This window comes from Amborella trichopoda, chromosome 8, assembly GCF_054954075.1.
Source record: "Amborella trichopoda isolate Santa Cruz 75 chromosome 8, AtrichopodaSantaCruz75HAP2 v2.0, whole genome shotgun sequence".
Taxonomy (NCBI): domain Eukaryota; kingdom Viridiplantae; phylum Streptophyta; class Magnoliopsida; order Amborellales; family Amborellaceae; genus Amborella; species Amborella trichopoda.
In genome coordinates this window covers 35,784,193-35,841,792 of record NC_142343.1, presented here as the reverse complement: position 1 = coordinate 35,841,792, position 57,600 = coordinate 35,784,193, and the positions used below count along the sequence as shown (strand labels likewise).

Genomic DNA, 57,600 nt, shown 5'->3' with positions numbered 1-57,600 from the left:
CATATTCACTATTTAGGACTATTCCAAGCATTTTTAGCAAAATCGCCCAATCTAACCGTTAACTGCCCGATTAGATTGGAACCGGCTAGTTTCCGGTTCCGATTTTGAGCGGTTATGGTGATCAGTTATTTTTTAAAAAAAATTTGAAAAAATGGATATAATTTCTCAAAAATAAAGAATTTGATTTGTAATGCATTTTTAAATATTCTTTACATTATGGTAAAGACTAAAAAAAATTTTGGTCATTAATACTCACTTTTATATTTTTTCATCTTTTTTAGAAAATTTTAAAAATGGCCCTTGGAAAATATAAAATGGGTTAAAATCCATTTTTCATTAATTTTCAACTTTGAATTTGTTTTGTTTTAATCATTTTTATATGCTTTTCATATTTTAGTAGACTTTTTTGTATTTTTTTTACACTTTTTTGACCACCCAGGACTTGCCCGGTTAGAGCAGTTGCATCAGCCGGTTTACCGGTTAGGCCGGTTAAACCGTTTTCAAACCTATGCCCGGTTAACCGTTCCGGTTCGATTTTACGAACACTAATTCCAAGAGTACAATGAGGCGGTGTCGTGCTTGGGGGTTGAAATGAATACGATAAGTTAACTAGGGTGGTGAGCCACAAGAAGAGATTAAACATATTTAGCTTGCTTGTGCGGTGGGGCGCGGACATATTTTTAATAAGAGAATTGACCAACTGGTCCAACTAGTACCTTAACTGATTTGGTCTAAAGTAAAAATATGGTTTAGTTGAAAATAAGTCAAAACCAATACCTGAGTAGTTCCATAGGTCCAATTGGTTAATTTTGACCAGTTAGATAAGCCAACTAAAGCTAGGCAACTTTTATTTGTATTTTTTAAAAAAATATTGATTTTTAGTTATATTTTTCAAATATGATCCAAACATTTTGGTTGCATCAAACCTCACAATAGTCGACAATCTGTTTGATACTGTTAATTCTGCTAGAAACCATTTTGGATGGGGAAATCGACATATTCCAAAGGAAGCATGACATTTAGAAAATAGATTTCTCGTCCTTGGGGGAAGAATCACGCTCATCAAGTCTAAGCTATTCAAATAGCCAATCTAATATAGCACTATTTAAAATCAATGAGAAGTCTCTGAAAAAAATTCCGAGTTGGGATTGGGTGTCTACACCAAAAAGAAATTGTGACCGGGGATAAGAAACATATACTAATGAATACTGCACCCTCCACCAAGTGGTGATGGCATTGAGTTTGAGATATCTCATATCTTGAAAGATGTCATTTTGGAAAAATATGGAATGGAGTGGAGTGGATTGGGGCCGACAATCAGTAAATGTGCAGCGGGGACAATCATGGACAGGACTGCTAGCATATGAGAATGTATTCATGCAAATTGTCCTCTCTTCACCAAATACAGTTGTTCACTGGTTGGTGATAAAAATTCACCATCTTTCGACGGACAAATGGTCAGGGAGAGGTCCCTTGTCCCTCGATTAACCGGATTTTTTGCCAGAGATTCCCCCAAGAATGCATTGTGAAAGACATTGTCTCTGGGAACCCATGGCAGAATGATCTATTGAGTTGAGAAACATGGGGTTACATGACCTACATGACCTACATGTTGAAATATATTGCAAGCTGCACCAATTTTATTACTGCCCTTGTAGAGAAGATGCCACCATTTGGGAGCCTAACCACAAGATTAGTTCTGTGTTTAGATTGTTGGGTATATGTGGCTATTAAAGACCTTATATGTGGCCAACTTTCATAGATTGCTTTACGGCCACGGAGCCCAGAATATCTTTGGTAAGAGTATTGACAACATGATCACCCCTAGTCCCACTGAAGGCTCTACTTTTGCCTAGCTTCTTATTGAACAAAAACCCTTACCATAGATCTCAAAGACTGGTCGTTGATTGTAGTCACAGCATGGCTGTTGTGGATGGAGACAGAAAACAAACAAGGTCATTCGAAGCAAGGGCTACCTTCAAGAATACACTAAAGATGATGATCATTTCGTTGGCCAAAACGAACTATTGGCATTTCAGCTCGCTCACTTTTCACTTCCCATTTAATGGAAATTGCTTACTCATTTGCCTCGAGTACATAGATAGAAAAGTTGGAATCCCTCGAATGGTTCAATTTGTTGTAAAATAGGGATGACGTAAAGATGTTACTATTTATTTACTTTTTTTTTAATATGATGTGAAGTAAAATTTGATGTATCTTTTTATTTATTTGATTTGATATAAAAGAAGAAAACAAATTCTTTCATGTAGTCTATAAATTGTACCTCTTGCATTCTAGCGAAGCAAGCGAGTTGTGAAATCAAAATTGTCTTGTGAATGACATCGTTTTTTTCGTGTATTAATCCGAAAGTCCGACTATCTTTAATCATGTTCCTAAAGCGAGTGAGTTCACTGCGGTAAAGTACTGCTCAAGATGACTATTGGGGTAGATTACGTCACACCCAATAGGCTAAGTCACTCCGGCAACTTGATGGGCCCATCTCTTCTTCGTAGGAGTCATATGTGTAGGAGGGCTCTAATAAGGTGGTTATATCATTTTATCTCCTTCCCTACTCTTCTCTCCCTTTTCTTTAAAAAAAAAAAGAAAGAAAAATTCTATATCTTTCATTTAACATTTCGTCTAAGAAGTCACAAAATGGCTTTGCCTCTCTATCTATTTCTATATCTCCCCCTTGAAAAAATAAAACAAAAAAGTATGGTGTGCTTTTTCTTTTTTTTTTCTTTTTTATATATATAAAGGGGAAGAAGAGTAAGGAATGAGGTATGAAGATAGAACTATATTATCGAGCCGCTCTTACACATGTGACTCCAACGAAGAAGAGATGAGAAAGAATCATATCTAAGATGCCTGAGCGACGTATTCAAACTTTCGGACCCGTTGGGTGTGATGCAATCTACCCCAATAGCCACCCTGAGAAGTACTTCACCGTAGTAAACTCAATTTCTTTAGGAACACGACTAACAATAATCGAGCACTCAGATTAGCACATCAAGAAAATGATCTCATTGAATAAGCAATTTAAAAAAAAAAAAAAAAACACTCTCTTGCTTGCCTTCAACCAAAATCTCCGGCTTTGATATTTTCACTCTTTTGCACAAAATCTCTCAATTCAATCCGCATGAAAGGCTCTCTCTCTCTCTCTAAAATGACTAAGCTAGAAGGCTCTCGCTGGCTTGGGTCTCAATCTCTCTTACCATATGCTTTCCAGGAGGAGGTCCATGGGATTTCTAGTACATACACAGGCCCAAATAAATGGGTGGCAATGGGTCTGGTGGCCCGGCCTAAAATACTAGGTCTTGGGCCACAAAATACAAAGGACTGGGCTTGGCCTAAAGCAAGAGAGATAGGCCTAGTTTGGCCCGGTCCTTATTTTTAAATCTTTTTTCTGCAGATTTTCTTTAATTTTACCACCTTGGGAGGGCCCGGCGACTAAATAAATCTGATTAACTTCTTTTAGCTCCCTTTTTACTAGGGACAATAGACCCATGACCCGGGACATGACGGGTATACCTGACAAGGGTCCAGGTATGGATTCAACATTTGGACTCGGAGGGTTGGGTCGGGTTCCAAAACTTGGACCCGAACGCTATTCAGGTCCGGATGGACCCGACTCGTACCTATGAATTATTGGAGATAAATACTTGAAGCCCTATTTGTTTGGGTGTATTAAGACTCGTATACAATAAGAACTGTCAGTCATCTTTCACTATTAAACGACTACTCAGACCGCTTGAAAGCTAACGGTGGATTATTGTGACTTTGTTGATAATAATATAAAAAAAAAAAACTTATAATGAGGGTAGCAATAGAACCAATCAAATCTGGGACCTGACGGTATAGACCTGGAACCCGATGGGTATAGGTATGAGTCCAACTTTTGGACCCAATGGGTTGGATCCGGATCCAAAACCTGGACCTCAATACTAATCGAGACCGGCCCATGCTGGACCCGTTGCCACCCTTACTTTTTCATTCGCTCAAAAAAAAAAAAAAATTCCTTTCTAGAGCCTTTTTTATCAGGGAAATTGCGCACTCTTTCTCGGTTCTCTCTCTCTCTCATATTCTGCCCTGATCTCGGACGTTGGTATGCCAAGGAGCTGACAGAAAGACGAGAGAGCAACACAAGAATGTCCATGCCATCACATATCTGCTCAGGTACACCCACCCACCACTCTCAAGTTTCCATCTTCCTTCCTCTCTCTAAATCAATTGCCCTTCCTCTCTCTAAATCAATTGCCCTTCCTCTCTCTCTAACTCCAAAAACTTATATCTATGCAGAAGACCCTGCAACTGACTCTGATACTCTCTCGGATGGTCCCGACTACGAACCCATTTCATCGGAGCCCGACACTTCTGAAGATTCCTCCTGGATCAACAATGGCGAGTCATATTACCCAAATGAGCACATCTCGAGCCTCAGTCTGCACGATTCGAACCCATCTTCACCAATTTGCAATGGTTTCTCTGAAACAGAATTGGGAAATGGGTATTTCTCGCTCATCCCCAATGGTAATATGATTGAACAAGAAGCAATAGAAGAGGAAGAGAAAGATGAGAGAGAAATAAATGCTTCGGAGTCAGCTATATCAACTGCCTTTCAAGAAGATGAGGAGCGACGCAATGCCCCCTTACCGGCAGAGAGAAGCTCGGCAATAATCGATGCCATGAGAGGGGTTTCCTTTCATGGGTCGCCTCCTCCTTGGGTTGATCGGGTACCTGAAGACCGGTGGCTTGAAATATTAAGGCGATCAAGATAACCTACAAGCGAAAATTGAAATTTGAGATGCTCTATTTGGAAAATACTTTTCCCCTTATTGGGTAAATTAAAAATTTGTTATCTTTACTTTAATTGTTACTTCTCTTTGCTTTGTTCTTGGCTTCTTGTCATTGCAACTTGAAAGTATGGGCAAGTTAATTGGAAGTTTTTGACACATGTCGTTTTTCTCTGTGTTTGCTTTAGTTGTGACTGGTTTTATTTCTACAGTTGATCTTGGCTATGAAATTGTCTTTGTGGCCATTGTCTTTCATGTGTTTTACGAGTATGATTCGTCTTTGCAATCAAATTAACTGTTCTGGTACTTTGTCTTTCATGGTTTTGTGAATATCATTCATCTTTGCAATCGAATTATAGGTTCTGGATGTTAAGAAGTTTATATTGTGTTGTTTCTTATGTTATTGTAAAAGAACTGGTTTTCTTTTTAATTCCCTTTGGTTAAACTATTCTTTGTTATTTATAAAGTGAACTAGGTGGGTGCGCTTTTGTTTGACCATTTGTTCATGGTTGGAGTTGTGGTTCTTTTATATGAATGTCTATGATTTATGGAAAGATAGACTAAGAGGAAGACTTCAAAGTGGAGTATTTTCGTCTAAAAAATTAAACATTACATATCTCTTCATTTTTTCGGAAGAGATGTGGATAGAAGTAGTGAGAAAAGATATGGTGACTTTTGCTTATACCGAGGGTATGCCCTTGATAGAGAATAATGGAATAACAGGATTCATGTAGGGGATCCCAAATAATTAGGATAAGGTTTGGATGATGATGAGGACGGCTGTTCATTTTTTTTCTTATAATACAACTAATGGAATGTTGGACTGATGAAATTCAAATGGTCCATGTATTATTTCTTGGGCTTGGTAGTAGCAAGTTTCACCTTTTAAGCACATGGCATTTTAAGGTCCCGGCATTCTCTGGTGTCTTGTCAAATACTTGCTGTGAATGTCCTAGGCCTCTCTGTGAATACCATTTTAAGGTACCGATCAAAAAGAAAAGATATGAGTTTAAGGAAGGGGTGTTGTTACGCTTTGTTATTGATAAAGTGAACTAGGTGGGTGCATTTTTGTTTGACTATTTGTTCATGGTTGGAGTTGGGGTTCTTTTATATGAATGTCTATGATTTATGGAAAGATAGACTAAGAGGAAGACTTCTAGTGGAGTATTTTCGTCTAAAAGATTAAGCATTACATATCTCGTCATTTTTTCAAAAAAGACTTTGATAGAAGTAATGAGAAAAGATATAGTGACTTTTAGTTATACTGAGGGTATGTCTTTTGATAGAGAAGAATGGAATAACATGATTCATGTAGCCGACCCCAAATAATTAGGATAAGGCTTGGATGATGATGATGACAGCTCTTCATTTTTTATCTTATAATACAACTATTGGAATGTTGGATTGATGAAATTCCAATGGTCCATGTATTATTTCTTGGGCCTGGGAGTTGCAAGTTTCACCTTTCAAGGACATGGCATTTTAAGGTCCCGGCATTCTCTGGTGTCTTGTCAAATACTTGCTGTGAATGTCCACTAGGACTCTCTATGAACACCATTTTAAGGTACCGATCAAAAAGAAAAGATAGAGTTTAAGGAAGGGATGTTGCCTTGTGGAATACCTGAGCTTAGAGAATGTGCATCTACATTTCTATTTTCCATCTCTTTAATAGGGTTTCTTTATAAGCCATTTTTAGTGGAGGTAGCTCTTTTATATGAGTGTTGCTGGAGTTCTTACCAGTCATGCTCGATTTAGGGGATAAAGTGGGGGAAACAAATCATCTGGAACTTCTAGTTTCCTTCCATTACTTGGAGGGGATTGAGAAAGAAAAGGCAATTGCAGTACGTTGTGCAGAAAGTCCAATTCTTGGTTGAACCTCAATTTTTAATGGTTGCAGTGAAGGACCCCAGTCTGACTAGTGAGGAAGATGTTTTTAGGGATGCTGAGGAGACAATTTACTTCTTGCCTTGTGGGTTTTGGAGACCTACCTGTTTGATGAAGGCCAACACTTAATGGAATATTTTATCCTTTTATGATCAAAGAGGATTGGCTTTGGCAGGAAGATGAGTTTCCATGGTCTCAAATGGGATTTCTACTGCATTCTTGATTTTAAACAAGGATCATTGTTAACAATTTGTAACTGACAGTGAGAACAAGTAAATGGCTATAGGTTGATTTTGACCTTGCACTAGGCTATGTTGGTGGACATTCACTATTTTGAGGAATAGTCTCATTACCTTTATTTTTGGGGCATCATTTGGCTTGTGAACTGCTCAAAAAAAAGGGGAAAACGAATACCTGCAACATCACTTCAAACCAATGGTCTCATAGCCTCAAATAATTATTGTGGAAAAATGATTTTGATTTGGTGGGTATCAAGTTTCCAATTATTAGTTGGAACCAATCAATCAAGAGCAGAAGGTGCTAGGCTTTTTCACTAAATGCTCTTATGGTAAAGAAAATGCTCGCATCTTAAATCATCAGAACTAACCTTTTGAGAAATAGAAAGTTTCAGCAAACTCTGGCCATAATCAATCTTCATTCTTTTTGCTTATTTTCCATGTTGCAGAGAAACCTTAGACATGGCGTAGATTATCTCATGTTGGTGAGGAGCTCAAACATCACAATTGGGTGGGCTTTTCATGTTCGCTGTACCTTACATGAAAGATGTAAAGGCACAAGCCTTTTCTTTTGTACACTATTTATATAGACCACCTATAGCATGCTCCCGTGGGAGCATATTATATAACAACTCCTAGGGCAGAATAGCTACTGGGAAGATTTTTTTTATTTTTTTTTTCAAAATTTTGGGATTCATCTGAGTATCACTAGATGATTATTTGAAAAGAAAAAATTAGAATTTTGAGTTCTTAAATATCTTAATCTTTCCCTCCAAAAATTGGACAGTTCCCATGTAATCTTGGGATGTTATTTTTTTAAGGTCTATAGAGAGCCAAGGTTAAAAAATTTTTACCTTTGAAGTTGGTCGCTAGGTTATGGAGATTACATCCCCAAAATTTGGGATCTAAAAAATATTCCTAGCATAAGTTTTGCCTAAGCGACTAAATGGATAGAATACTCTCACGGGAGTATGATATATATATATATATATATATATATGGGAAAATATATTTGTGGAGTCTATTTTTAAATTTCATTTCTTTCTCCATAGACCTTAAGTTTCAAAACCTATCTTGAAACATAGAGATTCTTTCTTTTGTATCTTCTAATCCCCTGGATGAAATTTACCCATTTTCACTTATCTTTTTAGCCCAAATAAATTTAAAAAAGACATTTTTTCTAAACCCCTTCTCTCTCTTCACGTTTCTCTCTCCCCTGTGAATCTCTCCAACCCCTCTTTAAGTCTTAATTCCCTTCTTACACTAACAACCTCATCAAGAAGCTCTTGAGCCGCCTTCAAATTCTTCAAACCCATCAGAACCCCTGTAAATTTGATGAAACAGAGTCCACAGTTCCCTGTTTCATGCTCTGAGAGACTCCATGGCCATTTGTATGCCATTCAATGGTTGTTGGGAAGAAAGATGCAGAGAGAGAGAGCCCCTGTTGTGTTTGATCAGACGCCATGGGCTTCAAAATACCCATATGAGAAATCGTGATTTCCTGAACAAGTTGGCGATGAGAGATTGAGGATGAACTGTTCATATTTGCAATTTGGGGAGGGTTGGTATTGGTCTAAGATTGATCAGTTTAATGGAGAAAGGTGGGTTCATTGCCCTATTTCCTCCATTGATTGTATTGGTGATGGCCTGAAATTCGATAGGCAAGCAAATTAGGGTTTATTTCAGGCGGATGCATCTGGGGTTGTTGGTTTGAGTTTTGAGAGAGATTGGTAACAATTGTCAAGGGATTTCTATTAACATGATTTACGAGCACCACGTTTCCTGTATAACCCACATATCCTGGGTTCATGAGATAAGAGGGTTTGGAGATTATACTATAATGGGTTTGTCTCATTTTGTAACATCCAGCGGTTGGAGTGGTTGATATTTTTTTACAGTGGCTAACTGTAAATATGTTCGAATAATTATGAAGAATACTTATGTTATTGCTGTAGGAGATAATGGATATACAATTGTTACACAGGTTTTCAGTTGGCTTCTCACTTGTTATGGAATTTGATTAAACTGAGGTGCCAGAATGCTTTCACGAATACTAAAACTTGGGTTCTGATTGATGATTCAGCCATGCTGGTTGTCGGCTGGGCTTCTTATTCTCAGGCTTTTCCTTCTTTCTTATTTTTTTTCTTTTTGTTTTTCTAAGACTGATACAACTCCATTGCCTGAATTAACCCTCTCTTCCCCATCATCTGCATCATAACTCTGGTCTTCAGAGACTGCAATCATAGAGGAGGAGAAATTAGAAGGGCATCCCCAAATTTAACCTCGTCAACCATCTGAATGCACAAAAGCGAGACAGCTATGCAAAACCCAGAGCAAGAGAGAAAGATGGAACTTTGGTATTCCATGTATCTTAATTCTTAAACAAAAGAAAAACACCTCTAGAAAGAGAGGGGTTTATAAAAGGGTGTCGTTTTTAAATTTGTTTGGGCTAGAAAGAGAGGGGTTTATAAAACGGTGCCGTTTTCAAATTTGTTTGGGCTAAAAAATAGAGGTAAAAATGGGTAAACTTAATACAGGGGTTAGAAGATATCATAGATAGAGTGTCTATGTTTTGAAACTTTGGGTCTATGAAGAAATGAAGCTTAAAAATAGGTTTTGTAAAGATGTTTTCTCTATATATATATATATATATATATATATATATATATATATATATATATATATATATATATATATATATATGGAAAAACCTAAAAAATGCCTATAGGTTAAATGCTACAGTATTTTGCCTCTGTCACGGACTTGCTATGTCCGTGGCCATTTATTGAACAGACCCGCAACGGACGGTGCCGTCCGTTGCAGTTCCGCATGAATTTTTGGACCGCCACGGACCTAGTACGTCCGTGACGGTATCCGCTACGGACATGCTAAGTCCGTGGCGGTCAAAAAACGCATGGCAATTGGCCTATGGACAAAATCATTGTAGCATTTTGCCCATAAGCATTGCGTAGATGCTTCTTATATATATATATATATATATATATATATATATCACTGCATTAGATCACTGCCCTATATGTATATATAGCATGGTTGAGAATGATAAATTTAATGTAAATGTAAGGGTCATTCTTCTGACAATCAATCTGGAGGTTTCTCTTTGGCACCTCTCATTTCAAACAAAAAGGTTCTTCTCTCCACTGTCCTGCAACGCTGTCTCACTCCGCCATCAGGTTGCAAGCCCCTAGTATTGTTGCTAGAAATGCATCGAAAAATTACATGGCCAGAAAAGTGCTCAAACCTGATTCAGCTTCTCTCTCTGTCTATGTAGAGACTGGAACAGAGGCCCCCTTTCTCTCTTTCCAAATTGACTCGTATGATTCCAGGGTTTGGCATTTTAAGGGAGAAAGGAGCGAGGAGTAACAAGAGGAAAGTAGAGGGAAGAGCACTACGGTTTAAAAATGAAAGCTGCCAAAGGGAAGAGCCCATCATTTGAAAAGAGTGGGCCTTACTTTCTACCTCTACCAATAGATTATCGCCTGATGCACCATTCTTGATGAGCAGGTGCCGATCACTTGTGTTGCTCCATCTTCCTTTTCTGAATTCTGAGATGCATCGTATTGGAAAATATAAGGTGATCTTAATTGGTTTATGGTGTGTTGGGCTTGGAGGTATGCTTTTGCTGGTGGTGGTTACAAAAAGTCAATTAAAAATTTGAAAATTGGTGAACAATCTTATCATGTACAGATTAACCCTAACCTGATATGATCGATTTGGAAATCGTTTAATTTATATTCTTTTTCGTTATCAATAACATGAGCCTGTATCAAAGTTTCTAAATCTATATAAATGAAGAAGTTATGCTCATCATTCATGGGCTTGAAAAATACTTGTCACTTTGTTGGTTGTGCCAATTCTTTTGCAAATGCAAATACTTGGAGAATGTTTCTAGATTGCAGAAGAGAGGAGTTGTTCAGTTGATAGAGAAACGGCATAGGAGTTAGAGAAAGTTTTAGAGAAAGAGAGGGAATCATAGCCAAGTTTAGACAGGAGGTACAGGGATAAATGACACGGTTAGAGAGAGAATTGAGTTAAAAGATAGACTTTCAAATGCTTCACAGAGTTCACTTTCCAATGCTAAAATAACATGTTTCCTTTCCAAAACTTTAAGAAAATAAATAGTGATCTTCACATAAGGTTATAGCTTAAGTACAAATAAATTGATACTTCGAAAAGGACAAAAATAAATGTACATTATAATGATTTAAATAAATAAACTTGTCCTTACAAATATGCTGAGAATTACAAACATATAGATATAGATAAACAAATAATAATAATAATAAAATCTGTAAAAAATAAGGCAGATTTTACATGTCTTATTTTCTTTTGATATTTAGAATTAGAATACGAAGTGTATTTTAATTTTGTCTATTTGTTATAAATTAGATTAAGCTCAAATTTGTACATATTTCTCTCTATCATATATATATATATATATATATATATATATAGCATTTAAAAATATTTAAAACTAAATAAAATTACCAAAGTGACCCTGAATAGCAGTAGGGGTAGTTTGGTAATTTTATTTGTTTTAAATTATTTTTTAAAATATCTTATAGGTGTGTAATAAAAAAAAAAAACATGCATACGCCACATTTAAGCTTAACCTAAGATATAGAAAAAATAGATAAAATTAAAGTACATTTATGTTCTCAAGAAGGAAAAAGTTTATATAAGGATGCTACCTTATAATGTAGAACTACGGATGCCCCTCAAAAATCCATCGAAAAAGGTAGTTTTAATGTTGAAACACCCTTTGATTGATCATTTCGACATCGAGATGTATGACTATGAAAAATAAAAAGATTTTAAGTCTCTAAAATAGTGCATTTTAGAACATATTATCTACACTATCTATTTTCAAGATTTTTGTATGTTTATAGATCTATTTAAAAAGATTTGTTTTTTTTTAAATTTAAAATTTTATAATTAAATATAAAAATAGATTTTGAGATAATCCTAAGAACATTTTATATCAAAATTATATACCATGATAAAATTTGGAGGTGTACCTTACTTCTACGCCGCAAACTGTACCCGTGTTAAAATTAAAATATCTTTCCATTGTATGCCGACAACCCTACCCAGGTCAAGTCAAGAAAACCAGAAAGGAAATATCAATCAAATATCTTACATTGTATCCCGACAACCCCACCGATACCAAGTCAAGAAAAGCAGAAAGGAAATACGAATGAAGATGAGTGGCGTGAATCCTAGCCGAAACCGGAAAGAAGCGTGAACCCTGGCCTAAACCAGAAAGAAAATACGATATTGCAGCTGTTCTCTTGTCTCTAACAATCTTCTTTAAACTGTTCTCTTGTCTCTACCAATCTTTTTTAAACGTCTTATCCTTACTCTAATCTCTCTCTCTCTTTTTAACCATCTTTGAACCACTATCTCTCTTTCTAACCATCGTTTGAACCACTTACCCCTCTATATCTCTTTTTTGAGCTAGCAATCTTCTTTAAACCTCTTATCCTCTTTTTCTAAAATTTGTTATAATGATGCTTCTATTTCTTACTTTGATAAACTTGATCATCTTATGCTCATCATTTTTTCAGCTCTCCATGTAGAATTGATTTGCAGGTTTAAATGTTAGTATAAATAATGGTAAAAACTTCTCTAATTTTTCAAAATCCACTCTCTCTCCCCCACCCTGCTTTCTGACGCATTTGCTTTTGTATACATCGAAATAACTTCTTTTGGACATATTTGCCTTTGTATACATTGAAATAGCTTCTCTCCCCTACCCTGCCTTATGACATATTTGCCTTTGTATACATAGAAATAGCTTCTCCTTGATATATTTACTTTATATGCATCGAAATATCTGCTTTCCCCCACCCTGCCTTTTGATATATTTGCGTTTGTATACATCGAAATAGCTCCTTGACATATTTGCCTTTGTATACATCAAAATAGCTTCTCCTTCACTCGCCTTTGTATACATGGAAATAGCTTCTCTTTTTTTTCGGAAGAGAAGAACTTTATTCAAAAATATTTGAATGAATGTTAATCTCTAGCGAGAAAGAACTTTATTCAAAAATGTTTGAATGAATCTCCCTACGGTTATGAGTACCTTCTAAAAAGGGGAGAATTTTACAAAGTTAATATCTGGGGAGGAGATAACATTTGTGTAATTATTGCTAGTGGTTTTTTACCAGAATTGTAGATAGGGAGAAGACAACATGTGTAATCCAATAACTTAGAACACATCACCTGAAGACAACATTTGTGTAATCATTGCTAGTGGTTTTTTACCAGAATTGTAGATAGGGAGAAAATAACATGTGTAATCCAGTAACCAAGAACACATCACCTGCCACTAAGAAGTTCATCACCCTTCCAATCCAAGAAGCACATCACCTGTAACTAAGAAGCACATCACCCTTCCAATATCTTATAGAAGACCTTGGTTATTATTAGCTTGAAATATATTGGAAGAACTTTGTTATTATGAGCATGAAATTAAAGCATTTTATTTTGATTATCTCCAATATCTCATGAAAGACCTTGGTTATTATGAGCTTGAAATTAAAGCACTTTATTTTGATCATTTTAGTCAGATATTAGTTGAGAAATTTGGCGGGCGGATGCTATTCGCCTCATCCTCTTGGAAATATGTTAAAAGCTTGTTATCACCCACTGATTCCGTTGGTTCTTGGAAAGATGTTAAAAGCTTGCTATAGAGGCAAATATCTGTTTTCTTCTTGGAAATATGTTAAAAGCTTGCAATAGCAAATATCTTCTATCTTCTTGGAAACATGTTAAAAGCTTGATGTGGAGGCAAATATCTTCAGTCTGCCATTGATTTGAAGATGCATAATTTAGAACAAATTCATCGTACAAATGAGGAAAAGGTGTGAGTTACAATGAATGATGTACTCTCCCAGTGAGTTGAAAGCGCATTTCGCACAAGTCCGGAGGAAAATGTGTGCGTTACGTGAATGTACCCTGCCAGCACAATTCAAGACGCATAATTTGGAACAAATTCCTTCTAGATGCATTCCGAAACCACATGTACCGAGAATTCATGATTTATATCCCCCAAAAAAAGTTCATATATCCAGGATTTCAATCAATTCTAAAACTGAGATTTACAGGGAGCAACACAAGAGGTTAAACATCAATCAATAAGGATGGTATAATGTAAGACCACCATTAAGTAAATAGATCATGCACACACGGGGGCAAGGGAGAGAATGGGTTGGGATCAGAGAAAGAGATTAGGGGGTTTAGGGAGAGAGATTGAATTCTTATTTTGGGCCATGAGAAAATATTTTCTTAGGGTTAGGGTAAGGCTGGAATATACATTTCTTTATTTTGGGATTTCATGGAGAAAATAAATTCTCGCGGAATTATTTTTCCACCTCAAAATTTAGATCCAGAAGCTAGAAACGTGATTCCCACGAAAAAATTATTTCCAGCGATAATATACTTTTTGGTTGTCATCTACAAAGTTCACAGGAACACCGATCGACGAGTTCAAGCCTTTTTCTAGCACACGCGTGATAGCAGTGAATTCACGACCTTTCAGAAAACAGCAGGAAGTGGATGTGCTGGACATCTTTACTAGTCTTCGGGTAACGCATCTGTATCATTCATTTTCTATAATTTTTCTCTATAAAAATTTTCAGGTAGCTTTTATCTCTATAATTAAATATAAGTTATCTCTAAAATTTTAATATACTTTTACTCTAAAATTTAAAATTTGAGATAGTTTCTCTCTCGAATTCATGGGTGTTTTGACATGATTAATTGTATTTTATTTTATAAAGTAAGTATCTTCATAATGGGGGACTTCTAGCTGAAAATCAATTTTTTAGGGTAAAAATAAAGACATAAATCTTTTTATTTTTGGCTTGAGATGAAAAAAATAATTTCTGATAAAATACTTTTCTATCCTAAAATTTCGATCCAAACGCCAGAAATATGCCGTCTCTATAGAAAATAATTTCTCGAAATTTATTTCCACACATAACAGCCCCATATACATCCAAAAACTCCGATCACAAGTTTATTATTTATAAAACAGGGTAAACATGGGAAGCGGGCAAGTCGAGTCTGCGAGTTTTTCCACCTTCCGATTTTTTATTCACCGACCAAATTAATCCAAGATAACCATAAAGAAACTTATTGATTTCCAACTTCCAATTTTTTATTTCAACCCATGTCTTTGATGAAAGCCCAATACAATACTTTCTAATTGAAAAGGAGACTTACTGCACATGTTTCTAATTGAAAAGGACACTAACTGCAGTCTTCAACTAAAAAAGTCCAGACCCTACCTTTACGTAAGGATTTCACTGGTCCACTTTCTGCATTCCAAGCATTATCACTAACCTTACACCGTAATTCTTCAAATCAATAACTAACCAAGATGGAGAGCCCCTAATCAATAATCTCTACCCAGCCATGAACGGAAAGAGAAGGCGATTTTCGACAACTAGTTAGTAAACCAAGGAAATTACAACTTCTGTACTTAGAACTTATCCACACCCACACCATCTCGGAGCACCTCATAAGCTTCTCTAAGCCGGGCTTTCTTCACACCAACTGTGAAGTAAACCTTTGAACCTTCCGTCGAGATAGAAGTAACTTTGACCCATATCATCACCTTGGTCTTCATCCCCTCTATGTCACTAAGCTTTCCCTTCTCAAGATAACCAGTAACAACAGTGGTATAGCGCACTACTGATGAATCCTTGTAACCCACTTCGCATATGGATGGAATGAACACACTCAGCTTCCCTGTCTCTTCATTGAACTCATAGTTGGTCGCATCCCTTGGAAACAGGCCCATAGGCAAATCATACTCCTGCAGTAGCTCAGGTAGGGGCTTCTGCAACTTTCCTAGAGAGAGAGGGAGACAGATTTTGAGTGTGAAAATTCTCTCAGATATAAAATTGGGGATTAAATCCCTTATATAACAAAGTTTTTGAGGGCACAAAATACATAAGTACCACTGCATGAATATCTATTGACATTTAAGCTGCATTAAAATGGTGCCCACGTACAAACACATCTAGAGAGAGAGAGAGGGACTGAGTCATGTGGTAACAAAAAGCATCTTAATTGCAGAAGCAGGCCTTTAGGGAAATATGCTACATTTAAGCCTCAAGCTGTCCTTAGCAGTCATCCACAAATTTAATGAAGATCTCATTATGGCTTGGCGTCAGCCAGGCAAAACCAAATTAACTGAAATTGGGTTCAAAGCCATTAAAGTGGGTGAGTGAGTTTATGATGCTATCCAACATTAATGAGCATTTTTTGATGAATTTGGCCAAATTTATCCAAAGTCTGCTGAAATTACGATTTGATTGCGAGACATCACGGTTGATGATGACAAAAGGCCAAGATTCACAAACATAATTTTTTCTCATTCGCATACCAATAGATATTTCAGAGAGACTTCCATATGGGCGTCCAAAACAAAAACGTCCTGACCATTTCATATTCATTTTCATTGTTTGTTGATTGATCTTTAAAGAACACGTAGGACTAGTTTAGGCTTTACATGTCTCTGAGCAAAAAAACTACTTCATTTGTTATTCCAGAAAAAGCAAACACTTAATTTTCCTATAATGCAGCAGATTATATCCTGTGGTTATGTCTGCTCTGGTACTTAAGGCTTGAAATAATATGCTAAGTTATATTATAAAAGATAATAATAATAATAATAATAATAATAATAATAATAATAATAATAATTGTAGTAGTAGTAATAGTAATAGTAACAGCAACTCTAACATAATTGTAACAGTAATAGTAACAGTAACAGTAATGGTAATAGTAATAATAATAGTAATGATGGTGGTGGTGGTGGTGGTACTAGGTTGTCATAATTAATCTTGACCATTGGATGTGAAATTGGGTGGCTGCATTTATTCCATTGACCAAGCTCAAACTTCAAAAGAAATTTTCTCGAACTTTGTGATACACCCAAGCTATCAAATTTCACATCGGATGGTTGTAAGAAACTGTGACCACCTTGTATCAAAGGTAAATAGTCTCATTGTATACAATCCCATTACTTACTAGGACTAAAATTCGATGCAGGCTTTCATCATGGTTCCTTGCATTTTCCAAATTTTGCTTTCTCCATCCATCACGAATAGGACAACAAACATGAAATGCTCATGCATCCTCTTGGAATTAAAAGAATCCCTACTCTTATTTTCATTATATAGGATAAAGATTCTGTGAGCCATTTTGGCCGTCGAATCCGTTAAAATTCAATCCGAGTGATCCCGCCTATACTGCTCCTTAGTGCGGCTCACTATATATACATCTGTTTGTGTGTGTGTCTCTGCATGTGTGTGTCTCCGTGTATGTCTATGAGTGTGTGTGTGGGGGCCCGCGTCTGTGCACATGCCTAGATAGATATATAAATAGATAGAGAGAGAGAGAGAGAGTTAGCTAATCAAATACTCATGTTTGCCACCTTTTCTTTCTGTCATTCACCTTGACCCAAACACGAAAAGTTCCTAGTCTCCATGCATCACTTAACATTCTCCGTAAAACTATGATCTATTTTCAGCCATGGTCCTCCAATCTTCATTAAAAAAATTAAAAAAACATTTATTATTTTAAAAGCATACTGCTAAATAAAGCATGAGTTGTTGCATAATTCATAGATTTGAAACTATCCAAGGTGATGAAGCATGAAAGAAGTTGATCTGGTAGGCACAAAAATAAAAAGAAGTGTTGCAATGAAATTTGATGGAAATTAAACAAAAAGAATTATATCTTACCCATCATAATGATAACTACCCAACCCTAACATCCAATGCCACTTTATCTTTCCAATTATCATCACTATCAAGTTTCAATATCCATCCAGACAATGTTACCCATAATTAATTGCACTTTCTAGCACTAAGGAACCACAAACATATGGAGCATCTATAACAATTCTCCATGACAGAATAACTAGCCGGTTTTGTTGGGCAAAGAACATTTCTGAGTAAAAGTGTATATAGAATGACCCATCTGGGATAAGAAACACAACTATTGGGGAGAGAAAAGGTAAATATGGATCATCATCATCATCATCATCATCATAGCCTTTTCCCAATTAATTGGGATCGGCTACATGAATCCTGGTCCGCCATTCAGCTCTATTTAAGGCCATACCCTAAATAAGGCCATAAGTCCCCAAATCTTTTTTAAATACTTCCAACCACATCTTTTTGGGCCTACCCCTTACCCTTTTCAATCTTTCCTAACAGGAGTTATACTAGATCGATGCCACACATGGCCAACCCACCTAAGTCTACTCTCTCTCATCCTATCGCCTATTAGTGCCACACCTAAATTTTTCATTTCAATTCTATCCCTTCTTGTCTTGTCATTCATCCATCTCAACATCCTTGTCTCCTCTACACTCATTTTATGCGTATATTGTTTTTTTGTCTGCCCAACATTCCCATAAAGCAAAGTTGGTCTCACAGCTGTCCTATAGAACTTACCCTTCAGCTTTATTGGTATGCGGCGATAACATAAAATTCTAGTTGTACATCTCCATTTCGCCCACCCAACCCTAATGAAGGTAGGGATATCATTATTGAATCCTTGAACATATCACCAAGGAATTTGAAACTACCAATCAAGGGAGAGATATCATTGCCAAATATGGATATCGACCACAAATCAAGCGAGAGATATCATTGATAAATCCTTGAACATATCACCAAGGAATTAGAAACTACCAAAACTGCTATAATGGCTATTCATAGAAAAGTTAAAACTTGTTGGGCAGATAAGAGGGATTTATTAAAAAAAATTTATTAGCTGAACAACTTTTGGAAAGCCAAAACCATAGAGTTAATCTCACCATAACAGGCTATACAAGTCCAAAAAACCTTCAAAAAAATTTGAATCCAAAGAATAGTCGCCAAAAAAACATTAGTATGGTGCTCCTTATGTGCACTATGGTGGATGAATTACACATCAATCCCTACTTATTAGCCAATTTTGGTACTAAAGTCAGCAATTCAGCTCTGAAGCCACCAGATGAAGCCACTGTTCCATTCATCTGACCATGTAAAGAGTAGGCACAAGAACCATACAAATAATTCATTGATATTGTCCGAAAAATATTAGCATACAAATGGGTTCCTCACAAGGCTATCCAACTGGAAGGGCAAAGAGATACAACCACGTTTACCTTCGACTGAAACCCGCTTCGTCATAGTCTACTAATAATAAATTTCTAATTGCAAGAAATTGAAAGGTGAGGGAGTGAGACAGGAAATCACACCTTTAAATTTGTTGACCAACCATTTTGCTCCCCCTTCAATGCTGCTAGACAGTGACTGCATTCAAGATAAGCGCTAAGAGAATTACACAAAGAATCTTACATCCAATAGAAGCATGCCGCAAGACTATAACAAGCATTTCTTATGATTTTTAGTAAGACTATTATGTACACAATATAGGGTGTTGTTTAAATTACAACAACAACTTCAAGAGAAACACAAGATCAAGTTACCATTAAGCAGCAAATTACACAATTAGAAAGCTCATGTAGTTGCATGAAAGAATTGAAAGAAGACTTGGTTTACCAGCAGTTTATACAAATAAACTGCTTATACCTTTTTAAAAACCAAATAGCTAATAACTAAACCAATTGCTCCTACTAAGGGTTATACCTTTTTACGAACTACATTATCATCATCATCATCAAAGCCTTTTCCCAATTAATAGGGGTTGATTACATTAATCCTAGTTCACTATTCTGCTCTACTAAGGGTTATACGCTCAGTGAGGCCATAAGTCCCCATATCTTTTCTCACTACTTTCAATCATGTGTTTTTGGGCCTGATCCCTTGCCCTTTTTGAGCTTTCCACTTGGACTAACTTGCACCTCCTAACAAGTGTTGCACTGGTTCTGTGACTGCGCTACACATGGCCAGCCTACTTTCTTTCATCTTATCGCCTATTGGTACCACACATAAATTCTCCTGAATGTATCCATTTTGAATTCTATCCTTTCTTGTCTCGTCTCTCATCAGTCTCAATGTCTTCATCTCAACTACACTCATTCTATGGGTATATTGTTTCTTGACTGCCCAATGTTCCATCCCATAAAGCAAAGATGGTTTCACAATTGTCCTATAGAACTTGTCTTTCAGCTTCATTGGTATGCAGCGATTACATAAAACTCCGGTTGCACATATCCACTTCGCTCACCCAGCTCTAATTTTATCTACAACATCTTCCTCAATTTCTCAATTTTCCTGGATTACCGACCAAGATATCAAGAGTGCACTCTTTTTGGTATTTCCTGTCCATCAATCTTAACTATTTCCTCGTCTCTATTTCTATTAATACTGAACTTGCATTTGAAATACTCAGTCTAAGTTTGGCTAATTTTAAAACCCAAGTTTTACAAACTACATATGAGACAATATGTATGTCATCATTTTACATTTGCAAACACCATCAAAAGAGGGTAGATACCAACAACCAGCCCACTGGGATCTCATCCAACTGTTTGGGTAGCCAAGTTAATTGGAAATGAGCTCACTTTTGCAAGAAGCCCAACCCAAATCATTGACACTTCCTTGTTATCCCATAAAGATATTTTTACAGTGTTCTTTGCAAGAAGTCCCTTTTTTAAAAATCTCGACAGACTTTTTATCCCTTTTTCTTGTGGTGATAGTTACTTTGGTTCTCCAATGTTTTCCACAAAAATGTTAGTGATAATCACTTTTTTCACTTAAAAAAAGGACTTTGAATCATGTCAGGATCAAATTCAATAAGTTAAAAAGCTTTTTGGCCCTCAAGAAGAACAAATTAGTGAGGTCATAAAAAAGCCCCATCTGACGTGGTAATGTAGGTTCTTTTTTTATAGTAATGTAAGTTCAATAACCACCTTTTGAGTTTGAACACATTTGGCTCTCACTGCCCTTACAACTTAGTTCAAGATGGCGGTATTAGCGTCACTAATAATTAGCCAGTAGAGTTGTTAAAATTTTGTCAATAAAAAAATGAACTGCACTAAAACTTAATGGGAAAAGTTCATATAGATCCTAGGCTCTAAACAATCAAATTAGAGCCTACCTCAAAACGTTCAATAGAAGAGGTTGTTTTGATGCCCAAATATCATCAAATTGGTCATCTCGACATCAAGATGCATGTACATGAAAAAAAATGGATTTCAAGTTTTGGAAATAGTGCATCTTGTATCGCATTTTTGGACCGTCAATTTTCAAGATTTTCAAGTTTTCATAGATATGCTCGATCTGCACTATATTTGAAGCTTTAAATTTTAAACTAAAGATGAAAATACAATTTAAGGCTATCACAAAACTTTCCAGTACTGAAACCATATTTCTCAACACTATTCGAAGGTGGGCTCTAATTTGATTGTTCAGAGCCTCGGCTCTATACAAACCGCACCCAAAATTAATTGATTTAGCATAAAGATGTTCTTGGAAACATTTCCAAATAAAATCATATTTGATCAAGGCCATTCCTTCTGAATGATAGCCTCCTCGAATCACAGAACAAGTTATTTTTAAAGTCAAAGTACACTATAAAGTGCAGATGACAAAAAAACTTGTACCCCAAGAAGCAAATGACATTTAAAAGCTTATCTTAGACTGATGTAGACGTATCTATGCGATGTTTTGATATTTTTATAACAAACTAGATTTTACTATTGCATTCTACATAAATATAAACCAATCTAACCATATTAAATAAGCATAGATCCATACCAAATACGTGGCATAACTCAGCAGATGAATGACAACCTTTAGAACTCCATGAAAACGTGGCGGCACAGGGTAAGAGACAAATATCAAGCTTGTCCTTAAACCCTTTGAATTTTTTCCACAAATAGGATGTTTAAAGAATAAAAGACTATTTTCTCTTTTACTTATTCTGTGAAAACCCCCCAAATCTTCCCCCTGAACTATTTGCCCCTCTTATTAATTAACATTAAAATCCCCTTGTAACAATAGAACAAAAGAAAGGCAGCGAATAGAACATTTTTTGTTAAGTTTCCTTTGTTGTTTTGTGATATCAATTCTAAAATGGTAACTATGCATGTATTTCAATTAACACTCTTTCTCTCTAGAATTCAAGCATATATTTTCTTGGGTAAGTAAATATTAACTATAATGGCATATACAATGCAATTGCTATTGCATTATTCCTGGACAACCCCCTATATATATGGCAAAGAAAAATATATATTTGTATGTACGTGTGTTTGTGAGTGTGTAAAAAGAAAACCAAGAAGAATGTTTTGGGATTTTTACCCAAAATAAGAAGGGAAAAATAATCCTTGATATGCTTCCTCTTTGGTACAGAGTTCTCAACCTTGTCATTCATCCCCTGACTTATGCCACGTATTTGGTACGGGCATAGTAATATGGCTATATAGGTCGGACATAGTAATATCGCTATATGGTTTTATATTCATGTAGAATGGCGCAGTTAAGTTTACCCCCTTGTAAAATATCCTGAATATATTTGTTAAACAGTGGGTTTATTCTGTTTATGTTCATGTATATTTCATACAATGAGTAGTGTCTACCTGTCACTCTAATTCTTTATTATGTCTAAGGCCCTAACGTGAGGTTCAAATTTGCAATTGTCTTTGCATTTATGACCAAGGGCATAATGGTCTTGAGGCGTTATGTAAAGCATTACACTACTATATACCTCACTTAGTGGAGTTTAGAATGACAAGGGAAATTAAGCTCTTCTTTCCTTCATATGATTATTCCTCTCTCTTCTGCTTCCATCATTACTCACTGGATTCAACAATGTTTAGGAGTAAATAGGATCTCCATCCAGAACTTCTGGCCTTTCTTGGAATTGATCCAGACCTTTTCCATTTGAATTGGGAAATAGATATCTAAGTCCCGCCATTTGAGAGGGCCTTGAGTAATTTTTTGGATTCCCTCTGGTTTCTGCCACTCTATGCTCAAAACATAGCTCCCTCCTCAAATATATATCACGTAAGACGCATCAAGCAAGTGCTAGACAGAATATACAGTACTAGATACTACATTTTCGGCAATTGATGGTATCCATTTCAAGTGAGGAGTGAAAGTCTAGTACCATGGCCTACACTACTCAAGAAATGATTTGGGAGAAAAAGTCATTGACTGCTATAGGAGAATCTGCTGGGATAGGGTGCAAAGCCAAGATGTCTGCTTGTGCTTGTCCATTGACAGCTTTTTGTGACACATAGGTTATGTCAAACTCCATGAGGAGCAATGACCATTTTGGAAGACGGCCAGATCGACAAGCATGACATCCATATTATCGAGTACTAATATCTCATGCAAGGACCAAATGTATTGAAGTTTTTCAGCACATCAGAGAAAAGGGGGCCAAAGGCATCAAAACTAAAGAGTATCCTCCCAAGTCCCAAGAAATATCAATGGAAAATATTTTCACCAAAGGAAAGCAGAGATATCAGCTAAATTAGTCCACAGAAATATCAATGGCATACACTTTAACCAATTTATTTCTGCATCTGGATATCTCCCCTTCGATTGCAAACACAGTACTAATCCATGTCTTCGCTCCCATCTTATTAAAGTAAGGCTATAAGAATAACAACAAAATCACCTCAATTGTTTTCTTTCCGATTATTAACTAACAGTACAAGTAGCATCAATCTCTCTCTCTCTCTACAATGTGAATGGATGCATGTAAAGGCATACCAAGATGAAGCTAAACTCAATCAGAAATTAGGTCAAACGCATCAACTGAATCGCACACAAATAAAACCCACAATTCGAGAAGCAAAAATCATTTCATAGAATAAATTGATCATAATAATCATAATAGATTAACGTAATTTAGTTTGAAAACAAATCTATATGAGAGAGAGAGCACACGTTAATGTCGTCTCCGACGGAAGATATCTCCTTGTTGGCTCTCCGGGAGAACCAATAGGAACCCACTTTGTTCAAAACCTGATCCATGAGAGAGAAAGAGAGAGTAGGGCGCTTCAGATGACCTAACCAGAGACTGAGAGAGGAAGGCTAGGGCAGCGTCTTGGGTAGAGAGAGAGAGAGGGAGAGGGCGAGACCCGCTCTTTGCCCTTCCCGGCAAAAAGTAAGCTCACCAAGTCACGGTCGCAGACGAAATATTCAAGGACAGGGGTAAGTTGGGAAATTAAGGTAAAATCTTCCACTTTCTCTCTGAGTTTTTGCGCGGTTGCTTTGTTACATTAATGAAGATAATTAATGATGTGACTTTTCTCATCGGTTGGATTTTTTTAAAATGTTTATAGAAGAGAGGAGTTTTTAAAAGACCGAGGTTCTAAACAATCAAAGTGAAGCGCACCTTAAGTAGTGTCCAGATATGTCGCTTCAATATTGAAAATCGTTGTAATAGCTTTAAAATTTATTTTTATATCTGATTATAAAATTTAAAGCTTCAAAAATAATATAGATTGAATAAATTTATGAATATTTGAAAATCTTGAAAATTGACGATCTGAAAATACATTATAAGATGCAATATTTTTAAAACTTGAAATCAATTCTTTTCTCATGCATCTTAAGGTGAAAATGATCAATTTGATGATTTTTTAACATCAAAACAACCTCTTTTAATGAAATTTTTGAAATGAGCTCTAATTTGATTGTTTAGAACCTCAGCTTTATATAAATTTTTTTATTATATTATATATTATTATGGTGAAATAAATAATAAACGTAAAATATTTGGGTTGGGTCGACGTAGACCCAGGCCCAACCCGGCCTGATATGGGGTCCTCTGTTCTAGACCCAGATCCCGTATATCGATTCCAGAATATAACCCAAGTCAAATCAACTTCCGCAAGTTAACCCAACCTGTTACCCGCACCTAAATGTATCCTGCTTCGAATATGGATATGAAAACCGGTGCTTTAAAATCGGGATATATGGGTTGAACCGATTATCTTCGCGTTTAGAGCCGGCTAGATCGGTGAGTTGAACAAGTTATCCAATGTTTTTAATAGAAACCTGGGCAAAACGGGAGGTGTACCGTTCAAAGCGGTACCACACTAGTTCTTAGCTAACTCGGCAAAATTTAATGGAAATGTTAGGAGACTATTTACTTTGGTATGGACCAGTGTTTAAAAAAACGTTGAGTCGAACCGGAGCATGGACGGATCGAATTGACGAAAAAAACGGGAATCGTCTGGTTCTGCACAGTGACTCGCCGATTCACTGTACGGAATCGGCGAGTCCCCCGTACAGTGAATCGGCGAGTCACGTACGGAATTTTTTTTTTTTTTTTTTTTTTGTTTTGTAATACTTGATCGATTTTTTTGTAATCCACGATCGAATTGTGTTTTTTTTTTTTTGTAATCCATGATAGAATTTTTTTTTTTTTTTTTTGTTTTTGTAACCCATGATAGAATTTTTTGTAATCCATGATCGAATTTTTTGTAATCTATGATCGAAATGTTTGTTTTTTTTTCTTGTAATCCATGATCGAATTTTTTGTTTTTTTTTTTTTTTTGTAACCCATGATAGAATTTTTTGTAATCCATGATTGAATTTTTTTGTAATCCATGATCAAATTGTTTTTTTCTTTTTTTGTAATCCACGATGGAATTTTTTGTTTTTCTATGCTTTTTTTTTTTTTGTAATCCATGATCGAATTTTATGTAATCCATGATCGAATTTTTTGTAATCCATGATCGAATATTTTGTAGTCCATGATCGATTTTTTTGTAATCCATGATTGAATTTTTTGAAATTTGTGATTTTTTTTTTTTAATCCATGATCGAATTTTTTTTTGTAATCCATGATAGAATTTTTTGAAAATTTGTGATTTTTTTTTTTTAATCCATGATCGAATTTTTTTTTGTAATCCATGATATAATTTTTTGAAAATTTGTGATTTTTTTTTTTTAATCCATGATCTATTTTTTTGAAAATTTGTTAATTTTTTTTTTTAATCCATATTATTTAAAGAGAAAATGAGAGAGGTGATGATTCTGAGGCCACCCTATCCCAGCCATATTATTCACATATCGAGTCCTAACAGCAACAGTGTAGGGATGAGCACGACAGTGCAGGTGAGCATGAAAGATGGACAAGCTTCAGGGATTTTAGATTAGGAACACAACAAAACACTAACACTCAGGGATTTGGGAATAGTCAGACGCCTGCTAATATCGATGATTCGTTTTTAGATCGAATCAATGAATTGTTAAACGAATTCAATCAATGGCACCAGCGTGACCAAGAAGAACAATAACGTCGTCTATCATTTTTTTTTTAAATCATATGTTACTAAATTTATACTTTATTGTAGTCCATGTATGTTGATATACTTATTCCATGATAATTCTATGTTTATCCTTTTGTGTGATGTAAATTAATGCTGAATGGCAGTTCATGCAGGGAAATAACATATCAATATTCGCATATTCATTCAAAAACATGAAAATTTTTAATGGAGTACCCTCATTTCCTAAAAAATAATATTTATAATAAATTTTAATAAATTTTTTGGATTTTTTTTAAGCTTTATTCTGACCGATTCACTCGATTCCTGATCTGAATCGTCGATTCGCCGATCCGGATCGGTTTTTGGGTGCCCGATCCGGGTCACCGATCCGTTTTTTAAACCATTGGTATTGACCATTTGAAATCGGGTTGTTAAAGATATGTTATTGTTTGCGTAAAAAATCCAAAATAAAATCTCTAGACAGTTGTGACATATTTTTATTTATTACATTTCACATCCTCGGCATGATCATCAAAGCTTTTTTTAAACTAATTGGAGTCCACTGTAAGTCTGCAATTATACTCTATTAAGGGTTATATCCTCAGTGTCGTCATAAGTTCTTATGTTAGATTTCATATCTAGTGGCTAAAAGTGATTATGACCTTCTTGTATAAAAAATAAAAGATTGTCTACAAATAGATCATTTATCTTGATTATAAAGACGTCACAACTAATCGTACTCATTAGATGTCAAATTGAATGGCTTGGAGTAAGTGACAAACGTCGAATTTTTTTTTTTGGAAATTTGTATCCATTCAATAATACTCTTACAACCATCTATTTTTAAATTTAAAGAATAATAATGATTGTCGCTCCTTGTACAAAAGATAAATAGTCTCTTTATATACTTTCTCTAATAGAAAAAAATTATTTAAGGTTGACACCTTAAATGGTAGAACCAAGGCGTACCTAGAAAATCCATTGGAAAATGTTATTTTTATCATCTCGACATCATGATGTATGAATATAGGAAAAAGAAATATTTCGAGCTTCAAAAATGGTACATCTTGCAATACATTATCTGAAACATTTATTTTGAAGATTTTTATGCTTTTATAGATATGCTTGATTTGAACTATTTTTTTAGTTTAGAATTTTATAATTAATGATAAAAACAAATTTTCGGGGCATCCCAAAATTTTTGACACTAGAATTGCATCTGATGACAAAGTTTGGAAGTGCGCTTTATTTTGATTGTTTATGTAAAATCAAAAGGTCGATTTGATTGTTTATGTAAAATCAAAAGGTCGAGTGTGTGATTTATTAGACTCAAAATTCATATAAATAAAAATAATAATAATAAAAAGGTTTTATGCTATGTGGTGGTATCAATTGAGGCCGAACCTGGCATCCAAGTAGAGCCTTTTTGGGCCACACGTGCTAGACAATGGCAGACTTGAAGTAACTAATTTGTTGGCATTTGATGGTTAGGATTAGTCATGACTTCCTTATTCTAAAGAGGGATGAGGGATGATCTTATAATAATACAATCCCTTAAAATAAATCAGGTACACGTTTTTTGTGAATCAGCTAACTCACATATTACCGTGCCATCCCTTGTCTATCCAACGTCCATCTCTACTATGGATGTAAAAAATGCTTAGTCCACCATCGCCCCAATCCTACTTACTCGAAAAAAAAATATATTATGTCCACTAAATTAACATTTCTATTGTATTTAAAAAAAAAATTAAAATTTAAAATTATTGTCATGAGAATATTGAACTCTAAAATTTTGGATGAAAATATATCCTATTGATATATTTTGTAGGGAGACCGCACAAAAATAGTGTGAGCGGGCCGACTCACCAAACATTTTTCCTTATTTTAATGGATCACAAATATATCCGCCCTGAAACATCAGAAACTCCGTCACTCCCTCTGCATTACTTACTCTGCTCCTCTTCTGTCTACTTTTGAGTCTCCAACTCAAAGCTTCTCTCAAATCCCATTTCTCTCACTACAAAGAATACTTTATTTCTCTCTCTAGAAATAATACTCCATTTTTCTCTTACCGATCTTAAATTCTCTCTGTTCCCTGCAAATTTGCACTCTCTCTCTCTAAAATTTCATTCTCTCTCTTAATCTCTCTGAGATGTGTTCTTCGATCTCCTCTGCGTCTGCAATTTGCAGGATTCAATCTGCATCGCCCAAGCTTTCTCTGGTTTCTTCTACAAGAAGTTGCAATGTAGAGTGCCTTAAGAGCATCAACTTTCAAGGTTTCTCTGGCTTGAGACATGGATTACTCAAGAAATTACCTGGAGCTATATCAAGATCGAGAATTTCGATGAGTACTTCAGTTTCCGCTCCCACGGTGGTTGATGATACCTTATTTTCGGATTACGAGCCCACTTGTGCATTTCTGTTTCCTGGTCAGGTGCGAGATATCACTACTTGTGTTATTTTTCTTTTTCCTTTTCCCAATTCAAAGAGCCTATTGACAATCTTGCGGTAATTTATTTGAATTTTTGTGATGAAAATGGATTTAATTTTTTAAAGGTAAAACTAGATCATATTATTGTAAAATCTATAATTTTGTCAGTTAGATTGGAAGACATGTTTATTCATGTGCTGTATTGGTTTAGGTTTGCAAATATTTAGTTCTGGCCTGCATTTCTCTCTCTCTCTCTCTCTCTCTCTCTCTCTCTCTCTCTCTCTCTCTCTCTCTCTCTCTCTCACACACACACACACACACACTTGTCAAGATAATGATTTTTTTTTCTTTTTGTATTTCAAATTTATGGCTTTTCTTTTCTTGTTAGAGGATATGTCGATGTTATTGGTTTGTCTATGCTGTTGTATTGCACCTATTTTAAAAATCTTTGTATGGTATTTACTGATTTAAATGCAATAAAAAGACTTGGTGAAATTAGTCATATTTGCTAAATTGGAGAGTGATAAAACTGCTTGCTTAATTATCCTGGCTAAAAAGATGAAATTGGAAGTTTAAATAAATGGGTACCTGTGATTTATTTTTGTGGCATTTAGTACATAATTTACTGGATTAGTTCTGAAGCGGACAGATTTTCTGGAATCTAACTTGCTTCTTCGACATTTCCTCCACGTAAAATAAAAGAATTGAAAATCTGAAAGATTTTATTTTTAAGAATTTTTGGAAAAAATCTGGACGATGGCTTTTCAGATTTAGCAGGATATATGACAAGTTTTATGAGTTGTTGGTTTCTGATATCAGTGGCTTTGTACATGTCATGATCGGAATATTGAGATACATTAGGTAGGAATTGTCAAATCAGGAGATGGGCCAGTTGTAGGGAAATGTTTGAGATATTGGACTCGAATATTTAATAGAAAATTTGTACTCTGTTTACATGAACCTTGTTACCTATGGGCGCGAGATGGGTGTGGATGAGATAGATATCGGTAGCTTTCTTGAACTGGCCTATGTATGGGGCCTTCACTTATTTGTGAGTATTTCCTTACCATTGTATTGAAAGACATTCGATTACTTGAAGAGTAATGAGACCATTCACTTTTGGTAAGAAAAGGTCATAACCACCCCTAGCCGTCAGATGTAAAATCATGTGCCTGTGGGCGTATTTTGACTGTGCTGAAAGTCTGAGAAAGTTTCCGAGAACTTTGTGGAGAAATGACGCACCCCAACTGGCTGGTTTGGCATTTGACGGCTTGAGGTGTGTTTGTCACCCTTGTGTTAGAAAGGTAATATCTTATTGTATACAATCCCTTTTTTCTCTGACTGGGACCTGTGTGCATATGGTCCCTATCTTAGTTTAGATGTGATCAATTAGACAAAAGAAGGCATCCATCAGCCTAAAATATGCAGCTACGTAGAGCTATAATGGGCAGCACGACTCGGCTTTTCGGTGAAGTACGAAGAATCTATTTTCTTTTTCTTTTATAGTATCTGATCACATAATCATCGCCTTTTTTTTTCTTTTTTGATGTCATAAATGTTTCCATCATTGGTGGTACAAACCAGCATAGTTTTGTATAGATGTCCACCAATTGTCTGAGCGCTTATTGTAGGAAGTGCATCATAAATTGAAGATCAAGTGTTGCACACATGAACTTGCATAAACATAATAAAACATCAGATTACAATGGGCATGGAGTGACATTGTAGATTCAAGAAATACCCTTAGGGTCTTGTTGATCAGATGACTCAGTTGGATTGAGCCACATGCACCATGGCCCCATGGCACCACGAAAATCAGATACTTCTGAAACACTGGTAAAAATATAAAGACCGCCTTAGCCATCCTTGGGAATTTGTTCTCCTTGGAGGTTTACTCGGATTCTATAAATTGTAAGATGGGCCAGTAATTTCTCAGAATAAGAAACAAGCAATTCTTGCCATGATTTTGACCTTCTGGAATTCGATAATTGTTCATAATTATTGATATCTGCTTTCAAATTTTATCCTTGCCTTCTTTTCGATAGCCACATCATGGTGCTAAGTCTTGTATCTGTTAAATGTGATTGCAAAGATTTTGTTATCTTGTCACAGGGTGCTCAGGCTGTTGGAATGGGTAAGGATGCTCAGAGTGTGCAAGCCGGTGCTGAACTATTTCTAAAGGCCAATGAGATCCTTGGGTAAGGTTAATTAAAACCATTGCCTAGCTTACTCTTTTACCTTTTTGGTTTGTAGCTTGTCACCTTATGAAGGAGATCAATCGCATGTGTATTTTTACTTTTAATTTGGAAACCGTTGTACTGTTTGCCTTTCGTGAGGTAAATTCCTAGAACTCTCATTCTCATTTAATTTTTGTCCAATGGCTCAGTTACGATCTTCTGGATGTGTGCTTGAATGGACCAAAAGAAAAACTGGATTCAACAGTAATAAGCCAGGTAGCTGCATTTCCTAAACTGAAATATAAGGACTGCCTGGGTTTCTTTATATTTGCAATTTAGTGATTCTTAATGAGCAAACTTGCAACCTTTTTTTAAGTATTGCACCAATACTTAATTACATATTTGATATTTTTTTGTTCTCTGAATGGATCTGTCTTTGCAGCCTGCAATCTATGTTACAAGCTTAGCTGCTGTTGAAGTACTACGAGCTCGTGATGGGGGACAGCAAATAATTGATTCTGTGGATGTCACATGTGGTCTTAGTTTGGGAGAGTACACTGCACTTGCATTTGCTGGAGCTTTTAGGTACTTATAACCTTAGAGCGTCTGTAGTACAATATGTATTTGTGACTTATTAGTAGTGCTTGTCTTTTTAAGTGAGCTATAATCCAATTTGGAAAGGTAGTATACTTCATTTCTCATGAATGCATAAGCAAGGAAATAAAATGTTGATTTTTTATTTTATAGTAATAAAATGTGGATTTTGTCAAAAAGAGAAAAAGTAATCAGTAATTTGTTTGTTACTGCTCCATGGTCCATGATTTGCTTGGAGAGTTTGCCCTTCTTATTTACAATAAACAACCCAATTTTCTGGTATGACTAGATCGCCAAAACGAGAAAAAAAAGATGGGAAAGGGGTGTTAAGGAGATGGCGAGATAGCATCTCAAATGGCCATCGCTCCCCTAAACTCTGCAAGAACTGTATTCTGGAGCACTCCATACTTGTATTACTCAACTCTCATGGATATGTGAGCAGAGCAAGTAATTATTTTATTATCAAATGTGGACTTCGTACTCATAGAAAAAATGCATTGTGGATTTATCAGCTTGAATTTATTTGAGTTCCTGCATGTATCCTTTGAGAAACTCTTTTGTAATTATCTCTTTAAGTTTTTGATAGTTTTGCTTGATATTTTAGCTTTGAAGATGGGCTCAAGCTCGTCAAACTGAGAGGTGAAGCCATGCAGGTCCGAATCGAATAGTTCTTTCACAATTTACTTCATTTATTATTTGGTAATTTCTATTTTTGAGTGCTTATAGCAATGGATATGATTCTCTCACTTCTTAACCAGGAAGCTTCAGATGCTGCTAAAAGTGCTATGGTTAGCGTAATAGGACTTGATTCAGAAAAAGTCCAAATGTTGTGTGATGCAGCCAACGAGGAAGTTGATGAGCAAAATAAAGTTCAAATTGCAAATTTCCTTTGCACCGTGAGTTCCTTTAATATGATTCTTCTCTTATTAGAATTTCCGGGTGCTTTGGAAATGCAATCCTTACATGATAAAATGTTGTTTGGTTGTAGGGAAACTATGCAGTCTCTGGGGGAGTGAAAGGAGTGGAAGCAGTGGAGGCCAAGGCAAAGTCATTTAAAGCAAGGATGACAGTAAGTACTCTGTGTACAATGCATTTCTTTTTCCAGTTGTTCTTTTTCCTTCTTTTTCAGTATATTTGGCTTTAATCCGAGTATGGTACTTCAGTTCCTTTAATAATGTCATGAAATATAATTCTGTTTATTAGACAGCTCCCAACTTCAGCATTTCTTACTCCACAAGATTTTAACTTATTTATAAAACAAAAGGCCGTGAGGGTTGGCAGGTGCTGATGCATGAGATCTGGTTTTTAATCTCGTCTCATGGCCTGCACCTTCAAGGGAGCAGAATGCCAAATTGTATTTCTGTGGTCTTCTCTCTCTCTCTCTCCCTCTCTCTCTCTCTGCTCTGTTTATTTTTATTTTTCTCATTTCCTTTTGTTCCTTGTATACTCTTCTTCCCTTCTGAAGTCACTTTAGGAATAGGATATTTACCATTAAAACATCCATCTTCATCGTCCAAATTTGTGGCAAAGTACTATGGATACTGCTGCAACTTTAGTCTTAATGTTATTCCTTTTCTTCCCCTCATGATAACATTAGTACCATACTGATTTATTATGAGGCTTCCACACTTCTCATGCTTTGATTGATCTTATGTATAATTGTATCACCAAATCTTTGATGTTTCTGTATTATTCAAGCATGTAGTAATGAATATTCCCATTTTCTGAAATATCCGAATCATAACAAGAGACTTCAAATAAGATAGTTGTCCCAATATTCTGAGATACCCCGCCTCATCTCACCTCCTCTTTATTTTTTTTACTGATTTTTATGCTATAGAAAAATAATTTATACATCAATGTATGAATTTGCAAGAAAATTTTAAGTTTTGAACACGTCTATTCTTGTAGGTTCGCCTAGCTGTTGCAGGGGCATTCCATACCCGCTTCATGGAACCTGCTGTTTCAAGGCTTGAAGCAGCATTGGCATTAACAAATATTAAAACTCCAAGAATACCTGTCATATCAAATGTTGATGCCCAGCCACACTCAGATCCTGACACCATTAAGAAGATATTGGCCCGTCAGGTGGAACTCTTGCTTTTTGTCACTCCAAATTTCACTTGAAATTTTCCTTCTGTCTTATGGGATCATTGCCATTCTTTATTTCTTATTTTTCTTATGAGAATGTGGAAATTGTGCAAATTATTATTGCCTCCTGTTTGTCAAAGTCTCTCGACTTACTTTTTTTGTCGGGTTCGGATTTCTCTTTTGCTTTTCGGGGAATTTCACAGGTTACGTCTCCTGTTCAATGGGAAACAACAGTGAAGACTCTAATGAGCAAAGGTCTCAAAAAAAGCTATGAATTGGGGCCAGGAAAGGTATGACTGGCATTGCTACATAAAGATGGAGAGGGAGGCAGATCCTGCCTACATCTTGCCTCTTTGTGTGTGTGAGAGAGAGTCTTCAACATTGATGGTATTTTCAATACTTGAGATTGGTGGCTTTCTTATTAATATTTTCCTTGAATATTGCTTCAGGTTATTGCTGGGATAGTTAAAAGGATGAATAAGGGGGCCGATATTAAGAACATTACTGCGTAGCGTAACAAGATTCATTTTCCGAGAACACCATTTCCACAGAGTATGCAGGCAAGCTCTTTGTATGATCCAACAGTGTATGCACACATAAAATAACCCTTTTTGTTCCTTGACTATCTTATGAAAATGTTTTTGTGGCGATTCCTTTTCTGGGATTTTGAGAGTTAATAACTTTGTAGAACCATTCATTATACTATTCATTAATACTATGATGTGAGATTTTTGAGTGTCACATTTGAGGAGGGAAAAGGTTTATATATGGTGTAAATCTCGTACCATTGAAGTAAGGTGCATCCCAAAAATCATCTAGAAGAGAATGTTCCAATGTTCAAAAATCCTTCAATTTCATCATTTTGACCTCAAGATGTATGGATAACAAGAAAAAAAGTAATTTAAGTCCAAAAAATTGGACATCGTGTAACAAATTATATATCAATTTTCAAGATTTGGAATTATTTATATATCTTCTCATTCTGTTCCTTTTTGTAATTTTAAATTTCATAACCAGCAATAAAAATAGATTATCAAGCCAGGTTCCCATCACTGAACTACATCTCCAAAAAAAAAAAAAAAAAAATGGAAGTGCACTCCTACAGTAACAGGAGGGACCTTATAGAAACCTCTCCATTTGAGGAGATGCTTTGCTTGGGCGTTCATGCTTGAGCGACAGAGAGCGAGATACATGCTCTCATTCTCATCCCATCCTACGGTACCTACCAATGGTTTAAAAAACAGATCGGTGATCCGGATCGGGCTTCCAAAAAATCAATCGGGTGAATCGGTCCGAATAAAGCTTAAAAAAAATTCGAAAAAATTATTAAAATTCATTATAAATATTGTTTTTTAGGAATTCAATAAAAAATGAGGGTATTCCATTAAGAATTTTCATGTTTTTGAATGAATATGCGAATATTGATATGTTCTTTCCCTGCATGAACCGTCATTCAGCATTTAATTTACAGTATTTCGTGCTCATCCCTACACTGTTGCTGTTGGGACTCGATATGTGAATAATATGGCTGGGATAGGGTGGCCTCAGAATCATCATCTCTCTCGTTTTCTCTTTGAATAATATGGATTAAAAAAAAAAAAAAAAACAAATTTTCAAAAAAATCAATCATGGATTAAAAAAAAAATCACAAATTTTCAAAAAATTCTATCATGGATTACAAAAAAAAATTCGATCATGGATTAAACAAAAAAAATCACAAATTTTCAAAAAATTCAATCATGGATTACATAAAATTCGATCATGGATTACATAAAATTCGATCATGGATTACATAAAATTCGATCATGGATTACAAAAAAAAACAAACAAAAAAAAACAAAAAATTCAATTGTAGATTACAAAAAAAGAAAAAAATAGTTCGATCATGGATTACAAAAAATTCAATCATGAATTACAAAAAACTCTATCATGGGTTACAAAAAAAGCAAAAAACAAAAAATTCAATCATGGATTACAAAAAAAAAAACAAACATTTCGATCAAGGATTACAAAAAAAAAACAAACATTTCGATCATGTATTACAAAACATTCGATCATGGATTACAAAAAATTCTATCATGGGTTACAAAAAAAAAAAAAAAATCGATCATGGATTACAAGAAAAGAAAACAAACATTTCGATCATGGATTACAAAAAATTCTATTATGGGTTACAAAAAACCAAAAAATTCGATCATGGATTACAAAAAAACAAAAACAATTCGATCATGGATTACAAAAAAAAAAAAAAAAAAAATATCCGTACGGAATCGTCGATTCACTGTTCGGACTCGCCGATTCCGTACAGTGAATTGGCGATTCACTGTACAGAATCGTCCGGTTCTCTCTAGAACCGGACGATTTTCGATTTTTTGGGCGATCCGGTCCCTTTTCACTATTTTCGAGTCGAACCGGGCGAGTCCGGTTCGACTCGACGTTTTTTAAAACGCTGGTACTTACACAATCGGTATTTCCCGTGGATCTAACGATGTTTATATATGAGAATGGTGAATGGGCCTTGGCCCTAGTTCCAATGAGCTCTATGATTAAGTCTCTTACTCTAGTCTCACTAAAAGGGGTTGGGGGTTCAATTATCTGCTGAACTTTTAAAAAATAATAAAATAATAATAAATAAATAAATAAATAATTGATGATGTTTATAAAATAATAATAAAAAGTTGACGATCTTTAATATAATCAATAAAAAGCTTGGTCACCTAAGAAGGGAAAAGAAATCTCAACCTTGAAGAAGAAAATGACTTGCCCATGGCGAGCCCCCATGATCACGAAAACTAGTCATGCATATGGAAAGCCCCAATAATTGGAATTCTAACCTTAATTTTTTTTTATAAAAAGAAAAAAGAGAGGAAAGAAATGGGAAGTGAACCTAATTAGAATTCTAACCTTTTCTGAAGGAAGAGAGATAGGAAAGGAATCGCATGGGAAGTATATCCACTCACGTGTAAGCACGTCCATCTCTCTTTCTAAATCAAGATACTGCATCTCTCTCTAACCAGGCAGTACGTCCCTCTTTCTTACTAGTGTTCCCTAGTTCTAGGCTGTTCTCTCTACTTTTCTCTCGTATTAGGGATGTATGTCTTGCTAAAAAAATTTCTATAGATTTTTTTTTAATAATAAAAATATATACCATATTTTAAAAGAAAATTGTTTCATATGTGCTGGACCACATGTCTACATTATGTGGTCTAGAGGTATAAAAACAATTATAACTAACGATCCAAATGTTTTTTAATATAATTTTATTTCTAATTTTCCAAAAAAAAATTCCATATTCATGATCTCCATATTAAAGATTATATATTTTCTAAAAATTAAGATCATATTATATTTAAACAATATATTTATTGCCAAGCCCTTGTACAATATGTAGGCGGGCCGCATGCTAACCGTATCATATTCTCTCTAGACATAAGGCTATGTTTTAATCCGTGACATGTGTCCACCCTTTGATTTTGAGTTAATAATAATAATAATAATAATAATAATAATAATATTATTATTATTATTATTATTATTATTATTATTATTATAATAGATATATCAGTTGCACAACTAATATTCCATGTCTTACTTGTCTTAAATCTATTTTCACCCAAAACAAAGGGTCTTCATCATCTTTTGGACATAAAATACTAAGACTTTTGGCGTAGGCCCACTAGCTTACAACTACATATGAGCTCAACAATCTAGATTGATCTTACAGTCACGACTTCATTTTGTATTTTAATTTTAATTTTTTTATAAATTCTAATCACATGAAATTTTAAACGTCTATTCTTCTCATCAAGGCACACTTAATAAAGTATTAAAAAAAAAATTCAAAATATAAATTGACCAAAATACTTTTGAAATATTTTTTGGGGTATTTTAGTCAACTTATTTTGCACAAAATATTTTTTTATATTTTTATTGGATTCTTTTATTTTTAAAGAACACGTAATCAAAATTTCAAATAATTTAAATTTATAAAAAAAATTAAAATTAAAATACAAAATGAGATCGTGACTATCGAATCGAAATAGGAACCGTTTGATTCATATGTAACAGTAAACTAGTAGCCTGCGCCATTATTTCCCTTGCATAAAATATCCCGCCACTCTATTATACCCTCAATCTATCTTATATTGTATACAACTTTTGGGTTAGTTTCTAATATTGTACTTCGAAAAGTAATGCACAAGGGTTGACATTGTTATGAAATATTAAATATGTTTTGAGTTGATTTCAAAACAATGCCAACACTTGTTTAATGCCAATAGGTAAGTAGGTTTATCAGTCCCCTTCAAAAATAACAGAAAATTATATTTCACAAACAAAATATTTGGATTAACCTACTTAATAAGGGGAATATTCTACGGAATCCAACCACCCAATATATACATTCCTGTGATCGATTGAGGCATTTATTTATTGGGTGTGGTTTGTATATAATTGAGGCCCTAACAATAAAAGTAAAAGGTACCTTCAGTAATGCTTAATTATGTTGTTTCAAACTTTCAGTATTAGAAATTATTGTGCTGGCTTGAAAATTTATTTTTATATCTAAATATAAAATTTAAAGATCCAAAAATACTGTAAATCGAGCAGATCCATGAACGTTTAAAAATCTTGAAAATTGACAGTCTAGATAATACATTACAAGGTGCATTATTTTCGAGACTTGAAATCTATTTTTTCTCATGTCCATACATCTTGACGTGGTTATGATCGAATTGAGTTTTTCACTATCGAAACAACCTTACCTAATGAATTTTTGAGGTGTGCCTTAACTTGATTGTTTAGGACCTCACCCTTATATAAACTTTTTTCTTTATTCATTTATTACTATAAAGACCATGGCTTAATATATAAAGTGGAAAGTAAGGGTGGCAATGGGCTGGGCCTAGGCCAGGCGAGCCTTGGCCCTCGGCCGTCCCTTGTCCATATAGGGCTGGGCCGATCGGCCCATTGCCAGCCCTAGTGAAACGACACTTAGGCACACCTTTAGGAAAGGAGGACATTATATCAACATGCAACATACAAGGAATTCCTGTTTCCAGAATTTTTTCAATGCTCATGTTTTCTTCAAATGACTAATGAGTAATCTAACCCCTATGTCAACAATCCTCTTCCACTAAACATATATAAGTACTATAGAAATTAAATTTCAAACAACCTCATGAGACGCAGTCCACATCAAAAACTTTGCTATAATTGAGGTTGCGTTCTTTTTTCCTGGTATTTTTGTAGCCTTGCAATCTACATTGGTATTTTTGTAGCCTTGCAAGCTACAAACTCCATATAACACAGCATTCCTTCCTCAATGTTTACCAGATCACTGGACACGCTACATCGCAATCTGGGGTTCCGAGATGCTAGTATCGACACGACTATGAGGGAGCACAACCCCACCATTGCAATACAACTCGTCTGCTATGCTCACTCCCTCCCCTAACACAGCCATCTGCTCCACATATGCCCACCGCCCAACTGTCGCATGCCACCCAACGATGCTCTCCCTAACACATGCATGCTGCTCCCCTCATCAAAACGCACCTCGAGAGTCTCGCCCGCCCCCGACTCAACCACGCATCTGTCCCCTATACATACATCAGGGCCTATCAAGCAACCGTCCCCTATCTGAACCCCTTCTCCTATGAGAACATTGCCTAACACTTGGGGCCCCTTGGCTAGGCTGCCTACTCTGTGTTTGGCCCACTCCAGATAGTATTTCATGCCTAGTATGTAGTCTTGAGGCCTGCCTATATCAACCCAAAAGCCTTGTAGGCTCATTTGCATACAGCTGTGATTATGTTGCGAGCTTAGGCAATACGTCTCTCTCCATAGACATGGGCTGAACCTCTAAAGTGCAAACTACCTCGGGGCTTAGGATGTATATCCCTGCATTTATGTCATTCGCCACATATGCCCTTGGCTTTTCCATGAATTCCTTCACCAATCTTGTCACTTCATCCACCACTGCTACCCCGTACTGGGATGTTTCACTGGCTTTGGTTACCAATATGGAGGCTTGATGGCCATGGTGGCTATGGAACTTGAGCATTTGGTTGAAGGGGAACTCACAGATCACTTCACTATTGAGCACGAAGATAGGATCGGGAAATTGGGATGAACCAAGAGGAGGTCTCTGGCTAATGCGATGGGACCAGCAGTACCAAGTGGCTCACACTGAGGCGAGCACACAATCTTGATTCCTACTCTGGATTCCATCTCCCTTACGAACTTCATCATGCCCTATGCCAAGCCATTGACAAGTTTGCTTAATGCAGTTAGATTTGGTTGTCACCATCGCATCTGTGTGTGTGTGCGTGTCAACCCTGAGGTTTTGAACATGTTTTAATTGAGATTTTTCGAAAATGCCCAATATTATATGGTTGTACATGCACAAACATGTATGCATGTCTATGCATGGGTTTCCATGTATGGAGGCACCATCTGGTTGAGGCTGGTCTCAGCTAGCAAAGGCCTCATCAGACCAGTTTAGAGCACCTGATCCTGACTAATTTCGAAAGAAATGTCCAAGACCAATGGAAAAAAAAAGGAAAAGAAGATAAGCTTCCAAATAACAAAGATAGGGAAGGTCCAGTAATTTATTAGGAAAATAAATTACCTCTGCCTGATAGTTGACTGCAAGAATAACTTCATCAACTCGTGCTTCTCTAAGTGCTTCAATCTGGAGATTACAAATTTGAGGATGACATGTCAAGAAAATATGATCAGAAGAACAATTGCTTCTAATATTTGAGTTTTCTGGGCACAAATTTTCCTCATCTCACCTGGTGCAACACCATTTGCTTATTAGAGAAATCCACAAGTGGTCTAGGAACTCTGAGAGTCAAAGGACAACCTTGAGGCAAAACCACCAAGAAGGATCAAGGCCTTCATCTTCTTCAACACAACAAGAGTACGAGGGGTCTTTCTCACTCAAGAGTTGCAGAGAAAGGCAGCAATTGAAGAACAGGGAAGTGAGAGAAAGGTGAAGGCCTCAAGGGGGTGAGGATTTGGATTATATACAAACCACCTTGGTTGTTTTAAGAGGATAGAGACGACATATAACTTCTATTTTATCCAAGGAAAGAATATGAAGGGTCTTTCGCATTCGAGTTGTACAGAGAGAACCATCAAAAGAGAAGAATAGAGAAAGTGAGAAAGGTTGAGGCCCCCAAAAGATACTGATTGGAATTTAAATCCAAACCACCATATTTGTTTTAAGGGAAAAGTTTATATAAGGATACTAACCTTATAAGGTAGAACTACGGATGCACCTCAAAAATCCATCGAAAATGTAATTTTTATGTTGAAACCATTTTGATTGATCATCTCGACATCGAGATGTATGACCATGAAAAATAAAAAGATTTTAAGTCTAAAAAATAATCCATTTTACAACATATTATCTACACCGTCCATTTTCAAGATTTTCATATGTTTATAGATCTACTTGATTTTAACCATTTTTGAAATTTAAAATTTTATAATTAGATATAAATTTTTGAGATAATCCTAAAAACATTTTACATCAAAATTATATACCATGATTTTGATATACCATGATAAAATTTGAAACCATGATTTTGATATACCATGATAAAATTTGAAGGTGCACCTTACCTCTACAGCTACGGATGCATCGTACGCCAACTGCACCCTTGTTTTAATAGGGAAAATATAATGTAGGTGAAGTCAAATTTATTTAAGCCAGAAACTGGCTCTTATTGTGCTCAGTGTCCTAATATGGTGTCTCAACTGCTGGTGGTTGGGCAGCCATCTTGGACAGCAAATTTATTGACAAATAAAATGTAAGAAAGGAATCCCCCCCTCAAGTCAGCCAAAGCAACAAGACAGCTACAAGGACACCACAATTGTTTTCCTGCACTTATTTTAAGCAAAACCTTCTTGTAACTGCTTTCTATTACAAATGCGTTGATATAAATGAGATGCTTTAACTGTAGATCATTCATAAATTGCTCTTTGCAAGCAATCTTCTGCAAGTTACTTGAGGAATTTACAGTTTCGTAATTCCAACCTTCTGCCCACTATTTGACCATTTCAGAATTTGTTTCATATTTTTAGCTGCAGCATCATAACTTCACCAGAGAGAGGAACAACACAGATCTAGATAAATAAAGAAATAAATAAAATGCTCTCAACAAAAATTAAAATTTCAAATTGGTAATGCAAATATAACTCTGGTACATGAACTTCTTGTTTTACAAAAAAATGGAAATTATGATTTTACAGGAGAAACAATGAGCGTAAAGCTGCATTCCTCCATACACACTGCTCTCTTTCCAAATTTACAAGGTAGACTCATTATGCATGTTTCCATGAAATACTCAAGTTACATGAATCTCCATGAATTTATGAAGGTGGACTCTACGTCTATGACATGAACTTAGAAGGGTCCATTAAAATGTTCCGCTAAGATCCAAGTTTTCGATAAATGCTAATAAAATTCTCTTCCATATCATATTCTTTAATTAATTGAATCCATTGATCCAAGAGCTTGGCTCCTCCTTCGCTTCTCATCTTTTATCGGTTGGTTCCTGAAGGAAGAGCAATAGTATTCCCGATTCCCCAGTAATGGTTTATTTGGTTGTACTTAAAATCAAATTGAATAGCCAAGAAGGGGAAGTACACAAAATACAATGGCCTATTGAAAACTCAGCATCCATACTGCAGATGATGGAAGTCATGGATAGTGACAACTGGAACCCACTGTTGGTGCCATGTCCTATTCTGATGGATCCCGACTTTCCCTGCATGACCGTCCATCATTTCCATGGATGGTGGACAATGATTTGCTTGTCCATAGATATTGAATTATGGAATGCTTTTCATTAGTTAATATGCGTTGGTGTGAATATCCAGATCACTTGTCAACCATCTCCCTCTCCATCTCTGACCAGATCATTTGCCACGGTCCAGCTTCAGTACCCATCCTGAGAAACAAAACCTCCATCAGTAATATCCTAATACCAGTGAGCTCTTTAAAATGGAAATCTGGGATCGTTTGAGAAACTTTGGTACATCAAATCCCATCAACGAAGAGAACATAAAATTGTGAAAGGTGGGATTTATAAATTTCTTGCTCCGAGATCCCCACATCCATTAAAGAAAGAAAGAAAGATGTAATAGTTAATTTTCAACAGATCAAGTGTACCTTGAAAATGTATTTGTGTCTGGATGTATGTACAGAGATATTTATGAAAGCAATAGAGAGAGAGAGAGAGATTATGTCAGAAAGAGAGAGAGGGAGAGAGAGGAAGTTAAAAGGATCGATAGGAGGTCACATATAGTACCAGAAAGGAAAGTGGGAAGCAGGGAAATGTGAGATTTGTAAAGAAATTGTAGAATAACTAATAATTCATGATAAAGATTGAGAGTGACCAATTGATGATAAACTGATACCTCCAAAACCCAGCTACTCCACGCAGGAACATAAACAAAACCAATCCTCCCCAAATGCCAGTAAGGCCGAAAGCTGGGGCAGCAACCAGTAAAAAGAGTGATGATATCAGGCCAACCCACACCTGCAAGAGCATTCCCCACCAAATTCAAGTATCAGAAGAGAAATAGCCCATGAAAAATAATTGAAGTTTTGAGAAAAAGAAATATACTAAAAACATTTTGGAAATCAAATGCATCATTCTTATACTGCTCTAAAATTTCAAGCAAAGAACAAGAAAGCATAATATGGATCTAAAGAGGATTTAATAAATTTGAATTTGAAAAGACTTTGGCCAGGGTACCAAAACAGCAAATACAAAATGAATTGGGTGAAAATATGTCTATGAAATCTAACCACAACCAAATAATTTTAGAAATAATTAAACCACCATTTTAATAAGAAAAATGAAACATTGAAAAATATTGGCTTGGAAAAGTATAGTGGAAACCAGTGGTGGGGAACCATCATTTAACAGGGTCATCACCATCTAATGAAATGATGGATGTTGAGGAGTGAGAGTGAGACCCACGATTGGGATTATGTCCTGTTCTGGTTGGTCGAACTGTGTTTCCATCACCAATCACCAGTTCATTGGAAAGTGATCGCCCCGACTATAATGTTTTCTATAGTCCAAAGGATTATAGAAGTCATACCATTGAATAAGCAGCATAAGCAAAGTCCGAAACTCCATAGTAGAGCCCATCAAAGACAAAAGCAATGGCATTGATCGGCTGAGAACCAGCAACAAACTGCAAAGTTCCATTCATCCTTGTCAAAGAGACAAAGTTTGCAAATCTCACTATCAAAATACCAGCTATTGTACATACAGAAAAAGGAAAAAAAACAAGGCAGCTATTGTCTTTGCAGCTATTGTCTTCGCATGGTGGTTATCTTACCACGACCACAGAATAGGCAATCTCCAAGACACAGGAATCTGTAGTAAACAAGCTGGAGAAGGTCCCAAATCCAACAAATAAGGCAATAGCCAAAACAATGCCAGTAGCCAGTGCTATCTGCCAAACATTTGATCACCACGGCAAAAAATTAAAAGGTGTTCTCATTGTCCATATGGGAAAGTATATTGTAATCTAATGGAGTACACAAAACCATATGGCATTGGGGTTCTCACCATCTGACGAAATGATAGGCGGTGATAGACAGAGAACCTGACCAACCAGAACAGGAAATGATCACTATGGTGGGCCCACTCTTCATCACAGCCCATCATTTCATCTGACAGTGATCATGACAGTTTGCAATAATACCATCATCCGTCAGATTACATATATTCCTCCTCCTATATACAAGAGGAGAAAAAAAGGAATATTTCTGCATTTTTCTTGATTAACAAGAGTATTGAAATGATAAAGTGAAAAGGATGAAAGAAACAACCCAAGGACCGAATCAACAAAAGAGAATTCAGAAATCAATTCTCCCACAATGATTTTATAGGTGAGATGAATTGCAGGTTTCTAACCTGTAGAACCCTGTAAATAACCTGCCTAGCTTTTTCATAATCCCCTTGAGCAAAGACCCTGGCAAGAAGAGCCTGGACATGGAGAGAATACACAATTGAATTTTCTAACAAGCTGAATATGAGATGAGATTTTTCAGACCTTAGAAACTAGTAAGCATTTTCTTAAATATATGTATCGGGTGTGGTTTGTATAGGGCTGAGGCCCTAAACAATCAAAGTAAGGTGCATCTTCAAATACTGTCAAAAGATGTCATTTTAGTACCAAAATTTTTTATAATGGCCCAAAAATTTATTTTATTTTTAAATTACAAAATTTGAAGCTTAAAAATAGTGTAGATCAAGCAGACCTATGAACACTAGAAAATCTTGAAAATTGACAGTGTAAATAGCATTACAAGATTCACTATTTCCAAGACTTGAAGTCCATTTTTTTTTTTTTATGTCCATGTATCTCAAGGTCAAGATGATCGGATTTGAGGGTGTTTGGGCAGCAAAGCAACTTCTCTTAATAAATTTTTGAGGTGCGCCTTAGTTTGATTGTTTAGAAGCCCCATCTTATATAAATTATTCCATGTATATATATATATATACACTACTAATAATACACTTCGTGTTAATAATTGAGAAGAAGTTATAATAGATAATATAGAAAAACAAATCCAAAATTGGAATATACCAAAAGTACCTATAACAGATGTTTATAGTAAGGGGACTTTTGATTTCAAAAGTAGTCATATATATATATATATATATATATTGGTCTAAGAAGGGTGAGGACCTTAAACTTTCTCTTAACCCGTTCCAAGCCTAAATAAAAGGGGTGGGTTGTGTTAGGTAGGCAGCTAACGTAAAACTTTCGCCAAAACTTCTCATGAATCCAGAATATAAGAAACTAGTAGGCATATTTTTCAATTGAGTATGAAAGCTATGTAATAGATTTGAATTGCACATATTTAGTCGCCTATCGATGATTAGTGCAAGGATATATGACCCCTACTTACCTGACCAGCAAGTGCTAGGGAGTCAGTGAGAAGAGATACTGTGAACCATACTTCCAAGCAAATTTGGTGACCAGCCATAGGAACAGGACCTTGCCGTGCAGCCATGGCCGTACCCAGTGTCATAGTTGAGAGAATAGCCACAGTTCTTCCAATCAGTAGAGTACCTGTGAAGCGAAGGTAAGGTGGGCATTACGATGGTTATCCATTCACCTCAAATCTATACGCCCAAGTAATAAGCCATTTCCGGTCTTTAGAACATGTTGTGTCTTGGATAATTATACTATTGGCCATTCCACTATAATAACATTCTGAATTGTATCTAGAACAGTTAAAGAAGACACTGGCAATCATCTAGATTGAAGCATTTGTTTTCCAAAATTCAGATACTTGAGGCCTAGTGTTGCATGTGTTAATCATAAACAAAAGGAGGCCAATGAGTTGATCCATCATCTAATTAGATGTTAAGTTAGTGTTGCACATATAGAGAAGTTCGTCATGGTAGTCATGCCTAGTTTTTATGTCAATTGTCCATTGGAATTTAATACTACAGCAATTTTAACATAACTATCTATCTAGTTCCTTAAAACAAAAAGACAAACTGAATTAGAAGAAACATGAACAAGAATGCTCATTTTTTCTTTAAAAAACAACTGCATTAGAAGAAACATGAACAAGAACTTCAATGAGTATTATAAACTTTCTGAGAATATATTCATAGCAAAATGTACAAGGTTTCCTAGCTTTCCTGAACCATACCAGATTTTTGATAACGGGCAAACCGCTCTGTTTCTATCTTTGTAGGAACGAGTATTACTTTTGAATTCAATTCCAAAAGAAGGAAAAGAGCTATGAGATACCTGAAAAACAAAACCAAAAACAAAACCAAAAGACGTGAGGCTTATGCAATACATGGAATTGCATGAATCCAAAAGCCCTCCATGCTCCACACAGTTCCATAATGCACTACAGGCATACCATGCAGTAGCAACTGAGACTCGGTCAAGCATGTAATGTAATGTTTTGGACCGATCTTGCTTACTCTGAAAACACAGTAGCAATGGCAGCACCACCAATCCCCAAGCCGAAGATGAACATCAGAATTGGATCCAATACCATGTTCAACAAGTTGCCAGCAACTGATGATCCAAAGTAATAGGCTTCATAAGAATCTAAGGTTTCACAGCTAAACCTAACATAAAAAATGAGAGTGTCATTTGGACCATCATGAGCTTTTAGATGGTATGCATGCAGCAACTTCAGGACATCATATGACTTTACAAGTGTTTCCACACGAGGTTCATCATGAAAGCTAGTTTTTTATGGATATAGTTAACCAATTGTCTAGTAGCATAAGGAATACAAGGTTGACAACTTGCCTATGGCATAAAGAGGGCTCTTAGTATCCATGAATCCACGAAAAGCACCTTGCGCTGCCATTGCAATGACTACTGGGGGGGCACCCAAAGCTCTTATCTTAAGAAAATGATTAGCTGGTAGGTGCATAGGTGAATCCTATAAAGCCATACGCGAAGATACATCATATAAGATATAGACACCATCATCTCAGGAGAACATAAACATGTGGATATTTCATACTTCACTACACATCCATCCCATTACCAGGAAATGCAAGAAGCATAACACACGTTCTTTTTTCCCCAAAAAAAACAAGAATTTCATGGTCAATAAAAAATTTACTCAGATTAAATCGGCCACTTTAAACAGAAGGATCATTTCTCCAAGATTCCATACAACACATCCCACAAAAGTAGAGTATTACTAAAGGACAAAGTGCAATTGCCTATGTTAGCAAGACGGAACGCCTTTAAGTTGCAACGAAAGGTTAAGTGGCATAATCCACTGTAATATGTAAAGTTACGGGTTGTCAAGCTCATGACAGATTCTTGAGTTCTACCCATTCGCATGCGTGACTAGTTCAAAATACACACTGATAGGAATGGAAATTTTTGTAGGGCTATAAGCAAGTCTAGCAAACAAAGGACAGCAGGAAAAATAAAAAATACATATTTTTGATGTTTATGAGTAAACTCTTGGAGTTTGAGGATCTTACGTACAGAGAAAATCTACTGATTGGTAAACCATAAAAAAAACCTAGAAACTTCCAACAAAGAAAGTTTGTTTTGGTTAAAAGTACTTCCAAAAGAACAAATATTTGGATGTATATTTAATGATGTACCGTAGCCACGGTTAGTCATACTCAGACAAATGTGACGTACAACAGGTATACCCATGAAATTCAAGAAGACCTCTGAACCACATGAAAGTGCAATCGCTTCCGCAATGCCAGCAGCAGCAGCCAAAGCCAAGGAAGCTGATACTGCCGGTAGGAATTTTTTGCAACGTCTGGGACCCACATTCTCTTGAAGCAAGGACACTGGTCCAGAAGCCACTCCATCTAGAACCACAACTAAACAATTAATATTTCACTGTAATTATAAAACCACAACAACAACGATTCTAAAACGGCATCAACAACAATAACAATCAAGCCAGATAGATGAATTGACTTCAAAATAATGGTTCTATCACAAAATCTAATTTTAGAAAAAACACTCGAGCATAATATTTGAGTTATCACTAATAGGAACCCGGAGGCATCTTTAAACACATATCATCATATATGTTTCAGCTCTACTACTTATTTATTATAGAGCAATTTCTTTGGATAGTAAGCTAAAGAGGTAGAGAGGAAGGGTGTTACTAGTAAATTGACCTTACCATCCTCACAAACTTCTTCAGGATCAGAACCCATGAGAGCGTGCTCTTCAGCGACAAATGATGTTGTGATATTCAGAAGTGGAATGTTGAACAATTTGGATACCAGATTAAACACTGAAATAGACACCCCAACTGCTGCCAATTCGACCGATCCTAAAGCAGCACAACTCAGATAAATGACAAAAATAGAACATACAAAATTTGCTATGCAATGGAGAAGATTTTATCAGAGTAATCAAATCTGAATAAAATGAGAGAAAAATGTGCATACCCACATGCCCAACGAATGCTGTATCGACCAAAGATGCAATTGGGTCTGCAGCAAGAGCGAGGAGTGCCGGTAATGCTATGGATGCGATTTGTAAGCCGAGCTCATCGGCTTTCACTGCATTCCTGTGACCTCATGATAACAAATCCAAACAAAATTATCCAAACTTGCATTTTACGTTTTCATGATGAAACATAAACAGTCTCTCTCTCTCTCTCTCTCTCTCTCTCTTCTCTCTCTCTCTCTCTCTCTCTTCTCTCTCTCTCTCTCTCTCTTCTCTCTCTCTCTCTCTCTCTCTCTCTCTCTCTCGCTGCATTCCTGTGACCTCATGATAACAAATCCAAACAAATTTATCCAAACTTGCATTTTACGTTTTCATAATGAAACACAAACATGACCTCATGATAACAAATCCAAACAAATTTATCCAAACTTGCATTTTACGTTTTCATAATGAAACACAAACAATCTCTCTCTCTCTCTCTCTCTCTCTCTCATGGTGAACAATTTCAAAAAATGAAAAAAATATCGGGAAAGAATGCAAACCTAATGTCGAAGACTGCAGCAGCTGTTCTTCCCAGGAAAGAATACCACGAGGTTTTCTTAACGATTGCTGAAGAAGAAGAAGCAGAAGCAGGTTGCTCTGAATTTCTTTGAGTCTGCACGCCATTTTTGGCCTTTGGAATCGCTTTATTTTCTTGGTTTTGTTGTTTCAGAAGACGTTTTCGTAAAGAAACCGGTTGTGGGTTTTGCTTGCAGCTGCGAATCCTTCGAAATTGAGTGCTGCGGTGAGGGAAATGATGTAAGATAGCGGGATGGAAGATAGAAAAGGCGGAAGACGCCATTAAAATGCAGGGTGAAGCTAGAAAGAGAGAGAGGCCGGCTGACTACAAAGTGGTGGATAAGAGAAGGGCTGGATTTTCAGATATTTTTAGAAGTCCCTGTACCGTAGTATCTGTTTAATTACCAACAGTATCGTAAGAAATTGTCCAAATCCGTCCGATGTAAACAAGGGAAGGTCGACACCCCCACCTACCAAATTTGAACTTGATTGGTCAATTTTCCCAATTTTAAATCGGAAAAGTGTACAAAGACGCACCATTTTAGTTTTGGTTGTGGTTTGCATAATGTTGGAACGTTAAAACGATCGTTACAATCCATTTAAGACGCACCTCTAAATTTTATCATTACACTGTGATTTTGGAATAAAAAATTTTTAAAATTGTAAACTTAAAAAATTATTCAAATCGAATAGATCTATAAACATATAAAAATCTTTAAAAGGGACAGTCTAGATAATTTATTGCAAGATGCACTATTTTTTAAACTTAAAATCTTATATATATATATATATATATATATATATATATATATATATAAAAGTCGAGATTATCAATTAGAAAGTTTTTCAACTTAAAACAACTTTTTTTAATGATTTTTGAGGTTTACCTTTAATTCTACGTTTGAAAGTTGCAATTTTATATATATTTTTTTATTTTTTTTTAATACAAAGAGGATCGCGCTTGTCATCATATTTTAAACCAAGTGATCGTAAGCATATCATTGACTTGACTCAAAATTCAAAAGAATTTTTCTCGAACTTCATGGCTCATCCCAAACCATCTCATTTAAAATCTAAGGGCAAGGAATTAGTTATGACCTCATTGTGACAATGATATAAAGTTTTAGAGTATATAAAACCTTTTAAATAAGAAGAATAAATGTAAGGAAAAAGTTTATATAGAGCCTAGGCTCTAGACAATCAAATTAAAGCCTACCTAATAAATTTCACTAGAAGAGGTTGCTTTGAAGCTCAAATATCCTCAAATTGATCATCTCGACATCAAGATGCATGGACTTCAGAAAAAAAATGAACTTCAAGTTTTGGAAATAGTACATCTTGTAATGCATTTTTTAACTGTCAATTTTTAAGTTATTCAAGTTTTCATAGATTTGCTCTATCTACACTATTTTTTAAGCCTAAAATTTTATAATTAAAGATAAAAGAATATTTTAAGGCAAAAATTTCCAGTATTGAAACCACATTTCTCGACACTACTTGAAAGTGGGCTCTAATTTGATCGTATAGAGCCTATACAAACCGCACCCTAAATGCAATGGCAACAATAAATTCATTTGTCGTATTATTCCTCCACTTCCATTTGCATTGAAAGAGAGAGTGAGTTACTTCATCGGTCATATTTTCATGGGAAAGAATTCCGTCTTGTAGTTAGGTATGAGAATATTTTCACACTAATTAGTCTCAATATATCTTTTACACCATTTGATAGCTTATTGGTGTGAAAACATTCTCACACTTAACCACATAAGGGGATTTATTCATGTGAAAATATTTTTCAGGAAATATTTTCACTCGAACCAAACGGGTTAATCATGTGGGTTTGCAAAAACTTGATCGAAACCCAAGCTTTTCCGGTTCCTAGTAGAAACTTGAAGGAAAAATAACATAGTCCCCCTCTTTGTATGGGTCCAGGTAAACCCTCATATCTATGTATCCTTTTGAAATACCACCCACTTTAAAAATAGGAATAATACCCTCTTCTTAGGATTTTCACTATTGTCATCGTCAAAGCTTTTTTCAAACTATTTAGGGTCGACTACACTAATCCTGGTCCGCTAGTTTGCTCTATCAAGGGTCATACTCTCAGTGAGACAATAAGTTGTTATATATTTTCTCACTATTGCCGTGTCAGTTTTCACTCTCAATTTTACCAATTGGTCCTTATAACTAAGGGGGGAACCGGGTCGGATCTATACTATTTTGGAACTAGTTTAGTCTTGACTCCTATCTAAATCGGCGATCCGGACTGAAAATTTATGGGTTTTAAAGCACTGATTTGGATTAGTTTCCCTTCTTTCAAGTGAGCATCGTTTCTTTCACGTAATGTGAGCTTAAAAGTGCTTGGCTATTAAGCATATGTGGCTCTAATTAGCGCTTTCTTTCAGGTAGTGTGAGCTTAAAAGTGCTTAACTAGAAGCAAATGGAGCTCCACTTAGGGCCATGTTATCTCTTAACATCTCTCAATATATAATAATTATAGGTAATTTTAATTAGCTCCACTCGTTCCCTATAAGTATAATTCTCATTTGTGTGAAGTTATTATTTTGGGACAAATTGTGGTACATTGCTATTCAAGTGTGTCATTAAAAAGTTTATCTTCAACATAGATTTTGAATTTAAAATTTAATTAGTCAATGATCTCGAAGACCACGTGAATTTAAAAGATAGAATTTAAAAATAAAAAATAGTTTTTAAAATACTTAATCTAAATGATCTAGAAATGATTTATTAAAGTTTAAAATTATCTATTTCAATAATTTATTTATTTATTTATTTTTAAAATTTAAGACCATGATGGTCGAGATTAAAATCATCTCAAACATAAATTTTCAAAGAAGGCCGCTCTTAAATAGGGTGAGTCGGCTAATGTACCAAAGCCCTCATCCATCTGTTTTTTACGGAGCCCTTTTGGAACAAGTGAACCCCAACAAAAGTTTAAAGATGGAACAATTTGTTGTTAAGGAAAAAAAGGGGATCGGTGTACAAGTACCTTTCAATTTGTTCATATTAAACCTAGCATCATTCAATCACAAAATAATTTTTTTGTTTTTATTTAAAAATTATATTTATTTAAAATTTTGTGGATAGATGTAATTTTATAGCACACAAATAAAAACAATAATAATATATTTTTGAGAAAAAAATTGACCAGCACCATTAATTGAACTGGTAAATAGGAAAAAAAAATGAGAGCAATATTTTCTTATATCTTGAATAGTTGTTGATATTTTTTTCAGAATGAGATTTCAAAACAAATCAAGATTTGAATCATGTTTTTTTTTTTTTTCATATCCATGCATCTTGAGGTTGAGATGATCAATAGAATCAACATTGAAACAATCTTGTTTTGGTCGATTTTTTTGAGGAGTGCCTTAGTTCTATAACATGGCTCCTCATATAAATTTTTTCCAAAGCGTGATTTTATAACTGATATGTTGGTGGATATTTTTTAAATAAAGGGTATCTCAATTGAAATTTTGAGAGCTCATATATCAGCCTTTACACTAACATATTTTTAAGGATGTAATTTCTTTAAGGATTAGGCTCTATGAAAATAAAATAAAGCATCACCTCAAATCCTTGTTTGTAAAGCACTTTAGGCATAAAAATCTCCATGATAGTTCAAAAAATAGTATAGATCATGCGGATCTATGAATACATATATATAGAGCTAAATTGATGGTTTAGATAATGTGTTAGAGTATACACTATTTTTAGAGCTTGAAACCTTAAATATTTTTCACAACCACACGGTCAACGTCGAGATGATTGATTTGTAGGTTTTTCAACATCAGAATTGCAATTTTGATGAGTTATAAAGCTAAGCTTTACTTATTTTGATTGGCTGCAGCCCTATCAAAACATTTTCTATATTTTACAGTTGTATTATAGAAAAGCTCGGGATTCCACGAGACCTGTGGATATATGATCGTATAGACGCCCTTTATGCATGGGATATGTTACAAACAAAGTCTAAGAAAAACAGACTTAATTACATATCTCCCATGGTCCATTTCTATAAATGGATCGCTAATGGGTCAATGACTAAATTAGGGGAATAAATAAATAATAAACTGTTTTTCTAATTTATGAAACAAATTTCTTTACCAAATAATGCGGTGCTTGCTCGATATTCAAAATCTATTCCATATTTTTTCATTTTAAAGGATTATCTTATGGACAACTATTTTGTTTGTTAGCCGATGCACCTATTCAAATGTGGTCTCCTTTAAGTATTTATTTAAAGATATATTTTAGACCCAAATATTTACAGGGGGATAATCCCAAAGATCATGACTTTTAAAAATTGAGCTCTAAATTTTAAAAAAATGAGTTTTAAAAATGTCCTAAACTTTATTTTTCGACTGTTCATCATCATTCATTTTAATTTTGCGTAGATCATTAACTTTGCACTATTGTTCGAGTTACAAAATTGTGGATCTAAAATGCAAATGCATCTAAGGGGCTTAAAATGTGATATAGATCTTGAGCTCTAAGATGGAGTTTTGGAAGGCTACATATGAATAGGATCTGATTTAAACTTCATTTTTTATTTTGTTGATATAAAAATGTGATCTTATTTAGAAAAAGATTAAATAAGGCCAACGCTTTAATATAAAAACATAAAGTCTCACCTTAAAACTCAACAAAAATTATTGTTCACCTCAGAAACCTTCAAATCAATCATCTACACCTTGATCATTATGCTTATGAAAATAAAAAAGAATTTCAAGTGCAAAAAATAAAGAATTTTAGAAAGAGAAATGAACTTCTGAAAAGTAATTGTATCCCACACTAACATTGTGGTGGTTCTTTCATTGTATATATAATAGTATTATAATGGTATAATGGACACGTTCTTATCTTGTTACATGCAATATATATTTTTCTCTCTTGTTACATTCTCTCAAAAGGAAAGAATAATACTTCTCTTGTTGCCTTTCCAAAACTAGGATTCTTGAATTTTGTTTTTATTAATCTCCCTCAAAATCACTTGGGGAGGCCTCTAAGTTTGAAGCAAAGTTCTTGAAAAGCTTCTCGGGGCAATGACTTGGTGAAGATATCAGCTACTTGATTACGCGAGGAAACAAACGAGTGACAAGTAATTCAAGGGCAATCTTTTCACGTACAAAATGATAGTCTAACTTAATGTGTTTTGTCCTAGCATGAAAAACATGATTAATTGTAATGTAGATAGCACTAATATTATCATAGGAAAGTGTTGGTGCCTAAGAAAGTGATAATAAAAGAAAACCACATCAATTATGCAACAGTAGATGCCATAGAACGGTATTCAACTTCAGCACTTAAACGAGCCACAGTCGACTGTTTTTTAGGATTATAAGATATGCAGTTGGAACCAAGATAAGTGCAGAAGCCTGTGGTTGATCGACGAGTGTTTGGACACCCAACCCAGTCAGCATCGGAGAAGGCATATAACTCAAGGAAACTAGTAGATAAAATTCGTATACCATAAGACTGAGTACTATTGAGATACCGAAGAATCCGCTTAAGTACTTGAATATGTATAATTATAAGGGCATGCATAAATGGACACACTATATCAACACTATAAGAAAGATCAGGTCGTGTTATGGTGATGTATTGGAGTGCACCAACAATGGTCCAATAAAGAGATGGATCAAGAAATAGATCAAAATTCCCAGGAACATTATCCTTCCCTGCCATTGGTGTCGAAATAGATTTGGCACCTAACATCTGAGCATGGACAAGAAGATCTCGAGCATATGTGCTTTGTGACAGAAAGATTCCACCAGAAAAATAACAAACTTCTATGCCAAGAAAATAGTGAAGAGGTCCAAGATCTTTCATTGTAAATTCTCTTTCAAGTTGGGAAATAAATCATTCAAGAATATCTGAATTATCACCTATAAAAATAATATCATCGACATAGAGGTGAATAATATTAGTACATTGAGTAGTGTGACAAACAAATAGATATGAATAAACTATACTGTAATAAGACCCCAATGAAAATAAATAGGCACTACATCGATCAAACTAGGCCTGAGGTGCTTGCTTGATACCATATAAAACCCTTTTTAATTTGCAGACATGATTTGGATATTTCGAGCTAACAAAACTAGGAGGTTGTTTTATAAAGACATGTTCATTAAATAGCCCATGCATAAAGGCATTTTTCACATCAAGCTGTTTGATAGGCCAATGATGAACACTAATTATTGTGAGCAAAATTCAAATACTAGCAAGATTAATAATATGACTAAATGTTTCAGAGAAATCAACTCCAACAACCTGATTGTATCCTTAAGTAACTTGTCTGGTCTTAAGTCTCTCTAGAGTACCATTAAACTTTAGTTTATTCATATAGACCCATCGACAACCAACAACATTCATACCTGGAAGACGAGGAACAAGCTCCCAAGTGGAATTAACATGTAGGGCTTCAATTTCATCTTCCATTGCACATGCCAGTTGGGATGACCCAAGGTAGACTTGATGGACTTAGGTTCTAAAGGGATAGTTTCAAAAGTAAGAGCATTTGAGACTGCTATCATAGAAGGCAAAATTCGATATTTTCAAGTATTACCTTGAGTTCTTGTGACCATGTGATGATGAGGGCGCTCAGGGCTCATGAAAAATTAGATTGGTTGGTTTCATGGGTGACAACATTTTCATCACCATGAGCATGTGCTACATCATCTTGGATATTTTTGTGTTGGTGCTATAGTGGTGGCGTCTTCCTCTATAAGAGAAGTTGGAAAGCTATCATTATTGATATGCAAATCAGCTGGAGGAGCAGATACACCCGAGGCATCCCTTATGGGCGGTCTATGTGGAGGTGAACAATAAGAAGAAGAAGTATGTATGTCAGATTCATAATACTCAAACCATTCTGCATAAGTAGTCAACTCCCCTTGAACAAGTGCACTATCAAATAAAGAAATTGAATTAGCATATGGAAAAATATTTTCATTAAATGCAACATATCTGGAAATATAGACTCGTCATGTGGGTGGATGCAGACATCTATAATCCTTATGCTGAATACTGTAACACAAAAATATACATGGAAGAGAACGAGGACATAGTTTACCTACAACATAGTCTCGAAGGTACGAAAAACACCGACACCCAAAAACCCGGAGTGGAGAATAGTCTGGTAGGCGACCAAATCATAATGAATATGGTGAATCCATTTACAAATTAGCTGAAGGAATATTGTCTTATGATAAAGACTACGGTATAAAAAGCTTCAGCCCAAAACCATTTAGGAATTTCTACATGAAACATCATTGTAAGCCCTAATTCTACAATATTTATATGTTTCCGTTCAACGATTCCATTTTGTTCAGGGTTCCAAGACATAATATATATTGCACTATTACATGATCAGTAAAATGAGCAATGAATTCTTTCTTAGCAAACTCACCACCTTCTTCACATTGAAAAATTCGAATTCGTTTATCAAATCTCCTTTCAACCATAAAGTGAAGTTTCACAAATGCAGAGAAAAATTGGTATTTTCTTTTCAAAAGATAAATCCAAGAAAAACGAGTATAATTGTCTACAAATACTACATAAAAGTGAACTCTGATTAGATAAAACTGGAGCAAGACCCCATAAATATGAATGAATCTTACAAAGAGGTTCTGTAGAGGTCTTATTAGTACTACTAAACGGGAGTTTACAACTTTCTCCCATCTGTCGATAGCACAAATATAATGAGATTTATTGAATATATCAACATTAATCAAATATTTAGATTCTAAGTAGCAAACTACTTTATTTTGAGGATGTCTGAGTTGTTGATGCCACACATATTTTGATGTTCTCTTATTTCGGTTAGAAAATAAAGCTTCCTTCACACCCTCAAGTGCATAAATTCCACCCTTTCTACTCCCGCTGGCTAGAGTTCTCCCTGTACTCCTTTTTTTAATTAGAAAACCATTTGATGAAAACTAAAAAACACAAGGAAAATATTTTGTAAATTGGCTAACATTTAATAAATTCTTTTTCATCTCTAATACCAAAAGAACATTAGAAATATTAAATTTTTTAGACCCAACATCAATATTTGTATCACCTGCATGTGAAATAGTCAATTGCTTACTATTGCCAACCATGACTGTTTCTACCTCTATAGGGGCGAAAGTTTTGCAGTTTACTTGTGTCTCCTGTCATATGAGTTGATGCACTAATGTTTGGGAACCATTCCTAATCTTAGGAATTTGCTATAGTCACTGCATTAGGAGCTTGATGGATGTCTTTTTCTTGGTACATATGATGGAATCGGTGCCAGCATTTTAATACAAAATATCCAAATTTTTTACAAATTTGACACTTTCCTAGGATATCTAGGCTAATTGTTGGATCTGTGAATCTTGTTGGAACCTTTGATTTATGTGTTGCATATATGTACACCATTTTCTTGGTTTGTCTGAGGTACACAACGTCCCCCATTATTGTTCTGGCATGTTTAAGCAAATCCATGCCCCCAATAATTGAAAACATGTTGACTATCAAAGTTGTGTCTACCTCTACCTTTGTAATTTCTAGTACCTTTGTTAGGTCCAAACTTTCTTTGTTGTCCAACAATGGCCATATTCTGCTATGGATATAGGTGTTCTTCAGAGAT

At 35.4% G+C, this 57,600-nt stretch overlaps 4 protein-coding genes, 1 long non-coding RNA gene and 1 pseudogene across 23 annotated transcripts; 3 read left to right on the top strand and 3 right to left on the bottom strand.

Moving 5' to 3' along the window:
* The first annotated feature begins 3,518 nt into the window (after positions 1-3,518).
* On the top strand, positions 3,519-4,778 carry LOC18437166 (uncharacterized). The gene is made up of 2 exons (XM_088874702.1): positions 3,519-3,546; positions 4,300-4,778. Exons 1-2 carry the CDS (start codon positions 3,519-3,521, stop codon positions 4,776-4,778), a joined length of 507 nt encoding a protein of 168 aa, XP_088730828.1.
* A 9,588-nt stretch (positions 4,779-14,366) lies between these two features.
* LOC148781058 (uncharacterized) lies at positions 14,367-23,541 on the top strand. The gene is made up of 2 exons (XR_016060612.1): positions 14,367-14,523; positions 22,731-23,541. It is a non-coding gene; the product is annotated as an uncharacterized LOC148781058 (long non-coding RNA).
* LOC18437167 (uncharacterized protein At5g01610) lies at positions 15,077-24,036 on the bottom strand. Its single transcript, XM_006847383.4, has 3 exons — positions 23,809-24,036; positions 19,203-19,257; positions 15,077-15,793 (listed from the first exon to the last, which is right to left on the bottom strand). Exons 1-3 carry the CDS (start codon positions 23,893-23,895, stop codon positions 15,423-15,425), a joined length of 513 nt encoding a protein of 170 aa, XP_006847446.1. The 5' UTR covers positions 23,896-24,036; the 3' UTR covers positions 15,077-15,422.
* Positions 24,037-27,982: 3,946 nt separating this feature from the next.
* On the top strand, positions 27,983-34,181 carry EMB3147 (Acyl-carrier-protein S-malonyltransferase). The gene is made up of 10 exons (XM_088873642.1): positions 27,983-28,581; positions 30,691-30,776; positions 30,965-31,031; positions 31,198-31,340; positions 31,954-32,002; positions 32,108-32,245; positions 32,338-32,418; positions 33,261-33,437; positions 33,644-33,730; positions 33,890-34,181. Exons 1-10 carry the CDS (start codon positions 28,300-28,302, stop codon positions 33,950-33,952), a joined length of 1,173 nt encoding a protein of 390 aa, XP_088729768.1. The 5' UTR covers positions 27,983-28,299; the 3' UTR covers positions 33,953-34,181.
* A 4,441-nt stretch (positions 34,182-38,622) lies between these two features.
* LOC18423451 (mannose-1-phosphate guanylyltransferase 1-like) lies at positions 38,623-40,792 on the bottom strand (annotated as a pseudogene). Its single transcript, XR_016060611.1, has 3 exons — positions 40,238-40,792; positions 40,072-40,134; positions 38,623-39,695 (listed from the first exon to the last, which is right to left on the bottom strand). The product of XR_016060611.1 is annotated as a mannose-1-phosphate guanylyltransferase 1-like (transcript).
* An 810-nt stretch (positions 40,793-41,602) lies between these two features.
* LOC18423452 (protein DETOXIFICATION 44, chloroplastic) lies at positions 41,603-49,460 on the bottom strand. 18 transcript variants are annotated; one of them, XR_016060605.1, is made up of 14 exons: positions 48,944-49,460; positions 48,401-48,522; positions 48,130-48,282; positions 47,628-47,806; positions 46,767-46,902; positions 46,430-46,526; positions 46,147-46,247; positions 45,391-45,554; positions 44,390-44,461; positions 44,042-44,145; positions 43,809-43,925; positions 43,566-43,661; positions 42,873-42,994; positions 41,603-42,403 (listed from the first exon to the last, which is right to left on the bottom strand). XR_016060605.1 is itself a non-coding variant. In XM_020674604.2 (13 exons), the coding sequence occupies exons 1-13, from the start codon at positions 49,240-49,242 to the stop codon at positions 42,334-42,336; spliced, it is 1,728 nt and encodes a 575-aa protein (XP_020530263.1). In that variant the 5' UTR covers positions 49,243-49,460; the 3' UTR covers positions 41,603-42,333. The 18 variants fall into 18 exon arrangements, 12 of the variants coding, with proteins under 12 accessions (XP_020530263.1, XP_088729763.1, XP_088729761.1 ...); XR_016060607.1 differs by lacking the exon at positions 44,042-44,145 and having other exon boundaries at positions 43,442-43,661; positions 46,430-46,579; XR_016060606.1 differs by lacking the exon at positions 44,042-44,145 and having other exon boundaries at positions 46,430-46,579.
* Positions 49,461-57,600: the final 8,140 nt, after the last annotated feature.

What these genes read in the sequence shown, in the direction of transcription:
- LOC18437166 (XM_088874702.1), top strand. Translation starts at nt 3,519, where the DNA reads ATGACGGGTATACCTGACAAGGGTCCAG. An exon ending in TATACCTGACAAGGGTCCAG is followed by an intron (nt 3,547 to 4,299) that starts GTATGGATTCAA and finishes ATATCTATGCAG; the next exon opens with AAGACCCTGCAACTGACTCT.
- LOC18437167 (XM_006847383.4), bottom strand. Translation starts at nt 23,895, where the DNA reads ATGGATCAGGTTTTGAACAAAGTGGGTTCCTATTGGTTCTCCCGGAGA. An exon ending in CCGTCGGAGACGACATTAAC is followed by an intron (nt 19,258 to 23,808) that starts GTGTGCTCTCTC and finishes TCTTGAATGCAG; the next exon opens with TCACTGTCTAGCAGCATTGA. An exon ending in GTTGGTCAACAAATTTAAAG is followed by an intron (nt 15,794 to 19,202) that starts GTGTGATTTCCT and finishes CTCTCTCTCTAG; the next exon opens with GAAAGTTGCAGAAGCCCCTA.
- LOC18423452 (XM_020674604.2), bottom strand. Translation starts at nt 49,242, where the DNA reads ATGGCGTCTTCCGCCTTTTCTATCTTCCATCCCGCTATCTTACATCAT. An exon ending in TTGCCTATTCTGTGGTCGTG is followed by an intron (nt 43,662 to 43,808) that starts GTAAGATAACCA and finishes GGAACTTTGCAG; the next exon opens with TTTGTTGCTGGTTCTCAGCC. An exon ending in CTTATGCTGCTTATTCAATG is followed by an intron (nt 42,995 to 43,565) that starts GTATGACTTCTA and finishes ATGCTCTTGCAG; the next exon opens with GTGTGGGTTGGCCTGATATC.
- EMB3147 (XM_088873642.1), top strand. Translation starts at nt 28,300, where the DNA reads ATGTGTTCTTCGATCTCCTCTGCGTCTGCAATTTGCAGGATTCAATCT. An exon ending in GCATTTGCTGGAGCTTTTAG is followed by an intron (nt 31,341 to 31,953) that starts GTACTTATAACC and finishes TTGATATTTTAG; the next exon opens with CTTTGAAGATGGGCTCAAGC. An exon ending in ATGAATTGGGGCCAGGAAAG is followed by an intron (nt 33,731 to 33,889) that starts GTATGACTGGCA and finishes ATATTGCTTCAG; the next exon opens with GTTATTGCTGGGATAGTTAA.